The sequence below is a fragment of the Macrotis lagotis genome, chromosome 1, assembly GCF_037893015.1.
Source record: "Macrotis lagotis isolate mMagLag1 chromosome 1, bilby.v1.9.chrom.fasta, whole genome shotgun sequence".
Classification (NCBI taxonomy): Eukaryota; Metazoa; Chordata; class Mammalia; order Peramelemorphia; family Peramelidae; genus Macrotis; species Macrotis lagotis.
In genome coordinates, this window is record NC_133658.1 from 552562940 (window position 1) to 552635028 (window position 72089).

The window sequence follows — 72089 nt, forward strand, 5'->3', positions numbered from 1 at the left end:
ATCTATATTAATTGTACTTTCTTGTAAGAAATTTCTGGTACTGAGGTGTTAGGATTAAATTGCTATTGCACCACTATTATTAAAGTTGGAAATAAATCATAGTAGCAAGTTAGTAGTATAGTAGATAGAGGACAAAACCTGGAGTGGAAAGCATTCTGCTTTCAGAATTGAAAAAAAAATTCGAATGATACTGTGAATGATAAAGGTTTTCAAAGAATTTCAATCAATTAAGCCTTTCAAGTGAATCTCCAAAACCATTAAAATGTTATATCCAAGGAAAAATGTTGCCACATATATGGAATCTTTTTTCATATACATTATCCATGAAGGTTTCGGTGAGTGGGGGAGGAAAACAGGGTAATATCTCACAATTTACTGGAGAACCTAGCTATCTCAGTTGCTAATTTTGACTGTATACTTGAATGAATAATGAAGTGGAACTAATTGATAAGGTGATGGAAAGGTTATTCTGAAGTGGCTAGATTGTTAGAATCTATTGTGGTCATGCAGGTTCTCTAAGTGCTGAAAAAGACATAGTATAGAAACAAATAAGGAGGGATGGCAAAAGGAAGAAGAGAGAGAGGCTGACCAAAATAAATATGTGAATTTAGGGACAGAAAAATTACTAGGTGTGAGGAATCTCCAGAAGTCAGTATCTCAAGACAAACTGGTCAGGCTTGGACTAGAGTACTCACAGTCATTACTAATCAAAGCAAAAGAGTGAGACATCCAAGAACCTAGAGAACCCAGCTATTTGAAAGGTAAATCGCTAATTCAAAAACTGGGCTGCATGTCCCATCAAACAAAATAATATGGCAGGAAGATTATAACACAGATGAATAATAGTCATTATGATATTGGTAATAATAACAATAACAACAACAACAATAATAATAATAATAATAAACTAACACATATAGCACTATGTGCCAGATATTGTGTTATATGCTTTGAAAATAACTCATTTGATCTGCCCAATAGTATTGTATCAACATCACACTTGAGGAAACTGTAGCAAGGAGAAAGTTAAAGGATTTGTCATAATAACATAGTAAGTGTAACTCCAGGTTCATTGATCTATTCACTGCACCATCTCTCTGTCTCAAAGCAGCAAACAAAACTCAAAGAGCAGTAGATAACAGAACCTTAAGCAAGATGAGAACTAAAAATAAGGAAAACTTGATAAGCTTGATACAAAGATGAACATCTTCAGGAGGCTCTGTATATACATATTAGTATAAGACATAGAACTTGTATAAAAGCAGTTCATACTTTGAATACCCTAAACATTAGGTAGTTTGACATAAACAAGTTGTAACAGCAACAACAAAAACAGAGTCATGGAGAACAATTGGGATGATTATTCTATGGTCCTAGTGAAAATCAATATTGAAGTGGGAGTAGGAAAAGTAGGGTTTTTATTAGATCATAACAAATTTATAGTAAATGAATCATGAATGCGGAAAAATAGGGGAGGGATGGATAATCCATGTATAAATATCACAAAAAAAGAGATTATCCATACATTTATAGAACTAGAAAAAATAATAATAAAATTCATTGGAGGGAATAATAGTCAAGAATATTAAGAAAATTAAAGGAAAAATACTAAGGAAGGTGATCTAGTCATACCTGAACTAAAACTAGTTTACAAAGTGGCAATCATCCAGAAGGGTCTTGAAAAAGCAAACATCTCATCACCTTGCTAAGTGGAGAGATAGAACAATCAAGTCCAACACTGGTTTGGAAAGTAAATGCATTTTTAAGACAGTCCTAGGGACAGCAAGGTGGCACAGTGGACAGAGCATCAGGCCTGGGGTCAAAGAGTCCTAAATTCAAATCCAGATTCAACCATTTGATACTTAACTTAGCTGTGTGACCTCATAGACTTGCAAAAAAACCCTCAAAACAAAAAAGACATCCCCAGAAAAATGGTTGCAGATGAGCACTGGATCATTTTGAGATTTCTTTTAGCTCCAGATCTAAGATTTTAGGAAGGATCATTCTTTTTTCTTTTTTTTTTAAATCTACTTGATGTTCAAATGTTCAATAAATTGAGAGCATCATCATCAGTTCTGAGGTATATATTTTTTTCCCTTGTCTCTCTCTTCTACAAGACCACAAGTCTTGATATTCATGATATACATTTACAAACATGCTAAGCATATTTCCTTACTAGTCACGTTATGAAAGAAGATGAGAACAAAAGTGAAAAATGAGAAAGAAAAAACAAAAAGCAAATTTTAAAAAATGAAATTATTTTACTATGGTCTGTATCCAAGCCCCATAAATCTTTCTTTGAGTGTGGATGGTTTTTTCCACATCAATTATTTTTGCAGTAGATTTTGATCACTGTATTGTTGAGAAAATACAAGTCTCTCATAGGTGATCATCTCAAAATGTTGCTGTTTCTGAGTACATTGTTCTTCTGGTTCTTCTCACTTCCCTCAGCATCAATTCATGTAAGTTATTTCTAGGTTTTTTCCTGAAATCTGACTGCTCATAATATCTTATAGAACAATAATATTCCATCACATTTATATATCAAAATTTGTTTGACCACTCTGCAACTGATTGTCATTTGCTCAATTTACAATTTTTACCACCACAAAAAGAGCTGGTATTTATTTATGAACATGTGGGTCTTGTCACCTTTTTAATAATTGCTGTGAGATAGAGACCAAGTAGTGGTACTTATGGATCAAAGGGTCTGAACAGTTTTATAATCCTTTGGCCATAGTTCCAAATTGCTCTACAGAATGTTTAAATTAGTTCACAAGTCCGTCAATACAATAGTATATCAGTTTTCCCACATCACCTCCAACATTTATCATTCCTCTTTTCGGTCACATTAGCAAGTCTGATAGGTGTGAGTTTGTACAGTAGAGTTGTTTTTAGTTGCATCTATCCATATATAGCTGCATATATCCTATATAGAACATTTTCCATATAAATTTAGATAGTTTTAATATATTAATCTAAAAAACTCTGTTCAAATCCTTTGGTCGCTTATCAGTTGAAAAAATGAATGGTATTACTATAAATTTGACTCAATTCATTATATATTTTAGCGATGAGGTCTTTATCAGAAACACTGGTTGTAAAAATTGTTTCCCAGCATTCTGTTTTCCTTCTAATACTGGATGCAATTTTTTTGTGCAAAGACTTTTTAATGTAATATAATAAAAATAATCCATTTTACATTTCATAATGTTCTTTTTTCTTGTTTGTTATAAATTTCTTTTCCCCTCCATAGATCCGATGGATAAACTGTTTCTTTCTCTCCTAATTGACTTGTGGCATCACCTTTTATATATAAATCATGTAATTTTTTTTGAACTTTTGAGTTTTTGAACTTTTTCCTGCTTTTTGAACTTACGGTATAGAATATGATATATTGGACTATGGCTAGTTTCTGCCATTCTAATTTCCAGCTTTCTCAGGAGGTTTTGTTAATTACTGAGATCTTATCCCAATATCTTATCATTGTGTTTATCAAACATTGATTACTAAAGTCATTTACTACAGTTTCCTTTGTTCCTAATCTATTCCACTGATCCACCACTCTATTTCTTATCCAGTACCAAATAGTTTTGATGATTGCCACTTTGTAAACTAGTTTTAGTTCAGGTATGACTAGATCACCTTCCTTAGTATTTTTCCTTTAATTTTCTTAATATTCTTGACTATTATTCCCTCCAATGAATTTTATTATTATTTTTTCTAGTTCTATAAAATAATTTTTGTCAGTTTGATATTATAATAAAAATAGATTAGGTAGAATTTTCATTTTTAGAATATTCACTCAGTACACACATGAGCAACTAATTTTTTTCAAATTGTTTAGATCTGCCTTTACTAATTATTTATTTATTTGTTTGTTTTATAATTGTGTTCATATAGTTCCTGGGTTTGTCTTTAGCAGGAAGACTTCTAAATATTTTATATAATCTACAGTTATTTTATTTATTTTTCATTGAGATTTTATTTTTCCAAATGCATGATATGAAAGCTTATTCAACATTAATCCAAATGCAGATATATATATATATATATATATATATATATATATATATATATATACATACATATAGCTACATAATTTCCTCCCATCCTTTCCCCTCCTCCCCTCAGCATCAGGTTAACATTGTACTATATATTTTTGAAAAACATGTTTACAGATTATTTATTTTCAGTATGAGGAATTAGGATTAAGGGAAAGAGAGATAATTTTTATAAAGATTTTGATTTGTTTTGTTTTGTTTTTCTTCCTCTAAAGGAATGACATTGTATAGTTGTCCTAGTTCTCTAAAGCACTGAGAGGAGCTGCTTCCATCAAGGTTGATCATCTCACAATATTGTTTTAATGGTTGCATTGTTCTCTTTGTTCTATTCCTTTTGCTCAGCATCAGATAGTGTAACTCATTCCATGGTTCTCTAGAGTTAGACCATTTATGGTTTCTTATAGAACAATAATATTCCATAAGATTCATGTACCATAACTTGTTTAGCCATTCCCCAATTGATGGGTATCCTGTCAATTTCCAATTCTTTGCCACTATAAAAAGAACTGCTGTGAATGTTTTGGAGTATGTGAGACTTTTCCCATGTTTTATGATTTCTTCTGGATATAGGCCTAGAATTGGAATTGCTCAGTCAAAGGGAGTGAATGGTTTTATTGATCTTTGGGCAGAGTTCCATATTGCTCTCCAGAATAGTTGGATCTGTTCACAACTCCACCAGCAATGCATCAATGACCCAATCCTCCCACAACCTCACCAACATTGATCATTTCCTCTTTTTTCTCATCTTTTTTTTTTTAGGTTTTTGCAAAGCAAATGGGGTTAAGTGGCTTGCCCAAAGCCACACAGCTAGGTAATTATTAAGTGTCTGAGACCAGATTTGAACCCAGGTACTCTTGACTCCAGGGCCAGCGCTTTATACACTGCGCCACCTTGCCACCCCCCTTTTTCTCATCTTAGCCAATTTGATAGGTGCAAGATGATGCCTCATAGTTTTAATTTGAATTTCTATAATGAATAATGATTTGAAGGGGAAGCTTGGTGGCACAGTGGATAGAGTACCACCCTGGTGACAGGAGAACCTGAGTTCAAATCTGTCTTCAGATACTTAATAATTGCCTAGATGTGTGACCTTGGGTAAGTCACTTAATCTCATTGCTTTAAATAAATTTTAAAAAATAATTGTTTGGAGCATTTTTATATGATTATATACATATTTTTTAATTTCTTTATTTGAAAACTGTCTTTTCATATCTTTTGTCCATTTATCAATTGGGGAATGACTTGTAACCTTAAAAGTTTAATACAATTCTCCATATATTTTAGAAATGAGACTTTTTATCAGAACTCCTAGTTGTGAAGATTGTTTCTCAGCTTTCTGCTTTCCTTCTAATTTTAGGAGCATTGATTTTATAAGTGAAAAACATTTTTAATTAAATATAGTCAAAATCATTCATTTTGCAGTTCATAATGAACTCTGTTTCTTGTTTAGTCATAAATTTGTCCCCTTCCATATATGTGATAGATAATTTCTTGGTCTATTAATTTATCTATGGTGTCACCATTTATATCTAAATCCTATACCCATTTTTGACCATATTTTTGTTTAAGGTAGTCTACAGTAATTTTAAGTGGAATCTTTCTATCTCTTGTTGCTAGATTTTATTGGTAATATGCAGAATTGTTGATGATTCATGTGGGTTTATTTTATATCCTGAAACTTTACCAAAGTTCTTAATTCTTTCAAGTAGTTTGGTGGATTCTCTAAGTAGGCCATCATATTACCTGCAAACAGTAAAAGCTGTGTTCTATTCTAATTCCTTTAGTTTCATTTCTCCTTTCATTGCTAAAGCTAATATTTCAAATACAATATAGAATATAGTAGTGATAATGAGTATACTTGTTTCACCCTGATCATATTAAGAATCCTTCTAGCTTATTCTCATTTCCTATAATACATGCATTAAAATGATTATTTACTCTATTTACTGTGCTCTCTAGGATTTTGAGTAGGAAAGGATGCTGTATTTTATCAAAAGTTTTTTTCAGCATCTAATGAAATAATCACTTGATTCTTATCAATTTTGTTATTGGTATAGTTAATTATTCTAATTGCTTTTCAAATTTTGAATCATCCCTTGCATTCCAGGAATAAATCTACCTGATCACAATGTGTGAATTTGGTGATAATTTGTTGTATGCTATTTAAAATTTTTGTATCAATATTCATTTGAGATGTGCTATACTTTCTGTTTTTCTGTACTTCTTGGTTTAGTTATCATCACTGTATTTGTTCTATAAATCTTCTATAACTTTTTTCTATAAATTAGCAGGACTCAGATTATTTTGAATTGGAATTAATTGTTGTTAAAAATTTGATAGAATTCAGTTGTAAATTCATCTGACCCTGGAGATTGTTTCTTATGCTGTCTATTGATAGCTTGTTCAATTTATTTAACAATTTTTTTGTTCAAATTAATGATTTAAGTATTTTATTTTACTTTCTGTTATTGTGTGCAATTTATATTTTTGTAAATATTTATCCATTTCACTTAGGTTGCTAGATTTATTGGCATAAAGTTGGCCAAAACAGCCTGAAATTATGACTTACTATTTCCTCTTCATCAATAATAAATTCAACCTTTTCATTTTTGATTGACAATTTGATTTTCTCCAATTTTTACATCAAATTAATCAATATGTTCATATATATATTGATTTTTTCTTAAAATCAATTTATTTTTATTTATTAGACCCTTAATTTCAATTTTATTAATATTTTCTTTTTATTTTCATATTCCAGGCCTGCTAAACCTTTAATATTGAATCTATATAATCCTGATTGTGGCTTCTTACTATTTTAATTTTTTCTTTTGGCTTACCTACAGTATTTTCTCCTTGACTTGCCAATTCTGGAATTTGATTGCAACATTCCTCAGAGTTTTCATTTTGAGACCTTGTAGAGAAGGTGATCAGTAGATTCTTTCAATGACTATTTTATCCTCTGCTTCTAGAACATCAGAGCAGTTTTCCTTGATGGTTTCTTGAAAGATATTTTCTATGTTCTTCTTCTCAAGATGGCTTTCAGATAATCCAATAATTCTTAAATCATATCTTCTAGACCTATTTTCCAGGTCAACTGATATTTCCAATGAAGTATTTTACATTTTTTCTTCTTAATTTTTAATTATTAAAATTTTTGACTGATTCTTCATGTGTTATAGAGTCATTAGCTTCCACTTGCCTAATTCTAATTTACAAGGAATTATTTCCTTTGGTTAATTTTTTTAGGTTTTTTTTTTTTTTTGCAAGGCAAACGGGATTAAGTGGCTTGGCCAAGGCCACACATCTAGGTAATTGTTAAGTGTCTGAGACTGGATTTGAACTCAGGTACTCCTGATTTCAGGCCCGGTACTTTATCCACCTAGATGCCCCTTTGGTTAATTTTTTTAAAACATTTTTTTTCCATTTGGTCAATTCTAGTTTTAAAGTAGATGTTTTCTTCAGTAGATTTATCCTCCCCCAACAATTTGGCCAATTCTATTTTTAAGTATTGTTTTCTTTAAAAAAAAATTAGGCCAATTCTATTTTTTTCAAAGAATTGGGTTTTTTTTCAGTCAATTCTTGTCCTTCCTTTTCCAATTGTTGACTTTTTCTCATAGTTTTCCTGCATGCCTCTCATTTCTTTTCCCATTTTTTCTTTTACTTTCATTACTTGATTTTTAAAATCTTTCTTAATCTCTTCTAAAACGGCTTTTTGAGTTTAAGAGCAGTTCATATTCTTTTTGGAGACTTCACATTTAAACATTTCACCACTGCTTTCCTTTTCTGATGTGATGTTTTGATCTTCACTGACATGATAGTAGCTTTCTATGGTCAGGTAACTTACTGACTTTTCTATGCTTTCTTGGCTCCACCCCATATCATTGTTTGTTTCCTCCATCAATGAAGATAGAAAAATATCTCATGCAATTCTTAAGCATCTTTTCCCAAAATTGTCCACAAGAGTACCTCTCTATATGTTACAGGCCTTCTTCTCTTTCTTCTTATCTATTGAAATGATCAGGTAATTACTTTATCTGTTCACATGACATCATCCTTCCTTGTGTACAGCCTTATTTCTTTTCCTGCAATATAACCCCTTGATGTTGTCCTTTATTCTTATCTTTTAATTCTTTTTTTTGTTATGTTCCAAACTGTTAAGATTTTTATCAAAATTAACTGTGTGTAAAGCTCATTTTCATTCCTACTCTATATCTTGATTTTATATAGCAATATAGACTGCTACTTTCATAGAGAAATCTGGGTACAGTGAAAAAACATTACAATTTTCTATTAATATCCAACCCAAATTCTAACTTTTTTTCAAACCTGAGTCAAACTGATTGTACATCAGTACTGTTGATCCTAGAAATTTATACTATTGTACAACTTCTATAGGGTCTCTATCCAAATGGATGTTGAAATCTGAGAAATAGTATTTCATCTACCTACTCTTTCTTCTATAGATGTACATCTTCTTCCATGATTAGGGATCATTTCCAAGAGACTCTGGAATGTCTCAGAGATAGATGTAAACAGCAAAATTTTATCTTGAAAAGAAACATCTGAAGACTTCACTTTCTTTCTTAATCTGACCTCTGCACTAAATCCTCTCCATTCTAGTAATGGATAAATTTTGTGAATATACATATTATTATTTTATACCTTGTTTGATGATTTTTATGGAAGGAGTCATTGAATGGTTTTCATCTTTTGTTACATCTTCCAAGGAATCACAATTGATATTGATGCACAGATTGCAGAGACCTTATTATGCAGAAGTCCATAAGGCAGTAATTTGTTCTACTTGATCAATAAGAAATTTTTATAATAAATAAAAATAAAGTAATTGAAATAATATTCTAAAAAATATTTCAGTTAATTGTAAAACAGTTAATAAAGAATTTTACATGGGGTGGCTAAGTGGCACAGTGGATAGAGCACTGGCCCTGGAGTCAGGAGTACCTAAGTTCAAATCCAGCATCAGACACTTAATAATTACCTAGCTGTGTGGCCTTGGGCAAACCACTTAACCCCATTGCCTTGCAAAAATCTAAAAAAAAGTATTTTACAAAATGCTACATGGATGATACATGATGGCATGGAGGTGATGATGGGTTTTAGAAAGTCATGCTAACTGAGTACAAACTCAGTAAGTTTCTACCATACAGGCAAATTTCTAGAAAAGGGTTCATAAGGGACTCTCTGTTTTTTGAGGATAAACCATACCAGTTTTAGAATAATATAACACTAGTTAGCTATCTTTTTCCCCCCAAATAAAACAATCTCTGAAACCTCTGAAAAGTTTTAAAGACATCACAGGGATGTGGTCTAATTCCATTTCTACAATGACAGTGGCAAAGTTGTCAAAATCACATTTTTAGACCACTGACCTGGGGAATATTCCCAGGAGAAATGAATCATATCAGTCTTGACATTCTTGTTAGCATCAAAATTAAATGAAATAAGAAAACTGCAGCTAAATGGAAGGTAATCTAAGATAGTCCTATGAGAGGTAAAGAAAAAAGTTGGAGGAATGAGTTTGCTGGTATTCCCAGAAGTTATGAGAAGTATTATTTCAGGAGACATTTGCTTATCTTATATATTACCGTATTAATGAAAAGCATTTTCAAAATTACCAGTATGAACTTTTGCTCAAGAATGATTGCTAGGAATGTAGTGATACAGAAATTTTACACACATTCACACACACACACACACACACACACACACACACACACACACACACACACACACACACAAACACACACAAACAATGAAACCAACCAAACAAAAAAACTTCGTAAGCTATTCCAAATCAAATCAAAATCATATTTAAAAGGTGAAAAATGATGTGAGCAGGGAGAAATATATGGAAAGTATGGCTCAAGAGAAAGAGCAATGAAGAGATGAAAAATGAATCATCTGCTAGTGTTTCCATAGCAACCTTTTTTTCGTAATTGATATCACCACATAGGGACTTGAACACTTCAGTCCCCTATAAGCTTTATAAGAGATGGAGGAAAACTCTTAAAAATTTAATCCGAGAACGCACCTGAGCTAGATCAGTTGAATGCATTTGCAAACAAGATGAGTATGTTCTGGAGGTGTCACAATTGTGAAAGCACTGTGTAACTGATTTTTAGGTTGTATAAAAGATCGGGGAATATTTAGGATATATAAAAGTTTAGGAAAAATCACACATGGTAGAAAGGAGATTGTGAACACATCAACAGTTATCTATCCAAATGCCAACTTTTTCATCTCTACAAAACCTCTGAATGTTCTGGAGATGCTGAAAATATTTAGGATATGTGGGGAGAGTAGTTTGGAGAATTTGGGGGAACATGGATAGATATTTGGATCTCAAAGAATCAGAAGATTAGACAGATTTAAATCAGCACAATCATAGCAGTCTCAATATTGATTATATGATACATCTACTCAATTATTTCTTTATTTAGTCTACCATTCTAGATATCAAAGATTTTTGGATCCTAACTCTCTTCCATTGTGTTAATGATCTGTTCCAGCCTCATAGACTCTGAAAGTTTAACAAATAATCCCTCTTTGCTTTCATATAAGCAATTGATAAAAATGTTGAAATCAATAATGGACCTCTGGGAAATTTCACTAGAGACCTATACTCCTTAATATTGATGCATTGATAAACACTTTTTTTATCTGGTCATTCAACTAGTTCTCTATTGAGTTAACAATCTTACATACATTGAGCTATCTTGTCCTCAAAGAGGATAATGTGACAGAATTATCAGTTTACTTACAGAATTTCCGATATAAAATGTCCACATTATATCTCTGTTCTAAAAGTCTACCTATTCAAAAAAAATGAAAAAAAAGAAGAGAGGTAAGTCATATTTTAAATAAAACTGGCAGTTCTTAACAAACCACATTTCCCTTTCCAAATGCTAATGAAGTATCTTTTAAAATCTTTAAATACATTCAGTGGTATAACTAGGAAAAGAAATAGATGTTAGAAAATTGTTCCAATATGGATCATCTGAAACCATTTTGCTTTGAAACTGACTTGTCAGGGTATTTTTAAAGGAGTAGTGTATATTTTTACCTGGGGTGCCATGTATAAGAAATCACTTTATTACTCATTCTTTCTGCCTTAAGACTTTTCCTCAAGGCTTTGACTACTTTGAATATCAACTGACAAAAATATTGTTTTATAGAAATTGTCACCATGCATGACATCTGTCCAAATTTCTGGATTACTTGACATTGATCAATGACCCTAGTCTGCTTTCTCCCTAGTCTACTAATTGGTCCTTAGTCCGAATTATCACTAGTTAGGTATTGAAGCTGTATGTATGAGTTTGTATATCTTTTGGAATAGATGAACTTCCAACTTGAAGAACTCCTTCCATCTCAAAATTCTGTGATCTTTGAAATATAGTATGTTGAAGAATTTGAGTATTCCAGAGTCTTACATTTATATTAGCTATAACTCATGTAAAGTTTCCTTTTCTCAGTTTCCTTGGCTCAGGATTAAAGCCCAAGTGTTCTTTCCCAGAATCTTGTTGCTGTCATTTTCCTTTAAACTCATAGACTCTTCTGTTAGCCTGTGTTATGATTATTCTTTCAATTTGGGGGTAAGCTAATGCTCAAGTTTTCCTTTTGAATTCAGTAAAAGAAAAATTACATCTTTTTTTGAGCCTGAAGACCATTTCTTTTGGCTTCTGCCCAAAGTTAAATTTTCTTTAGATCTAGTTGTTCCTCCAAGTTGACTGGTGTTCCTTCATTCTGTCTTTTGAAACACTTTTTCCTTCATTCTTTGCAACCTTTTTCATAAACTTAGTCAAACTTTCCTTAACCCTTATAATTTATAGCTGCAATTTCATATCATCTTAATCTCAGTCTTTTTAACCTTATTTTAGTCTGTCTTTGTAGTATCTATACTTTCTTTACTCTGCATGATCATCTTCTATTCTCCACATATTTTCTGTTTGCTATCTCCCCTTCCTGCCATAAAAAGCTCCCTTCTGGTGTTCCCAATCCCATTTCTTGGACATCATCCTTCAGTTGGATCCTCTCCTCCTAAAATTTTGTCTTTTGCATCATTTATAACAATTCCATCTAACTACTTTAAAATGGTTTCAAAATACTTAAAACCATTTATTTGCATGGGGATTTCTGGTTCTCACTCTAGGATGACCCCTACAAATAAAAATTTTCGGTGAAAAATAATGAGAAAACTTTTTTCAAGATCTATGGCAAACAAGTGTGACATTGGCACTGCTTTGGGAAATCATTCTTTCAGGCCAAAGTCAAGTTTATCTAAAGTTTAGAAAATTTACTCAAAGAATTTGAGTTGAGCTGCTGAGAACTAATCTGAGCAGTGGAAGTCTCTCTTTTCTGATGTTTTCCAAAGTCTATGCTTTTTTCTACTCCACTAGAAATAAACATTAAAAGTCACTAGTTTTAAAACATCTCTGAAATTTTTTTATCCCAATTTCCCCTTTACATTTATAAATTAGTCTGTCCATTTTCATAGACAAATGTTACCTTCACTTTAATTAAAATTCATAGGGAAGTGTACATCTATTTGTATGTATTTTTAAAGAAAGATCTTTAGGTTCTGAGAGAACATGTGGTTTTTTAAAAAGACATTTTCAAGGCCCTTGGAAGTCTTAAAAGATTTCCATGGAGCAACTTTTCACAGAAAGATTAACAGTCTGTAATCATCCCACACAAAGCTTTGTATATAGATGTAGCTGCATGTGGGTGTAAAAGAGTCTTTCTAATTTAAGAAATACTAAACACTAATAATATGGACATTTAAACAATTTTCAGACTAGCTAAGACCTTGGTCTTATGATATAAGTACAAAGCATAGAAACAGAATCACTGATCCTCTCTATTTACTAAGATAATTTTTAAAACCTTGAAAAAAATATTGCTTCCTGTATTTTTCTTATCAAATGAAATATTCAATTACAAAAGTGCAAATGTAAAGTCTACAAATTATTTTAGTACCAAAATATTTTTATTTAAAGTAGGATTCCATTAAGTATAAAATTTTCCTAGTTTAGCTAAAATGAATTAAGTAAATACAATGCTAAATCTAAGAAAAATGACTTGAGTTTCATTCTTTCAGAATTTATACCTAAAAGTATGAATCTATTGTCTGAAGAATTACCTTTATGTAATCTTACTCTTTCACCTATATGTTTTAGTAAATGTTTTCTCTTGTTTTTTTATCCAATGCTTCATTTTTATTCAATCTGCTGAATTTCAATCTTCTTCTATCCTTCAAACTAGATAAACCACTTAAATTCTGAAACCAAGAGACATTGCAATGTGCTCTGATAAACAAAGATATTGTCTTGCTATAGAGTATTGGAAGAGAGCTTTAAAAAAAGTCATTTTTAATCTACCATCCAGTCCTTCTTTTTATTTCACTTTTGGATCTAGTATTTAAAATATAAATACAAACTAACAACTCTGTATCCATATCATATATATATATGTGTGTGTGTGTGTGTGTGTGTGTGTGTGTGTGTGTGTATAAATGTATGTATATGTACATGTGTGTATAATCTATCAGATATAATTTGAACAAATTACTTGAAATTTTTTGCATGTGAATTTGAGTTTTGACTTACTCTGCACAAAAATCATCCTTTCTCTGATAATTTTAAATTTAATGAAATGTTTCTAGTGTCTTCATTCATTTAAAAACAAGAAAATGGGAGGTTAAGGTAGAAAGAAAGAAATTTGAACTATTTTCTCTTAAATTTTGAATTTTTAAATGATCAATTCAGTTTCTATTACAAAACTTTCTAAGTCACTTGAGTTATGTTGCATTTGTCATCATTTCATAGTTCTAGTCATATTTATATAATTCTATGGTTTCTACATAAGAGATTTGAATAAACAATTTATAAGTAACCTGCTCTACTGAGACAGTAGATTTAGTGGTAAAACAGAATTATTATAGGTATACAAAATAAACATCTTTCTATAGATGAACATAACAGTGAAAATTTAGTTTATTTTACTATAAACTGTCTTATTTTGGGGAATTTCTAATAGCACTTTGTTTTCTAAAAGTCTGTTCCATATATTCACTTTACCTAAACCAGAGTTCTTTATTAGAGACTTTCCTTCAAATTTTTCAAGCAGAACTAACTTTGATATCCAAGTATCTTTAAAATACTCATATAGCTAATTTTAGTGAAATTTTGGAGAAATTATTAAAGAATTTAAACATAAAGTCTTTTATTTTTAGCATAACATTATTTAAGAGCTACATAATTTTGAGTAAAACTCAAAGAAATTTGTCTTTAATATAATTACTTGTCTCAGTCATCCCTGTTATCAATCACTGCTTTATCTAACTTGAACCTTTTTCAGAATAGCATAAAATGCTTAATTTGCCCTAAAGCTGTCTTAATATCAGATCATTCTGAAACTTATTCATTTCTTCATGATTTTTAAAACCAAATAACAAAGACATATACTTTCTTGTTTTTTTCTAAAAATTGCAGGAAAACATTGGTAAAATATTTTTCTTAGTTTTTTCAAAGAGAAATTTATATTTTACAATCCCATATTTACATTTTACAAATAAGTAGAGTTAGATTAAGTGACTTATCTCATGATCATAAATATGGGAAGCTAACTAATGTCTGAACTAGGATTTGAAATCAAATTTCCTGTCTCTGGGCCCAATATCCTTCCCAATGCATTGAACTATTTTGCTGTTAATTTAAGATACAGAAGTTGAGAAGGGAGAGAGAGAGAGAGAGGGATATTTTCTGTGACTCCTTTCTGTTATACAAAACAGGCTTACCAACACTCCTACAAACTGTTTTTAACACTTGCATTTCCTGCATGTATTTTCTTTTATAGTCAGAAGAAGGAAAACTGATACATAGAACCTATGATTATGACATAGCCATCTTTTATTTCAATCAAACAATCAATATTTTGCTGTACTTCTTCACATCCCTGCTTTTTGAAGACACAGATTAAGTTCTTCTTAACTTTAAAATCATGTTAAAGTTGGTGGTTTCAATATTATATGCTACTATACTTTTTTTTTTTAGGTTTTTGTAAGGCAAACGGGATTAAGTGGCTTGATCAAGGCCACACAGCTAGGTAATTATTAAGTGTCTGAGACTGAATTTGAGCCCAGGTACTCCTGACTCCAAGGCCAGTGCTTTATCCACTATGCCACCTAGCCGCCCCTGCTACTATACTGTTTTAAAGGGGTCTGCGCTTTCTAAAAATCTTGGATTATATCACAAAAAGAAAACTTAAATGCATTTTATGAGTTCATATACTTTCAAATAGAAAAGTTCCTTTTCCTCATAAACATAGAATTTAAAAATGTTTGCTACATTATTGTATCTTAAAACCAAACACTTTTCCAAAGTAACCGTTCAAATTATATAATAATAAAAAAAGATGATGCTAGAACAGTACAATTTCTAGGAACTTTTTAAAAGAAATAATTTGCTCCATAAAGTGAGACATCATGCTCCTTTTGTAAACTTATTACAATTAAAATCATTTAATTAATTTACAAAGTGGAATAGAGAGGAAGACTTTTCTGAACAGCATTCAAATTATATATTGAGTGATTAGAGCAAAAGCTACCATTTCCTCATTAAAGAAGAATTTCCATCTTCATTAATAATACCCAAAGAAATCTATAAATTTTGACTTATTCAAAATTTGTCCTAAAATCATTTAAAAACTTGACCTTATTTCTATTTGATGAGCTTTAACTTATGTGTCTTTCATAGAAATATTGTACAAGAAAGGTTATTATCTTCTAGCCCTTTCACCAAGACAACTTTATACACTAAGGTAAATTCTATCTTGCTTTTTGTACCCAGACTTCAATCCCCAAATTAATATTTCCAACATACTTATGAAACATGAAAAATCTTTTGATTACTTGACTTAAAGCCCTTAGTGAAATTTAAGACGAGATAATATTGACCATCTTTTTCTGTCTCTCAATCTATAGCAAGAAGCATGTACTTGTAAAGACAAAAGTATTTGGACACTTATAAAATCTTTACAAATGCATGTCCCTTCCTGTATTGAATCAAAGAGCAGACTACATTTCTGAGTTCTTCTATTACAATGAATGGACTTTTGCTTGAGTGACTAGATAACCATTTTCTTATCTTTATGATGAAATTACTCAACAATCATCACGCTACTAAATCCTGTCTGGCTACAAAACATAAATAAGTGATTGAGAAGCAAAAAAATCAAGAAATACTTAACAAGGAGTTACATGATGGAGATAAGATTTTGTAGTAATTGATGCACTCTTTTCTGTTTCTCTTTGTTTTTCCAAAAGTACTAATGTGAAAATTATCTCAGAAAGATAATATATATGCACAGTCATAGAAGGAGAATGTATATATTCTAGCATGGGAAATTTGCATAATTGTATAATATTGGCACGTTTCCTACATTTGACCAGAGATTCATTACTGTGGCAGCCCAAATCCTCATTCCATCAGAAGAGGGAGGTCAGGGATAGTCATGCTATGTACATTAGTGGCAATGAAGTGAAGAGAGAGGATCAAGGACACAATCAATAGGAATTGGAATGGAAGAAGGAATTTATAGGAGAGGGGGAATCCAGAATATGTTGACAGAACCAGAACTAGCTTTGATAAATGGCTTTACCTTTAAAGTGAATGGCATCCTCACTATTCCAATTAATGTCAGAAAGTCATAATTTCAGTTTATTTCTAAAAAGAGTGTACTCACTATTTGAATTCATAGAAATGTTCCTTGTGAAAAGAATTAATAACAATTCCAAAAATCTCCATCTTTGGGGGATCTAAAAATATTACAAGTTTTTGAAATAATTCAGGCCTAACAGCAGTGGTGTACAATAGCTGTTGTACAGCTCATCAATACTCAGGAGATCCAATTGTTAAATTTTCATTGGGGACAGTAACACTTGAAATCACTTGCTTTATTGTTTTCCTGATTGTCTAGATGGAAGTAAAGGAATGAGAAGAATGTTACAAATGCAGATTAAATTTAAAATGAACCAAATGTACTTCTAAAAATAGAACCCAGGGGTAGCTAGGTGGTACAGTGGATAGAGCACTGTCCCTGGAGTCAGGAGTACCTGAGTTCAAATCTGGCCTTAGACATTTAATAATTACCTAGCTGTGTAGCCTTGGGCAAGTCACTTAATCCTGTTTGCCTTGCAAAAAAAAAATAAAATAGAACCCCTTTGTTAAATACTTACCACTCATAGGCTATAAAACAGACAGATTTAGAAGAAAAAAAATCAACAACAGTCATATGAATGAATGCTCTAAATCACTGATTTTAGTTTATCTATTTATTTTTAAAAATATTTTTCCAATCACATGTAAAGATAGTTTTCAAATTGTTTTAAGATTTTGAGTTCCACATTTTTCTACCTCCTTCCTTCCACTTCTGCCTCCCCATGACAGTGATCTGATATAAGTTTTACATTCATAACTATGTCGAACATTTTTCCATATTAATCGTGTTGTAAAAGAAGAATCAGAACAAAAGGGGAAAAGTATGAGAAAGAAAAAAACATGAAACAAATTTTTAAAAAATGAAAATAGTCTGCTTTGATCTGCATCCAGACTTTGTTTTTCTTTTTTTTCTGGATATACTTGACATTTTAAATCAAGATTAATTAGGAAATTGCAAATTAAAAAAAAATACTGAGATAACATTTCACATCTATCAGATTGGCTAACATAACCAAAGGGGAACATGATAAATGACAGATAGAATGTGAAAAAATAGTGACCCTAATACATTATTGGAGGAGTAGTGAAGTAGAGAACAATTGGAACTATATGCAAAGGGCTATCAAACTGTATACATACCACTTCTAGGTGTCTATCTTCAAAAAAGATCAAGGAAGAGAAAAAAGTAACTTTGTGTATGTGTGTATATAAATATATATGAGTATGTGCCTATTTGTATGTAAGTGGATATCTGTATGTATTATATGTATGCATAGATATAATCTAACTAACTAGCTTTTGAGTAGCTAACCCTTTCTGTGGTATTAAAGGATATGCTCATCAGATGCTGAGTGACATCATAGATAAAGATATCCTTAAAAGTTCCAAGCATTTAGATATACAGATACAGATATGTACATGCATATATAAATGACAAATACATGAAAAATAGTTTTCAGCATTTATTTATATAAATAAATTAATTAATTAATAATTAATTCCACATTTGTCTCCTTCCATTCCCCTCTCCCCTTGAAACTAAGGATTATACATATATAACTATCTTAAATATATTTCCATATTAGTCATGTTGTAAAAAAAAGGGAAAAAGAAATAGGGGGAAAAATCATGTGAGGGCAAAAAAATTAAGCATAAAATAAAATTTTTAAATGGAAATTACATCCTTTGGTCTACATTCAGACTCCATAGTTCTTTCTCTGGATCTGGATGGTATTTTCCATCTCACATCTTTTAGAATTGTCTTTGATGATTGCACTGCTGAAAAGAGCTAAGTACATCATAGTTGACTATCACACCATGCTGCTATTAATGTGTGCAATTTTATACTGGTTCTACTCAGTTTATGCAAGAACAATTCATTTAAGTATTTCCAGACTTTTCTGAAGTCCACTCCTTCATGATTTCTTACAAAATAATGATACTCCATCATAATACTCTATCCCCTTTAATGCACCATAATTTGTTCTGCAATTGATGGGCATCCTCTCAATTTTCAATTCTTTGACACTACAAAATGAGGTGCTATAAATATGATTGTACATGTGGGACTATTTCCCTTTTTATGATCTCTTTAGATTGAAGACTTAGTAATGATATTGCTTCACAGTTATATTGCCCTTTGGGCATAGCTCCAAACTGTTCTCTAGAATGGTAGGATCAGTTTACAAGTCCATCAACTATGCATTGGTGTCCTAGGTTTCCCATACAACCTCTAATGTTGATCATTTTCCTTTTTTGTCCTATTAGCCAATCTGATGGTGTGATTCCTTTAGCAGAAACATAGTTGTAAAAATAATTTCCCAACTGTTTGCATTCCTTTTAATCATTGGTTGCTTTGCTTTTTTTTTTAATTTTGTGCAAAAACTTTCAAATTGTAATTTAAACAAAATTACAATTTTGCATTTTATAATGTTCTATATTTCTTATTTGATCATCAACTCCTTCTCTTTCTCCACAAATCTGATAAATTGTTCCTTACTCCCCTAATTAGCTTATGTTATCATCCTTTACGTCTAAATTCTGTACCCATTTCAGCTTTATCTTGGTATAGGGTGAAATATGTGTCTATGGCTACGTTTTGGTCATATTAATTTCCAAGCTTTGTCAAATAGTGAGTTCCTAACCCAGAAGCTGCAGTCTTAGAATTTATAAAATAATAGATTACTATAGGCATTTCATACTATTTCTTTTTTTTACCAAATCTATCCCCCTGATCTACCACTCTGTGTCAAAGTCAATACCAAACAATCTAATGATTGCTATTTTATAATATAATTTTAAAATTGATATGGCTACTCATACCAAAAATGGCTAACCTGTAAACATCCTTAATGTAAATGTGTAAGTACAATATTAACCTGACTGTTTATATAACCCTGAGGGAGCAGGGTAGGAAGGGAGGGTGAAAGTAAATTTTGAAACTTAGAAATACACATAAGCATACGGATGCTTGTTAAAAGTCTTTCATAACATATATTGGGAGAAAGTAAACCATCAATAAAAAAACTGAAAAAAGTTCAGTAGCTAAAAAAATTGATATGGTTAAACCACCTTACTTTGCAGTTTTTCATTAGTTCTCTTGAGACTCTTGATTTTTCATTACTATTTTCTTTTGAGCCCTATAGAGCTAGAAATTGTTTGGTTGGCATGACAATGAATAAGTAATTTAACATAGAATTGTCATTTTTATTATATGAGCTCAGTTTGATCAATTGACATTTGTTCAATCATTTAGATATGACTTTTTGTGAAAAATGTTTTGTGATTGTGTTCAATATAATTTCTAGGTTGACTTGGTAGCTAGACTCTTAAATATTTTAGGCTGTCTATAATTACTTTAAATGGAAATTTTCTTTCTATTGCTTGCTGCTTTGTTTTATTTGTAATAAAAAGAAATACTAATGATTTTGTGAGTTTATTTTATATCCTTCAACTGTGCTAAATTTGTTAATTGTTTGAAGTAGTTTTTTTAGTTGATTTTCTAGGATTCTCTAAGTATATTTTCATCTCATCTCTAAAGTGAGATTTCCTGATTGTCTATTCTATTTCTTTCAATTTCATTTTCTTCTGCTATTGCTAAAGCTAACATTTCTAATAGAAGGCTGAGTAATAGTGGTGATAACAGGCCTCCAGGCAAAAGTCACTGATATTTTTCAGGATATTTCTAGCTTATGTCTATTACATATAATGTTTCCTAATCATTTTAGATAAGTACTGCTTATCACTTAAAAGAAATTTCCACTTATTCCTATGCTCTCTGTTGTTTTTTATAGGAGTGAGAGCTATATTTTGTCAAAAGCTTTTTCAGAGTCTCTTGAGATAGACATATGGGTTTTGTTAGTTTTGTTACTGATATGGTCAATTATGCTGATGTTTTTCCTGATAAATTAACCCTGCATTCCTGCCTAAATCTTACCTGATCTTAGTGTATTATCCTAGTGATAACTTGCTGTGATCTCTTTGCTAATATTTTTATTTAATTTTTTGCAGCCATATTAATTAGGGAAATCAGTCTATAATTTTTTTCTCTATTTTTGACTCTTCCTGTTTTAGAATCAGCATTAAATTGAAGGCTAAGAAGGAATTTATAAAATTCCACCAATTTTTCAAGCAGTTTATATAGAATTGGAATTAATTGTTCTTTAAATATTTGGTAGAATTCACTTGTAAATTATCTATCCCTAAAGATTTTTTCTTAAGGAGATTATTGACAGTTGCTTCAATTTCATTTTCTGAAACGGGGTTATTGAAGCCTTTTATTTCCTCTTTACTTAATTGGGATATTTAATATTTTTGTAAATATTAATCCATTTCATTTAGATTGTCACAGTTATTGGCATTCAGTTGGGCAAAGTCGTTTCAAATTATTACTTTAATTTCCTCATTTTTGTTAGTGTTAATTTATTTTCTTTCTTTTTTATTAAATTAGCAAAATGCTTGCATATCATTTTAATTTTTTTCATAAAATCAACTATTAGCTTTATTTATCTGTTAGTTTTTAACTTTCAATTTTATTAATCTCTCCTTTAATACTCAGAATTTCTAATTTGTTATTTAATTGAGCATTTTTAATTTGTTCTTTTTCTAGCCATTTTACCTGCATACCCAATTCATTTATCTTCTCTTTCTCTATTTTTTATGTAAGCATTTAGAGATATAAAATATTCCCTACTAACTGCCTTTGGCCATGTCCCACAAGTTTTGGTATATTGTGTCATTATTGTCAGTGTCTTAGATGAAATTATTAATTATTTCTATGACTTGTTTGGTCCATTCATTCTTTAAAATTAAGGGGCCTTTTTTACTTTCCAATTACTTTTTAGTCTATCTTTCCAAGACACTTTATTGCACATGACTTTTATTGCATTATGATCTGATATTTCTGCCTTTCTGCATTTGATTGTGTATGTATGTATATATCATGGAGAAAAAGGTATATATTCCTTTCTATACCCATTTAATTTTCTCCAGAGGTCTATCATATGTAAGTTTTCTAAAATTCTATACACCTCTTTTTTTTTGATAAGGCAATGGAGTTAAGTGACTTGCCCAAGGTCACACAATTAGGCAATTAGTAATTGTCTGAGGCTCAATATGATTGAACCACTGTGCCACCTAGCTGCCCCTTAAAATTCCATGCACCTCTTTAACTTTCTTCTTGTTCATTTTGTGACTAGAATTAGCTACTTTCAGAGAGTGAGGTTCACATACCCCATTTAATGTAGTTCTTTGTCTATGTCTTCTTGTAATTCATTTAAATTCTCCTCTACGACTTTGTATTTATATTAATTGGTATATATGAAATATTCCTTCATTGTCCATGATAACTTTTAGGAAAATTTAGTTACCTTTTTTCTCCCTTTTAATAAGATCAATTTTTGATTTTGCTTTCTCTGTGATAAGGATTGTAACATTTGGACTTCCAGCCAAGATGGCAGAGAGAAGACAGGCACAGTTCTAAAGTCTCCTGATCTCTTCCCCATCTATCACATGAAACAAACCTCTTAAAAGAATTCCAATCCAGAAAACCCAGAAAGAAAAGCCAGAAGAACAGCTACCTCAGGATTTATCTCCCGCAGCAGCCTTAGACAAATCCAGGCTGGTGAATCTGGGCTCCAAGGGAGGATCTGCCCCTGATCAGCCAGATTAACAGCTGAATTGGAACCTGGAGTCTGAGGGCTGGAGAGCCGGACCTGCTGGATCGGCAGTGGGGCTGAACGAAAGGGGCTTGGGTCCACCGGGAAGCAGAGGCACTGGTGTTGGTGCTGTCCCCCTGGAGCTCCAGGACCAGGCTGGAGGAAGTACTCTGGTGCAGGCTTCTCCGGTCTGAGAAACTCTGAGGGCATGTCTCCAATGCACAGAGGCTTCTCCTCAAACAAAGGCAAATTACTTCTGCCTCAGGCCCAGGTGTGTGAGCAAAAGAACCAGCCCAGCTGAGGAATGACCTCAGGCCAGGGTAAAGCCCACCATTGACTGAAGGAAAAAGAATTCAATAGTTCCAACTCCTCCCTTCCAGCAAAGGGAGAAGGCCTCCCAACCAAAGTCACACACACTCTAGAGAGGGCAACCATCACCTCCTACTGGCCAGGCAGAGAAACTGCACTCAGTAAAGCCTTGAGCAATCTCAAGCCCAGGTGAACCAGCCCCCCCCAACTCAAGGTTTTAGCATAATGAAGAAGGGTCAGCGGAAAGGCGGATCCATAGAAAAATTCCTGGAAGGGAAAGACGCCAACTTGAAGAGACCTGGAACCTCTAAGGAGAACACAATCTGGTCTCCAGCACAGAAAGACTTCCTTGAAGAAATAAGGAAGGAGCTTAAAAATTTTGGGGAGACAATACCTTAGAAAGTACAATTGGACAAACACAAAAGGAGAATAAATCTCTCAGATCATCAATTGGACAATTACAAAATGGGAATAATTCTCTCAGATCCTCAAACAAGAAAATGCAAAAAGAAATTAATTCTCTCAAAACCTCAATTGGTCAAATGGAAAGCTCTGTCAAAAGTAGAATTGACCAATTGGAAAAGGAGTTGCAAAAGGTTAATGAAGAAAACTCCTCCCCCCAAAAAAATAATGGAGTCTACAAAAACTAATGACTCTATGAGATAACAAGAGTTAGTTAAACAAAATCAAAAATAGAAAGAATAGAAGCAAATGTAAAATACCTCATAAACAAAACCACTGACCTCGAGAATAGATCGAGGAGGGGCAACCTGAAAATTATAGGACTTCCTGAAAACATTGAAGAGAAAAAAAGCCTGGACTTAATATTACAGGATCTAGTGATGGAAAACTGCTTTGATATCATGGAATCAGAGGGCAAAGTAGTTACTGAAAGAGTACATCGATCCCTACCAGAAAAAGATCCTAAAATGAAAACACCAAGGAATGTTATGGTCAAACTGCAGAACTATCAGATAAAAGAGAAAATCCTGCAAGCAGCCAGAAAGAAACAATTTAAATATCAAGGCGCCACAGTAAGGATCACGCAGGACCTGGCTGCATCAACATTAAGGGATGGAAGGGCCTGGTTGGAATGCAGCCAAGAATCTACTTTCCTGCAAATCTGAGCCTTCTCTTCCAGGTAAAAAAGATGGACATTTAACAAAATGGAAGAATTTCAAAAATTTCTGATGAAAACACCAGAGCTAAACAGAAAATTTGGAAAGCAAACAGGAGGTTCAAGAGACACATGAAAAGGTAAAAAAAATAAAAAAGGGGGTGGTTGTAAAAGAAAAAAAATGCAATCCAGTAAGTTGAAATTGGCTAAACCCCAGCATGGGGGTAAAAAAAAAAGATTCTCATAAACCTTGAGAAATGTAACTCTAACAGAGAGAATACACATAGCCAGAAATGATGGACATTCATGACCTATCCATGAGACTACTATCCAATGGGATGTAACTGGCTTTATCCCCAATTGGGTGAAAGACTCTAATAACTCTCAGGAATTTTGACTCTATTCAACAAAATGTACAGAACTAGAAGGGACAGACACTCAGAATTTTCTATGACTTAGACAGAAGGATCTTAAAAAAAACACTACCACCCTAAAAAAGGGGACAGGAAAGAGAAAGGAGGAGGGAGGGGATTGAATGGGGTAAATCTCATTACACTAAGAGGTACAAAAAACCTATGGTAATAGTGGGGAAGAAGGGAGCAGAGGAGAAACACCTGAAACTTCTTCTCATCAGATTTGGCTTAACGTCAACCTACATATACTCAGTTATCTCATAATACATCTAACCTTTCAAGTATTAAAAGGGGAAAAGGGGAGGGGTCATGAAGAAAGGAAAGAGGAGTGGGGGAAATAAGGGGAAATAACAAAAGGAAGGGAAGGGAAAAGGGAAAAAGGGAAAGGGGAAAGAAAGGGGAGGGTGTGATATAGGAGGGCAAAAACACTGAAGGGTGTGGTTTTCAGAAAGAAAAGATTGGGGAATATGGACAAAAAGGGGGGAAAGGGGGAAAATACAAACAGAGGGAAGATAGCACAGAGGGCAATAAAGAATTAGTAATCATAACCTTGAATGTGAATGGGATGAACTCTCCCTTAAAATGTAAGCAAATAGCAGAGTGGATTAAAAACCAGAATCCTACAATATGCTGCTTACAAGAAACTCATTTGAAGCAGAGAGATACATATAGAGTAAAGGTAAAAGGTTGGAGCAAAATATATTTTGCTTCAGCTGAAGTAAAAAAGCAGGAGTAGCAAGCCTTACTCAGACAAAGCAACAGCAAAAATACATAGTGTTAAAAGAGATAAGGAAGGAAACTTTATCCTCCTAAAAGGTATCATAGACAATAAAGTCATTTCAATATTGCATATATATGCACCCAGTGGGACAGCACGCAAATTCTTAGAGGAGAAGCTGAAAGAATTACAGGAAGACATAGACAGCAAAACTCTACTAATAGGAGACCTCAACCTCCTGCTGTCACATCTACATAAATCAAATCATAAAACAAACAAGAAAGAAATTAGGGAGGTAAATAGATTGTTAGAAAAATTAGACATGGTAGAATTATGGAGGAAACTGAATGGGGATAGGAAGGAATATACCTTTTTCTCTGCAGTACATGGAACTTATACAAAAATTGACCATGTACTATGACATAAAACCCTAATGATCAACTGCAGAAAGGCAGAAATAGTGAATACATCTTTCTCAGATCACAATACAATAAAAGTTATATCCAATACAGGGCCAATGAGATATAGACCCAGAACAAATTGGAAATTGAATAACCTCATTTTAAAAAATGAGTGGACCAAAAACGAATTATAGAAAGAATTAACCATTTTATCCTAGATAATGATAATAATGAAACAACATACCAAAACCTATGGGATTCATTCAAAGCAACTCTCAGGAGATATATTATAGCTCTAAATGCTTATATGAATAAATTGGAGAAAGAAGAAATCAATGAACTAAACATGCAACTACAAAAATTAGAGAAAGAACAAATCAAAAATCCCCAATTAAGTACCAAATTAGAAAATCTAATAATTAAAGGAGAAATTAATGAAACTGAAAGTAAAAAAACTATTGAATTAATAAATAAAAGCAAAAGTTGGTATTATGAAAAAACCAATAAAATTGATAAACTTCTGGTCAATTTGATTAAAAAAAAGAAAGAAGAAAACCAAATTGCTAGTATCATAAATGAAAAAGGTGAACTCTCCACCAATGAGGAGGAAATTAAAGTAATAATTTGAAACTATTTTGCCCAACTCTATGCCAATAAATTTGATAATCTAAGTGAAATGGATGAATATTTACAAAAATATAAGTTGCCCAGGTTAAATGAAAAAGGGATTAAATACCTAAACAACCCTATCTCAGAAAAAGAAATTCAGCAAGCCATTACTGAACTCCCTAAAAAAAAAAATCTCCAGGGCCTGATGGATTCACTAGTGAATTCTACCAAACATTTAAGGAACAATTGGTTACAATCCTATATAAACTCTTTGGAAAAATAGAGAAATATGGAACTCTGCCTAACTCTTTCTAGGAAACCAATATGGTACTGTTACCTAAACCAGGAAGAGTTAAAACAGAGAAAGAAAATTATAGACCTATCTCCCTGATGAATATAGAGGCAAAAATCCTAAATTAAATCTTAGCAAAATGATTACAACAAGTCATCACTAGGATAATACATTATGATCAAGTAGGATTTATTCCAGGAATGCAGGGTTGGTTCAATATTAGGAAAACTGTTAGTATACTCAATTATATCAACAACAAACCTATCAGGAAACATATGATCATACCAATAGATGCTGAAAAAGCTTTTGAAAAAATACAGCATCCATTCCTATTAAAAACACTAGAGAGTGTAGGAATAAATGGACTGTTCCTTAAAATAATTAGCAGTATCTATCTGAAACCATGAACAAGCATTATATTCAATGGGGAGAGGCTAGAGCCATTCCCAATAAGATCAGGGGTGAAACAAGGATGCCCATTATCACCACTACTATTTAATATTGTATTAGAAATGTTAGCAGCAACAATTAGAGAAGATAAAGAAATTAAAGGAATTTTAATTGTGAAAGAAGAGACAAAACTTTCACTCTTTGCAGATGACATGATGGTCTATCTAGAGAATCCCAAGAAATCATCTAAAAAACTACTGGAAACAATTACCAATTTTAGCAAAGTTGCAGGTTATAAAATAAACCCTCATAAATCCTCAACTTTTCTATATATGTCTAGCAAGAAACAGCAGGAAGAGCTAGAAAGAGAAATCCCATTCTAAGTACCCTCAGACAATATAAAATATTTGGGCATCTATTTGCCAAGACAGACTCACAATCTTTTTGAAAATAATTATAAAACACTACTCACACAAATTAAATTAGATTTAAATAACTGGGCAAATATCAACTGCTCATGGATAGGTAGAGCTAATATAATAAAAATGACAATTCTACCAAAACTAAACTATCTGTTTAATGCCCTACCAATCAGAATTCCAAAAAATTACCTTAAAGAGTTAGAAAAAATTGTAAGTAAATTCATATGGAGAAATAAAAAGTCAAGAATTGCCAGGAGCTTAATGAAAAAAAGTGCAAAAGAAAGTGGCTTAGCCCTACCCGATCTAAAATTATATTATAAAGCATCAGTCATCAAAACTTTTTGGTATTGGCTAAGAAATATAGTGGTGGACCAGTAGAATAGACTAGGTGTAAAAGCAGGAGAAGATTATAGTAATCTGCTGTTTGATAAACCCAAAGAGTCAGGCCACCAGGATAAAAACTCCCTCTTTGATAAAAACTGCTGGGATAATTGGAAGTTAGTATGGAAGAAACTTAGATTAGACCAACACCTCACACCCTTTACCAAGATAAGATCCAAATGGTTACAGGACAAAGACATAAAAAACAATACTATAAGCAAATTAAAAGATCAAGGACTAGTTTACCTGTCAGATCTATGGAAAGGGGAGCAGTTTATGACTAAGGAAGAGTTGGAGAACATCACCAAAATCCAATTAGATGATTTTGATTACATTAAATTAAAAAGTTTTTGCACAGATAAAACCAATGTAACCAAGATCAAAAGAAATGTAGTAAATTGGGAAACAATCTTTACAACTAATTATTCTGACAAAGGACTCATTTCTAAAATATACAGAGAACTGAGTCATATTTTTAAAACAAAAAGCCACTCCCCAATTGACAAATGGTCAAAGGATATGCAAAGGCAGTTTACAGATGAGGAGATCAAAACAATCTATAGCCATATGAAAAAATGCTACAAATCATTAATTTTTAGAGAAATGCAAATTAAAGCTTCTCTGAGTTACCACCTCACACCTATCAGATTGGCCAGTATGACCAGGAAGGATAATGATCATTGTTGGAAGGAATGTGGGAAATCTGGGACACTATTACACTATTGGTGGAACTGTGAATTCATCCAACCCTTCTGGAGAGCTATTTGGAACTATGCCCAAAGGGCAACAAAAATGTGCATGCCCTTTGACCCAGCAATACCACTACTGGGTTTATACCCTGAAGAGATGAGGAAAAAGGGTAAAAACATTACTTGTACAAAAATATTTATAGCAGCCCTGTTTGTGGTGGCAAAGAATTGGATATCCAGTAAATGTCCTTCAATTGGGGCATGGCTTAGCAAACTGTGGTATATGTATGTCATGGAACACTATTGTTCTATTAGAAACCAGGAGGGATGGGATTTCAGGGAAACCTGGAGGGATTTGCCTGAACTGATGCTGAGTGAGATGAGCAGAACCAGAAAAACACCGTACACGCTAGCAGCAACATGGGAGTGATGTTCAACCTTGAAGGACTTGCTCATCCCATCAGTGCAACAATTGGGAACAATTTTGGGCTGTCTGCAAAGGAGAGTGCCATCTGTATCCAGATAAGGAGCTGTGGAGTTTGAGCAAAGTACAAGGACTATTCCCTTTAATTTGGAAAAAAAAAAACCATATATCTTATTGTCTGATCTTGTTACCTCTTAGACTTCTCTTCTCTTTAAGGATATGATTTCTCTCTCTTCACACCCAATTTGGATCAAGGCACAACATGGAAACAAAGTAAAGACTGGCAGAGTGCTCTCTGTCGGGGGGAGGGGGGAGGGAAGCAATATTGGGGGGAAATGTAAAACTCAAATAATATCTTTAATAAAAATAAACTTAAATTTCAAAAAAGGATTGTAACATTTGTTTTTTTTATTTCAGCTGTAGTATATATTCTGCTCCATCCTTTTGACTTTCCATTGCATGTATCTTTTTGCATCAGTTAGGTTGCTTATAAACAACTTAATATAGGGTTTTGCTTTTTAACCCACTCTTCTGTCTGCTTCTTTTTTTATGGGATAGTTCATCTCATTCAAATTCACAGTTATATCTCTTACTTCTTTCTTACCCTTTATCCTATGTTCCCTCTGTTTGTACTTTATCTCTTCTTTCACCCCAACCTTCCTCACCAGTATTTTACTTCTGCCCACCACCTCCTTCAAGCTGATCTTGCTTCTTTCAGCCTCCCTCCTGTTTTTCCCATTGCCTTTTTACTTTCACCCTTTCTATTTCCCACTCTTCCCTTCTCTTTCCCTCTTCTTCCCTCATTCACTTCCCCCCCATTTCCCTGTTTTTACCTTATTGAAATTTTAATTTTTCCAATTGCATGCAAAAATAGTTCTCAACATTCATCCATTTGCAATATTTATGAGTTTCATATTTTTCTACCACTGTCCCTTCCCTCCCTCACCCCACAGTAGTGAACACTCTGGTCAAAGTTGTTCATATACAATCATGTTCAACATAATTCAAAATTAGTCACAATGTGAAAGAGGACTTAGAATTAAGGAGGAAAACCATTAGAAAGAAAGGAAAATCATAATAGAAGTTTTTTATATTTGTATGTATGTTTTATTTTATACATTTTATGTAAAATAACATTGTATAAATGGTATAAATTCTGATCCTATTAATTTTTTCTGTAATATTTCATGCCAGTCTTCCCAGAACTCTGGAATTGTCCCTTTAATTGTTTCTTGTAACATAATGCTATTTTATCATATCATGATATAGAACTTTATTTAAATATTTTTTATTGATGGTGCCCCGTTCTTTCAAGCCATTCTCATGTATCATGGGACTCAAGGCTGTACTGAACATTTTCCAGCTTATAATTCTTGTTCTTAATTTGGGTGACTGAAATTCTTTTTTTTTTTCAGTGAAGGATGTAAATTTATTTATTTTATATTATTATAATAATTTTGTTATGAGTAAACATAAACCCCCCCCCTCCCTGCCACCCAAGAAGATGAGAAACCTCAAGAATAGTGAGAAAGAAAAAAAAATGACTTCAGTCTATGTTCAGATTCCAATGGCTCTGTCTCTGGGGTGAGTTGCTTTCTTTATCATAAGTCTACCAGAGAAGTTGCTTAAATATTTTACCCACAGGTGTTATTACTACCTGTATTTCCCTCCACTCTATTCCCGCCCCACGGTAACTTATTCTATTCTCTATTCTCTCTCTCTCTCTCTCTCTCTCTCAACTTTCATCCTGGTCCTGTTCAAATGTGTGTTGTATCTGAGTACCCTCTATCACAATCTCTCCTCTCTTCTGTCATCTATTCCCCCCTTTCCATCCCCGCATTACCCCTTATCCCATCCCTTTCTTCTCATTTTTCTCTAGGGTGAGATGGATTTTCTCATTCTATTAAGTGTGTATGTTATTTCCTCTCTGAGCCATTTCTGATGAGAATGAAGGTTCACTTGTTCCCCCTTGTCTTCCACCTTTCCACTCCATTGAAAAAGCTTTTTCGTGACTCTTATGTGAAATTTCTTAGCTTCTTCTTCATGTCCTTTCCCTTCCTCCCAGTACATTCCTTTATTACTCATTGACTCCATCTTTTTATTATATTATACCATTATATTCCTCTCCCTCCTAGGCCCTGTCTACAAATACTCCTTCTAACAGCACTTATAAATGAGAAAGTTCCCATGCAGGAATACAAACAGTTCAATATCATTAAATTCCTCATAGTTGGTACTCCTCATCCACCTCCTATATGGTTCACCAGAGTCCTGTACTTGGAGATCAAACTTTCTGTTCAGCTTTGTTGTTTCAATAGGAAAATTTGAAAGTTCCCTGTTTCAGGGGCGGCTAGGTGGCATAGTGGATAAAGCACTGGCCCTGGAGTCAAGAGTAGCTGGGTTCAAATCTGGTCTCAGACACTTAATAATTACCTAGCTGTGTGGCCTTGGGCAAGCCACTTAACCCCATTTGCCTTGCAAAAACCTAAAAAAAAAAGTTCCCTGTTTCACTGAAAGTCCATTTTTCCCCTGAAAGAGGATGTTCAGTTTTGCTAGGTAGTTGATTCTAGGTTGTAAACCAAGATCTTTTGCTTTCCAGAATCTCATATTCTAATACCTACAAGCCCTTAATGGAGATGCTGCCACATCCTGTGTAATCTGGACTATGGAGCCTTGGTAGTTGAAGGGTTTGTTTCTGGCAGGTTTTAGAATTTTCTCTTTGATTTGGGAGTTTTGCAATTTGACTATAATATTCCTATAACCTTTTCTTTTGGGATGTCTTTCAGGAGGTATCTAATGAATTCCCTCAATTTTTATTTTACCCTGTGCTTCTAGGATGTCAGGTTAATTTTGCTGTATTATTTTTTGAAAAATGAAGTCTAAACACTTTTCCTGGTCATGACTTTCAGGTAATACAATATTTTTTTAAATTATTTCTTCTGGATCTCTTTTTGAGGTTGGTTGTTTTTCCAGTGACATATTTCACATTTTCTTCTAATTTCTGGCTTTTTTTGGAAGAGTTTTATTTCTTCTGATTTCTTGCAAATTCATCAGCTTCCTTTAGCTCCATTCTGCATTTGAAGGAGTTATTTTCTTCAAAAAGCTTTTTTATCTCCTTTTCCAGCTGGCCAATTCTCCTTTTCAAGGCATTCTTCTCCTCATTTGCCTTTTGTGTTGCTTTTTCCATTTGGCATAAACTTGTTTTAACATATTATTTTCTTCAGTATTTTTGGTATTTCTTTCACCAAACTACTGATTTGGTTTTCATGGTTTTTCTGCATCACTCTCATTTCTTTTCCCAATTTTTCCACCATCTCCCTTAATTGCTTTTCAAAGTCTTTTTTGAACTCAACCACAGTCTGAGTCAATTTTTCTATTTCTCTTTAAGGTTTTGGATATGGCAACTTTAATTTTGCCATCATCTGAGTATGTGTTTTGATCTTCCATAGGACTAAAGTAATTTTGTATGGTTAGATTCTTCTCTTTTTTGTTGTTTACTCTTTTCCTCAGCCCAAGACTAATTTATAGCACTTCCAAACCTTTGGGCTTTTTTTTGGGGGGGGACACCCCACTGGGACCTTTATTCCTCCATCATCTTATGCTCTCTCACTTGTGTTTTGATATGATGACCACAGCACTCCCCTCTGCCCTGGAACTGTAAGAAGAAGCCCTTCTTGGCTATCTTTGTATGGAAACCCAAACTGTAGCCTGCATCTGAGTGTGGGCAAACAGCAGAGTCCTGCCCCCAGGTTTAGCAGAGAAATTTTTGCACTCTCCCTTGACCCTCTTACCATTTGTGGGCTGTGCTCTGGAGATGCAGGCTGGTTTCTCCCAATTTTCACTGCAGATTCTGTGGCTGGTGCTCCTCACTCCACACTCATTGTAGCATAGCAGAATTCTCTCACTACCACTTTGAGCTGTTCCTAGGCTGTGCTGCGACCAAGACTTTTGCCAACTCCCAGTCCTGGTGAAACACATCTTTCCCACGGAACATCTAAATTATCTTGGACTGAGAAAATGTATCTCTCAGTCTTTCTGTGGGTTCTGCTGCTCTAAATTTTGGCTAGTGCCATAATTTGATAGCTTTTGCAGTTTTGGGGGAAAGGAGTTCCTGGGAAATGCTGCCATGCTGCCTTCATGCCACCATCTTGGCTCCACCCTTACAATAGTTTTTAAAAAGTGAACATAGTATATTTTCTTCTGCATTAAGAATCAATTGTTTATCTCTGGGTGTGAATGACATTTTCCTTAATAGGTTTCTCAGGATGATCCTTTATCACTGAATTGCTGAGAGGAGCTGCATTCATCATAACAGATTCACAATGTTGTATTTATTGAGTGCAATATACTCTTGGTCTTCTCACTTAACTCAGCATCAGCTTATGCAAATCTTTCCATGCTTCTCTAAAGTTCAACCACTTATGACTTCTTGCCAAATGATGTAGAAAAGACAGGCCCTGTGCTAAGGTTTCCTGGTTTTCCCTCTTAAATAATAAAGCAAAGATCTTAACAGAAATTCAATTGCCAAAACCAAAAAAAAAAGAAGCTAAGAGAAGAACATCTACCAGTAAGTTCTGTTTCCAGAAATCATAGGCAAGCTGGGGGTAGAGAGCAGAGAGGCAGCAGGGGAGGGCTGAGACATGTACTAACCTAAGATCCTTTCATGGAGGCTTTGACTGTGGGAGTGGTGGTCTGGGGCACTCCAGCAGGGCTGGAGGGGAAGTTCCAGCACAGAGAATTAGAGAATGCGGCTGGATATCGATACACTGGGCTCAGCTAGTCTGGAGGACTGTGGGATCCATATTTTCATTTCATTGAAGTCCTCTTCCCAAAACAAACACAGCAACAGCCCCCTACCCCCAGCCCCAGCATGGGCAGCAGAGCTCCCTCACCGAATAGGGAGGTTAACTACCTTGCCCCAGGGTGCAGCCCACATTGTTCAAGGATAACAGTATCTAGAAGTGCCACCCACCCCCTTCAGACCTAGGGAGAGAACCTCAAATCAAGGTCACAAGCACTCCAGAGAAAGCAACCAGCACCCACTATTGGCTGGCCCACTGGGAGTTACAGAGACAAGAGAGAAAAACTTCTAGTACCACTAATGGCCAGCACACTTGGAGTTACTAAACCCTCTGAGCAAATTCCCTAGGGACCTCAAAACCAAAAGTTAGTGAGCCAGCCCCTCCCCCAAGACAAAATCTTAAGAAAATGAAAAAAAGTCAGTGGAAAAAGGGCCATAGAAAATTACCTTGGAGACAAAGAATCTAACTCAGAAAGATCTAAAACTTCTGAGGGGAATCTTTGGTCTCTAACCCAAAAAGACTTCCTTGAAAAAACCAGGAAAGGGGCAGCTAGGTGGCACAGTGGATAAAGCACCAGCCCTGGAGTCAGGAGTATCTGGGTACAAATCCGGTCTCAGACACTTAATAATTACCTAGCTGTGTGGCCTTGGGCAAGCCATTTAAACCCATTTACCTTGCAAAAAAAAATCTAAAAAAAAAAAACCAGGAAGGAGTTTAAACATTAATTGGAAATTTTGGGAAAACAAACCTAAGAGAATTAACACCTTGCAACAAGAAAACAAATCCTTTGAAAATACAATTGGACAAATGCAAAAAGAAAATAATTCAAAACCTCAATTGGAGAAATAGAAAACTCCTTCAAAAATAGAATTGACCAATTGGAAAAGGAGCTGCAAAAGGTAAATTAAGAAAATTCTTCACTAAAAAAAAGAATGGAGTCTGCGGAAACTAATGACTTAATAAGACAACAAGAATCTGTTAAACCAAACTAAAAGAATGGAAAAAATAGAAGAAAGTGTAAAATACCCTGTCAGCAAAACCACTGATCTTGAGAATAAATTCAGGAGAGAAAATTTAAGAATCAATGGACTCCATGAAAATATTGAAGAGAGAGGAAAAAAAAAGCCTGGCCTCAATATTCCAGGATTTAATGATGGAAAATTGCCCTGACATCATGGAAAATGTACAAAATAGTTATTGAAAAGATACTCAATCCCCTCCAAAAAGGAATGCCAAAATGAAAACATCAGGGAATATTGTGGCCAAATTGCAGAACTATCAGATAAAAGAAAAAAGTCCTGCAAGCAGCCAGAAAGAAACAATTTGCATACCATGGACCCATGGTAAGGAATACAGAGGACCTGGCTGCATCAACATGAAGGAATCAAAAGGCCCGGAATGCAATAATCCAAAGAGTAAGGGAGCTTGCAATGCAATAAAAAAATCACTATCTGGAAAAATTGAGCCTTCTCTTCCAGAAGAAAAGATGGACATTTCATGAAATAGGAGACTTCCAACTTTTTCTGATGAAAAGACCAGAGCTAAATAAAAAATTTGGACTTCAAACAGGAGATTCAAGAGACACACAAAAAAGGTAAAAAAAGGATTAAAAACTGTTATCTAATAATATTAAACTGACTATATCCACACCTGGGAGAAAGACTCTCATAACTTTTGAGAATTGTAACTCTATTAGAGAGAATATACTTTGCCAGAAATAATGGACATTCACGACTTAATCATGACTCTGAAAGAATGATTTAAAAACAATATCTCCTTAAAAAGTGGGACAGTAAAGAGATGGAGGATGAAGGAGATTGAATGGGATAAATTATATTACATAAAGAAGTAAAAAGGACCTATTTCAATAGAGGAGAAGAAGGAAGGAGGTGAGAACCCTCTGAATCATATTCTCATCAGATTTGGCTTAAATTTAACATACACATAGCCCAGTTAAGTACCTTATCTTACCTTTCATGTATTTAAATGAGAAAGGGGATAGGGGAGGGAAAGAGGAACTAATAAATGGAAAAGAAGGAAGAAGGGACAAAAGGAAAAGGGAAACAAAGGGGAAGGGTGCTGGATATAAGGGAGCAAACACTGAAGGTGATGGTATTCAGAAGAAAAATACTGGGGAATATGGATAAAGTGAAAAAAGGGGGGATACAAACAGAGGGAAGATAGCATGGAGGGTAATAAAGAGTTAGTAATTATAACTTTGAATGTGAATGGGATGAACTCTTTCATAAAACATAAGTGAATAGCAGAGTAGATTAAAAACCAGAATCCTACAATATGCTGCTTACAAGAAACTCATTTGAAGCAGATATATATATATATATAAATGCTTGGAGCAAAATATATTTTGCTTCAGTTGAAACAAAAAAAAGCAAGGGCAACAATTTTTATCTTGGCCAAAGCAGCTGCAAAAATAGATCTCCGTAAAAGAGATAAGGAACGGAGCCATATCCTTCTAAAAGGTATCATAAACAATTATGGAATTTCAATACAAAATAGGTATGCAAAAAGGGGTATAGCATCCAAATTCTTAGAGAAGAAGTTGAATGAGTTACAGGAAGACATAGGAATCATAACTCTACTGGTGGGAGACCTCAGCCTCCTGCTCTCAAATTTAGATAAATCTAACCATAAAATAAACAAGAAGGAAGTTAATGACGTAAATAGATTGTTAAAAAACCTAGGCATGGGGGGCGGCTAGGTGGTGCAGTGGATAGACCACCAGTGCTGGAGTCAAGAGTACCTGCGTTCAAATCCGGCCCCATACACTTAATAATTACCTAGCTGTGTGGCCTTGGGCAAGACACTTAACCCCATTTGCCTTGCACCCCCCCCAAAAAAAAACCTAGGCATGATAGACATTTGGGGAATTAATGATTTCATCCTAGATAATGACAATAACAAAGCAACATTCCAAAACTTATAGGATACAGCCAAAGCACTTGTCAGGTGATATATTAAATATTTAAATGCTTACATGAATAAATTAGAAGAAAAAAAGAGGAAGTTAATGAAGTAAACATGCAACTAAATAAACAAGAGAAAGAACAAATTAAAATCCCTCAAATAAAAATTAGAAATTCTAAAAATTAAATGAAAAATTAATAAAAGCTAAACCATGAAAACTATTCAACTAATAAATAAAAACAAGAGCTGGTTTTATGAAAAAAACCAATAAAATAGAAAAACCTATGGTTAATTTGATTTAAAAAAAGAAAGAAGTAAACCAAATTGCTAGTATCATAAATGAAAAAGGTAAACTCACCACCAATTAGGAGGAAATTAAAGTAATAATTCAGAATTATTTTGCCCAACTGTATGTCAATAAATTTGATAATCTAAGTGAAATGGATGAATATTTACAAAAATATGATATACAGGTTAAATGAAGAGGAAATTCATTACCTAAATAATCCTATCTCAGAAAAAAAAAAATACAACAAGCCATTACTGAACTCCCTAAGAAAAAATCTGCAGTCAGACAGATTCATAACAGATTCAGCAAAACTGAAAATCCTCTTTCTGGGGAAAAGATGGACTTTCAATGAAACAGGAGACTTTCAAACTTTCCTATTGAAACAACCAGAGCTGAACAGAAAGTTTGATCTCGAAGTACAGGACTCTGGTGAACCATAGAGGGAGTGGAAGAGAAGGACTAACTATTAGGAACTTAATGATTTTGAACTGTTTGTATTCCTGCACAGAAGAAGATATTCATAACTCATATGAACTTTCTCATTTATAAGAACTGTTAGAAGAAGCATATATATATATATGTATATATATATATACATATATATATATATATATAGACAGGACATAGGAAGGAGCAGAATATAATGGTATAATATAGTAAAAAGATGAAATCAATGGGTGAAAAAGGAAAGTACTGGGAAGAAGGAAAAGGAGATGAAGAAGAAGCTAAGAAATTTCACATAAGAGTCAAGAAAAAACTTTTTCAATGTAATGGAAAGTGGTGGGACAAGGGGGAATGAGTGAACCTTCATTCTCATCAGAAATGGCTCAGAGAGGAAATAACATGCACACTTAATAGGTTGAGAAAAATCTATCTTACCCTAGAGAAAAATAAGAAGAAAGGGATGGGATAAGGGGGAATGGGGGGAGGGAAGGGGGGAATAGGTGATAGAAGAGAGGGAAGATCAAGGGAGAGGGTACTCAGATTCAACACATTTTTGGACAGGGCCAGGATGAAAAGAGAGAGAGAATATAATAAATGAGAGTGGGGAGAAATAGAGTGGAGGTACAGCTAGTAATAGCACCTGTGGGAAAAATATTGAAGCAACTTTTTTCTGGTGGAGTTATGATAAAGAAACAACTCACCCCAGAGATAGAGCCATTGAAATCTGAACACAGACTGAAGTACAATTTTTTTCTTCTCTCTCTGTCTATTCTTGAGGTTTCTCATCTTCTTTGTGGGGGTTAGAGGGTTCATGTTTACTCTTATGTTTACTCTTATAACACATTCAATTTACATCAATGTATGGCATGGAAACAATGTAAAGACTATCAGATAGCCTTCTGTGGGGGGCAGGGGGGGAGAAAATTGTAGAATTCAGAACCTTCCAAAAAATGGTGGGTACATATTAATATTGTATGTAATTGGAACACAAAATAAAATGCTAAAATGTTAAAAGGAAAAGAAAAGAAAAAGAAACTAGGACGGATGGGAATTCAGGGAAGCCTGCAGGGATTTGCATGAATTGATACTGAGTGAGATGAGCAAAACCAGAAGAAAATTGGACACCCTAAGAGCAACATGAGGGTAACAATCAACCTTGATGGACTTGCTCATTCCAACAGTGCAACAATCAGGGACAATTTGGAACTGTCTGTCTGTGATGGAGAATATCCCCTGTATCCAGAGAAAGAATTGTGGAGTTTGAACAAAGACCAAGGACTATTACCTTTAATTTAGAAAAAAAACTGATATCTTATTGTCTAATCTTGCTATCTCTTATACTTTATGTTTCATCCTTAAGGATATAATTTCTCTCTCCTCACATTCAATTTGGATCAATGTATACTATGGAAACAATTTAAAGACTGGTAAATTACCTTTTGTGGGGGGTGGGGTAGAGAGATGCAAGATTAGAGGAAAATTTGTAAAACTCACAATAAATAAAATTTAAAAAAAAAGAGAGACAGGTTTATATATCTCAAGTAGTCACATTCTTACACCAGAAATCTCATGCTTTCCTGGCAAGAGAAACCAAATGGTTGAGAAACTAATTCAATGGTCATGAAATTACCCCAGCATTCAGACCTGCTTCCTTACAATCAGACCATAGGTCAGAATGGCTCTGGAAAAGTCAAATGAGAAGGATATCTTTATACAACCCTTCCTTCATTATAAACAACATATTTTGTACAACTCATGTCATTATGAACATGATGACAAGGTCCACTTTAAACACAAAGGACAAATAACAGATAAAAGCTAATGAACTATTTGATTGTTTAATGCTTCTTGACTGACTTACTCTATCACCATTCTAGCACAGTCATTCATTCCCTCAGGTCTGGATTCTGGCAATAGTCTGCTGGTGGGTCTGCTTGGCTCAAATCTCTCCTCACCCTAATGCATCCTCCATTCAATCACTAAAGTAAATTTTCCTAAAGTTGAGACTCTATAGCAACTCGCTAAATCAATATAACCCAGTGGCTTTCTATTGCCACCAGGAGCAAATACAAGATGCTCTGTTAAGCAAAGTTCTTCATAAATTCTTCCCTTCCTCTCTTTCCAATCTTTTACCACCTTATTTTCTGACAAGAACTTTTTGATCCAGTGACATTAGTTTTCTGAATTTCAAGAACAAGACACTCCATCTCTCCCTCTGAGCATTCTATCTGACTGTCTATAAATGCTTTCCTTCCTTAGCTTCAACTTGTCCCGGGCTTCCTTTAGATCCTAACTAATATCCCACCTCCCATAGGAAGTCTTTACCAATCCCTCTCAGTTCCATAGTCTTCCTCTTGTTAATTATTTCCTTTTAATTCTATTATCTATAGCTTGCTTTGTATACATTTATTTGCATTTTATCTCTGCCATTAGATTATAAGATTCTTGTAGACAAAGACTATTTTTTGCTTCTTTTTGTGCCCCTGATATCTATCAATGTTTTTGGCACATACTAGGTAATTGATAAATGTTTACTAACATTGATTGGCTCATAGGTTCAAGTGAGTCTTTTGTATCATAACATTTTTCCATATTCTATTGAACATTAGGTAACCAGGCAGGAGGGGAGCCCCTATTGAAGAAACTTAAGTACAAGTAATAATCAAGGATTATTCATGAGCAAAGAGCCCAAGCGAAGTAATGATCTCCTTTGGGTTGAATTAATGAGACTAGAGATATTTCTTTGACATTTCAATCCATTAAGGTTTTGTAATGTCATCAGTGAGAGTTTTTGCCTATATAAATATATATATAACCACCCTTCAATAACATGGAAGAGATCACAAAAAATGTTCAAAAACTCACATGTACAAAAATATTCATATCAGTTCTTTTGGTAGTGGCAAAAAATTGGAAATTATGGGTATGCACATAAATTGGAGAAACACTGAAAAAATTGTGTAATATAAATGTGATGAAATACTATTCTTTTATAAGAAATCATGAAGAAAGGGATTTAAGAAAAGCCTGAAAAGACTACATTAATTAACTGATGCTGAGGGAAATGAGCTGAACTAAAAGAACATTATATAACATGGGATGTAGACCAACCATGATGAACGTGTTAACTTCAGCAACGCAATAATCAAAGACAATTCTAAGAGACTTGTGATTGAGAACATCATTCATACCCAGAGAAGGATCTGGGGAGATTAAATGCAAACTAAAAGTTACTATCTTCAATTTTTAAAATTTTTCCTTATTTATTATATGGTTTTTCCCCTCTAATTTTTTTTTCTTCAGGTTATATTTGACTTTTCTTTTCATGGTTACTATGAATCCTTATTCGTCATGGATATGCATGTAGAGGTTATATTAGATTACTTTCTACCATGGAGGGGTAGGGAAGGAAGGAGAAAAACATAAAATTCAAAAAAATGATTGTTGAAAACTGCTATTGCATGGAGCTGAAAAATAAACAAATAAATTAATAAATGAGCAGATAAATAAATAAATAAAAGGATTTTTATAGAAAGAAAGTCTATGGTTTTGTTTTTAGTTTGTTTACAGGCTTAATTGCTTCAATAAAGTTGAATCCTTCGTGATTCCTAGTTTGAAGCCATTTTATTCATAGTATTTTTTCCTGAGCATATTACTGTTTTCATCTTCAGGGAATTTTATTTAGAATTTTTGCCTCAATATTTATTATTAATTGTAGGTTACTTTTGCATACTGCTGCATTGTTGATAGAACTTTCAGGTAATCCATGTACTCTATATGTCACTTTGCAGTTTTGTAAGGTAAGTAAATAGTTGGCCATTCACTTTGTCCCAGCATTTGTCTATTCCCTTCTGTCTATTATCCAAGGAAAGTCAAAGATGGGGAAAAAATTCTAACATATTCCCAAATAGCTGTAGCAGCACTCTTTGTGGTATCAACATACTAGAAACAAATTAATGAGCATCAGTTGAGGAATGATGTGGGGGGATATGGAATCTGAATATAATTTAATCTTAATTTGTAGTTAGAAATTTATTTTTTTTGTTAGAATTTACTGATGATACTACTCAGTTTGAGTTATCACTCTTCCACTCTTCATCCAAGTGTATTAAGATCAGGAGTATATAATAATTCCTGTTTCTTTCTAAAATAGCACATCATGATTTATTATAGGGAGAGAAAACAATATGAATTTAAAGAAATGTGAGAAACGTTATATTACCTGATGAAAAGGAAATCAAGATCAAGAGAATAGGAAATCCAATGATGGTAACATTGTAAATGAAAGAATTGACAAAGGTAAGTTGAATTCTGAGTATCTCAGAGAACATAAAATGATCAACCCACATTGTCAACGAATGCTGAATTTTATATATTAGAAGGGAATATTGTATGCACATTATTATTATGGACTATTATATGTAATCAAACTATTTTTGGTAGTTTTCATTCTCCATTGTCACAAGGGAGTGTTCAATTAAATGCGAATGGCCTTGAAATTACTGATGAAAGATTAAAAAGGATTAAAATATTGGATTATTTCTAATAGAAAAAAAAATGATGGGAGACATATACTCATAGTTTTCCTTATCAAATTCCTCAAATAGATACCATATCTTAAAGATGGGAATAGTGCTGTTATTTTCATATATAATAAAGAAAAAATAATCACAGATTTAGAGTTGGAAGGGACTTTTATCCTATTACCACATTTATACATGAGAAAAGTGAGGCACAGGCAAGTTAAGTCACTTTCCTGGTATTACAATTGCAGAGTTACAGTTTGAACTCAGTTTTATTCACTCCAGAATCATATTTCACTATGCCATGTAGTTTTGTTTTACGTTTGTTTTTGTTTTTAATACCACTAAATGTCATTAAAATCCATACAATGATAGAAACGTCACATGAATGTTTTTAAGGACAACTCTATTTAAGTTCATAAAAAATCAACACAGGGCTGGTTTACAGTATGTTGCATTTATTGACAACAGTCATTCTTCAAATAACCTTCTCCCATGTTAATGAGGAGGGTTTGTGATATATATAGGAAAGAAAACTCTCTCTGATGACATTACAAACTGTTGATGAATTGAAATGCCAAAAAAAAATCTCCACTTAGTAACACAAAAGGAATCTGCAACTTGAGTATTATAGGAGGGAAGGAAAGGTTTCTTGGTCTCTCATTGTGCATCCAAAGCCAAAAGGGATGGGAAAGCTAAGCAATGCTCATCCTTTGACTTCAGGTATCAATGGCCCACAAAACACTTCTGCGGTATTTTTTTTTTGTTAAAACTCACTGAAACTACTTAGTTTGAGTGATCACTCTTCATCCAAACTTATTAAGATCAAGAATATATCATAACTCCTGTTCCTTTTGAAAGTGGCCCACCAAGATTTAGGACAGGGAGAGAAAAATAGTTATTCACCCTGAATTTCACCTATTTGACAATAAAAAGATAGGGAGTCAATTCCCAAAAGCCTATAATGCTAAAATCAGAACTATGAATCATATTACTCATCCTCAAAAGCTACTGGGATTTTCAGGTACATGGCCTTGGAGAGTTGGACAAAATGCCATTCCTAGCAGAACCACAGTACCTGTCTAAATGAACTAGCCTAAACCCATTAGACTTTGGGTGGTCTGAAAATCTCAAGTCAGAATTCTTGAACTGAAATATTTTCTCTCCTGACCTTGTGACATTTGGTAAATGACTTCATATCATTGGACTTCACTTTCCACATTGCTAAGATGAAGAATTTTGGTATAGATGACTTCATATCCCATCTGATTTTAAAAATAGTCTTTGATTTCCCTCTGCTCTATTTCCTAGCTCATCAAAACAAGAAACAAGACCTGAACTTGGAGTTAAGTTCGCTATGTGAAATACTTTGATAGTTCAAGTCATTCTCAGTATTTCCTTCATTTTAATTAGGATTGGGGTAAAGTTGAAAAATAAGTAAGATTTATCTTCACAATTTCTCTTTCTATATTCCTTTTCTCCTTCTGTATACCACTTTCCCCCTTAAATACATGCCCCATCATTACACGGAAAAAGAAAGAATCCCTGTGCTCTCTCTACCCTCTTCCCTATCAAACCATCCCCTTGAAAAAGACCATATCAGTCATTTTTTTCTTTAGTATAAATTTAAATCAGTTTCCAGGGAAAACTGGGTTTTAATGGTAAATTATGTATTAAAAAGCTTTGATCCTGTATTGAAGTAAGTACAAATTAATTGTGTCCAATAGTGTAATATTAGCCCCAACTTTTTGTTATTTACATTAGAATGCTCCATCCAAAAGAATCAAAATCTCATCAAATAAAAAGACTAAACTCATATTTCATGTGAAAAAGGATATGAGAAATCCACATCTAATGCATAGTTTTATAAAAGCTATTTGGGGAACGCAAGACAGTCATAAGAAAATTAGGGAAATTCATAGGCTTATAGAAAAGCAAGAAATCCAAAAAAATCACCTTGTCCAAACCTTTCTTTTTGAAGCTAAGAAAACTGAGGCCCAAAAAAGATAATCCTACAATTGGTACATGACAGACAAAAATTCATGTCTTTGTTTTCTGTTCTTTTCCATCCCCTCTTCAGTGCCTCAATATAAAATGCAGGCACGATGCTTCTTGAATTGAATATGGCCTAGAATAAATGAAGCTTGAACTATTTTCATGGCCACATTTGAAAGAAATCCAATTGGTCTGCTCCTACAGAAATCCAATGGGTCAGCCTCTACAGCATTATACATTGTGTGCTCACCCAAAAGAAATTAAGTCATCCTGGGGAAAAAAACAGATTTTCAATATATCTGACTGCTGCTTCCCCCAAAAGACAAATCATGTTACCAGATAAAAAAAATGAAAAAGAAAGTATGTTTAGAACTAAATTGAATAATAATTCAATCATTCATTTATTCAAATAATATTTAAGTACTTATTATATGCAAAGCACTGTGAAGTTATAAAGGCATAGTGTCAGCCCTAAAATGACTAAAGATCTAGTTGTGTGGCTAACCTAAAACAAGTAGCAGGGGAAGCTAGATGTTGCAGTGAATAGAGCATTGTCCCTGGGGTTAGGAGGATCTGAGTTCAAATTTGACCTCAGATACTTAATAATTGCCCCAGTGTGTGACCTTGGGCATGTCACTTAACCCATTGCCTTGAAAAAAAACAAAAAAAGGCAAACAAACAGCAACAACAAAAGTAACTCCAAAACAAATACCAACTGCTTTCCAAATTGACATAAAATCCTATATGAATGATAGGATCTGATCATTGCATAATCCTTTCTTTTTGGGGTTTGATGTGTAATTACTATGTTTAGCTCAAATAATGTAATAAATCTTTGTATTTCTTAACCTAACAGATAAATTCAATCTAATTATCATAGGTAATACTATCATTTATATTACAGTTTAAGATTTACAAATCCCCTTTAAGACAACAACCATGAGATACTTGGTGTATTATTATAATGATTTCATAAATTAAAAAAATATGTTCCAAAAATAAGCACAGTGACCTGACCAAGTTGTACCGCTAGTGTTGGAAGTCAAATCCAGTTCTCATGACTCTAAGATTACTGCTCTTTGTACTTTGCCATTATACTTCTAAAGGTGTGTCAGGCAATTCATGAGTGAACAATGCACATAGTTTTAAATGTCACAATGCAGGAGGGACTTGGAAATAAGAAGACATGAAGTCATTTGGAAAACTTACATCCTAGCCATTTCCCTCTTTCCCCTCCCCCAAAGTAATTACTTTTATTTGTTCTAAGGGCAATGATATGGTATATGTGAACAGATGTTAAGCGACTTGTCCAGCGACACACAGCCAGTAAGTGTCTAAGTCTGGATTTGAATTCAAGCTTCCAGTTGCCAGGCCCAAGATTCCTTCTACTGAATCTCACAATTGTCTCATAATATGTACCTTTAATACTTGTACTCTCTATTTGTAGTCAAGCATAGAATTGTAAAAAAATGATCATAAAGACTCCAGCACACAATAACATGATTAAAACCTATTCTTAAATATTTGTGTAGTGATTGTGATCAGTACAAATTGTGAAGTCACAGACAGCAGACATTTGTTGAACTATAACAATACAAACAGTATTGTTTTTGTTCGGCTTTTTTCAGTCATATCTAACACTTTGTGATCTCATTTAGGGATTTCTTGGTAGAGATACTAGTGTGGTTAGCCATTTCCTTTTCCAACTCATGTTTCAGATTTATATTTTACAGAGGAATCTCAGGCAAATCAGGTTAAGCAAATTGCCCAGGGTCTCAGAGTTGTAAGTGTCCAAGGTGGATTTGTACTCAAGAAGATGAGTCTTCCTGACTCCAGGTCCAACATTCTATCCCACCACCTATCTAACTGTCCTAGAGACAGTATAGTACAATAAAAAGAATACTAGATTTTAATTAATCAAATACAAAATTTTAAAAACTTTTAATTAAAATTAATTTTAAAAATTCTAATTTGATTCCTGCCTCTGACACTTGCTAGTCAGATATGTTCCAGGGAACTGGTGAGTTTAATATCTTTGTATATCAGTTTCCTGAGGCAAAATGGCAGTCAATAGTCATCCTTAGAGTCAGGAAGACCTATATTCAAATCTTGCTTCTTTCCTAAAACTGTTGTGTTAACACATAGCAAAGAACTTAATCTACTAACTTCAGAGAGTTTTCAAAGGCTTGTAAATTGCATAGTAGGTGAAATAGTACATAAATAGAGGGGATTTCCTGACTATAGATTCACTATGCCAATATAGTTAGGGAAGAACTGTCTGGGACTTTCAAAAATCTATCTATGGCTGCCTCTGTCTCTCTACCTCTCTTTCTTTCTGTCTCCATTTCTGTGTCAGTGTCTGTGTCTGTCTGTCTCTCTCTGTGTTTCTGTCTTTCTCTGTATCTCTCTCCCTTCCTATGCTTTCAATACTGAGTTGATATGAAGATAAAATGAGACATTTGGAGTGTAGCACTCTGCAAATCTTAAAAAGATATAAGAATATAGTATTGTTTTTGTTGGAATAGTAAGCAATAAGGTATCAATATGCCATGCAACATATTGCAACAAAGCAAAACTACATATGAAATGATGAAACTAGGCACTTGGAATATAAGAAAAATGGCAAAAAACCATCCCTATCTTGAAAAGTGGTTGTATTCTGCTGATATATACCATCTAAAAAGAAAGGTAAATAGAACCAATTTAAGGAAGGAAAGATTGCTAGCAATTAGATGATGACAACTAGAAATTAGCATATAAAGTAAACCTTGAAGGAAGCTAGGAATTGAAAAAATTAAAATGAGGAGGTATTGCATTTCATGAATGAGAACCCATCTCTTGAAGCAGAAGATGAAAGAATGAACTCAGGAACAACAATGGACCAGTTTGGCTAGATTGGAGAAGAAATAAAGAAGGAAAAATGTAAAATAACCTATCATGGTGAACTGTAGTGAGCCTATGTAAGTACCAAATTTAGAAGTTTTTATTTTATTTTAACCTAGAAGAAATAATAATCCATTGAAGATTTTTTGAGTCTAAAAGGGATACATTATATACTTACAGATTGTTTTTAGATCAGTTCTAATGATTTTCTTATTGTGAAATAAAAAATAAAAATGGGAAACTGGTATTGAAATCCAAGATAGAGGACAAAGGAAAGGAACTCTTCAGTTTTTGTCAAAGAATCCAAGTCAACAATGACACTACACAAATAAGGACTTGTCACTAATTACTCAAATATCCAGATTCTGATAACAATAGTGTCTCCCCAGATATTATCTTTTTCCATGCAGAGACAACTGGGGAAGTTTAGAATGATATCAATTGTATATGTATATCTTCTTGGACAGAGTCTTCACAGATCCCCAAATTTTTATATTATTCTAAAAGAACTGACAAAGATGTCTACCTTCCCTCTGGAATCACTATTTTAACATTCAGTACTTAATAAATCATGAGAGAATTTGCAGATATGATTGCTGAGCCTCTGGCAATGATCTTTGAAAAAATGGAGAAAATACAGAAAAATGAATTCCTAGTGGATAGTGAACTTCAAATTTAAATCTAAAGGACCATATATACATATATATATATATATATATATATATATATATATATATATTAAAACTAGAGGAAAACTAAAGGGGCTATATTTCAGATATATATTCTTAGAAAACTTCAAAACAAAAGGAAAGGATAAAAGAGATTTAAAAATTACAGTCTATCATTTTAAATAAAAAAACTATTTTGAATGAAGTCAATCAATGCAAGTAGACTATACAAGATAATTTATAGCTTTGATATAGAGAGTAAACAAAAATATATAAGAAAAGAGCCATTAAATATAAGTGGTCAAAGAAATGAATATACCATTTTTTAAAAGATGAAATAAAAATAATTACCATGTGACCAAAATGTTTTAAATTTTAACAAGAGAAATTCACATTTAATCATCAATGAAGTTTTATTTTACAAGCAGAAAATTAATGAAGGATATAGGCTGGAAAATGGTCAATTTTATAAGAGAAGATAAAAACACTAATAATTTGTTGATAATGGTATAAATTTGTACAAACTTTCTGGAAAAAAAATTTGGAGCAATACTAGAAAAAATGATAAAACTCTTCAAAGTCTTTGACTTAGATATTTTTATAAGTTATGCACTCTTAGAAATGTCAAAGAAAGAAACAAATGTTCCAAAAAAATACTTACAGCTGTACTTTGTGGTAACAAAAATGTATAACAAAAAGGAGTATCCATACATAGAGAAAAGCTGAACAAATTGGAGTATATATGAATCACAGAAAAAAATATGATGGTTTGAAGGTTCCACCAAAGCCATCTAGTTCAAATTTTACACTAAAATATTACTCACTATACCAAATACACCAGGTTACCCATAGGCTCTGCTTGAAGACCTTCAAGGAAGAAAATGTTCATAATCTCTCAGGTCAAGCTTTTCTACTTTTAGATAGTTCTGTTCGGAGATTTTCCTTATAACAAGTCTAATTTGCCTTCAGTTTCCACACATGGCTCCAATTTTTATCTCCTAGGATTAACCAGAACAAATCAAATTTCTTCTCCAAAATACAACCCTTTGAATAATTGAACACACTTATCATTCCCTCTACCTACCCATCCCTACCCTGGCATCTAATTTTTCTAGAATAAATATGCTAAGATTCATCTGATCCTTCTCTGACATGAATTCTAGCATCTTCACCATCCTACCTGCCCTCCCCCTAAACTCTTCAGTCTAAAGTTTTCTGTTTTCTTTTTAAACTGGTGTGCTCAGAATTCAATATCATATTCAAAATGAAATCTGAATGCAAAGGAATATTATCATACTGTGAAAAATGTCAAATATGAAGAACCCAGAGAGATTTGGAAATACTGGCATAAATGAAATACTAAGTGAAGTATGTGGAAACAAAAGAACTATGATCCTATGAAGCAAATGACTCTTCAAGCCAGCAGAACTCAAACCCTTGAGATGACCAACCTTCATTTTTTTCCTCTAGATGGGATAGTAATACATCTAACCCTGAAAGTAAAACAGTATGTTTGCAATATAAATGAATTTTCTAATATATATTTGTTACATCAGTAAATTCTTGAGGTTATTCAGTTGTTTTGTTTTGTAGCAAGATAATGTAGTATCCTTGCTATTTCCTATCCCAGCATCAGTAAATTTGTACATATTTATTAAATACAAACTTTGTGTCATGCACTGAGAGTATACTTACACAAAGAAACAGTCACTGCTTTCAAGAAAGCAAAATTATATCAGATCATATTTTCTAGCCAGGTAGTCTTTCGTCTTCTGTAATCATTATGTCACACCTGTGCATCTGCACTTTGAATATGGGTGTCACTTCTGAAATGTTCACAGAGCTCAAGAAGTCTGAGATGAGCTGCATACATTAAGGAGCCTGTGTTTCCTAAGTTCAGATGGTATTATTAGCAAGTTGTTTTTACCCATGCATAATGGGAAGCAAGGAAGTTAAAAGCTTCTCCTTTAATTGGATAACTGTAACTCCCAGTTCTAGGAAACCTTCTGCATCTGAAAAATGCTTATTTTGCCTTCATAATAACATATATTATGCCAATATATTTTCTAATTTTGTGATTGGAGAAAATATAACTCTGAGAATTGGAAGGATTTGTCAATGATCGCAAAAATAATAATTGTCTGAGATAAGAATTGAACTCAGATCTCCTGTGTCCAAGTCCAGAACTGAGTTTTTTTTACCTTTATTTTGGTCATACTTAATAATAGCTCAGATTTGAATACTTTAAAATTTGCAATATACCTTCCAAACTTTATGTCATGTGATTCTCCTAATTAACTTATTATATGGTTATTATTGTCCATTTTATACAGGTGAGGAAATTTAAATTGAGTGGGGTTGAATACTTTTGCAGCAATGCAATATAGAAAGTGAAAATCATTTTCCTTACCAGGTCAACTGCAATATCCTCTATAGTATTTCTGAAATAAGGAGAGAGGCACTCTCAGTGAGAAGTTAGTCAAATTCCACAGACATACATGTGTTCTATTATATGAAATGCATTATGTTAAATGCTAACAAGTCAAAAAAAATGAAAAACCCTCAAAGAACATAACTTCTTAGTAGTCTAAAAGCTCATAGATGAAGAAATAAAAATGATTTGACAATAAAATGATAGTTAACTACCAGAAAAATCTTTGTGAACAAGGAAACATGTGAACATGAAAAGGAAGGAAGGTAAGTATTCTAAGAGGCAGAGGTCAAAAGAAAACATAAGTGAACAGAGATAGAGGACAATCAGGGAGCATTGGAGATTTGAGTTTAATTAGAATATAAATGGTGTAAAGGGAGGAAATGAATTCAAATCCAACCTTAGACACTTATTACCTTGTATAACTCTGGGAAAGTCAGTCACTTACCTCCCCCAAAATAATAAAATATTTGTAGAAGAGCAATGTAAAATAAGGTCTGAAAACTTTCTTGTTAGGTTTTTTGCAAAGCAAATGGGGTTAAGTGGCTTGCTCAAGGCCACACAGCTAGGTATTGATTAAATGTCTGAGACCAGATTTGAACCCAGGTACTCCTGACTCCAGGGCTGGTGCTTTATCCATTGCGCCACCTAGCCACCCCTAAAAACTTTTGATAAAGGTTTGCTGTTTTAATTTTTATTGAAAAGGTAGAGTGTTATGAACCTGTTGATAGTTACGTAAGATGGATTCAAGACTAGTTAAATAGCTATAATCAAAGAGTATTATTTAATTGTTTGATGCCATTTTATAAGAAGGTCTCTATTAATTGCTTCTATGGTTCTCTCCTTGGGCATGAAATTCTTTCATGTTTTTATCAATGACTTAAAAACATATATAATAATTAACATAATTATTATAACTCAAATTAGTGATCTTTTTTAATATAAAATCTCATTTTAACCTTAATCTCTGTTACTTATTGTAGCAAAAAATTAGAACCAAAATGCATTCAAGCTGTCTCAATACTTGCTAGCTATGTGATACTAGACAAGTCACTATTTGCCTCAATTTCATCATAAAATGAGCTACAGAAGAAATGGCAAGTCATTCCATTCCATTTGCAAAGAAACTCTACATAGAGTTTTAAAAAGTCAGAAAAAACTGGACAACAACAAAAACCACAATTTAAGATAAAAGAATGTTCACAAAAAGACAAGCAGATGGGCCAAAGGCCTAGTATGTACTCTATCTGGTTTGATTGATGGAATGAAGGGAATCTACTTTTATAAAGATTCAACTGGTAAGTTATGGTTGTCTTCATGTATTTGAAGTAATTAGGTAGAAGAATAATTAATTTTTCTTGTTTTGATGGAAGCTATTGGAATAAATATTTACAGTAAGGTTTTTTTTCTGATAGAGGCCTCATTTTTTCAAATATGTAAATAACTGAACCAAATTTGTAAAAATAACAGCCAATCCCCAGATAATAAATGGTTAAAAATGAACAGGCAATTTTAAGAAAGATTTAAATCTATCTGTAGTCACATTAAAAAATTGTTCTTGAATGAAGAAAGTGATGCCATAACATTAAAGAAAATTGAATAAGTGAGGGAGTGGCTATAAAAGGTCACCAGCTTCACTTTCTCCTCCAAATCCATCTGAGTCTAGTGACCAGATATAGATAAGGATGACTGGAGATGAATCCCAGATGCAATGGGAGACCTTGACTTCTTAAAGCTAAGCTCCTTATAAGGGTACAGTTTGACCTAGGAAAAGCTTAAGTGCTTATTATTAAGGACTTAAGGTTAAATAAGAAGCTTAAGTGCTTATTATTAAGGACTTAAGGTTAAATAAGAAAGGAGACTGAAAGGCCAACAATAATCACTTTTACTTGGGAAAAAATTAAGCTGGAAAATCAAGAACTCAATGATTATGGAAAGTTAGTTTAAAAAATGAAACAAAGAGTAGCCTCTTTTTGCAGAATCAAAAAATAATTAATCTGAAGAGAAGACCTAGGGTTTTTTGTCCAAAGCAGAAATAATCGCTATTTACATTCATTCTGAGTCAATCAACGCTTAAATAATGACCATATAAACTTAGTCTGAGACCTATTATTATCCAATCCAGAAGAACCATAGTGATTTGGGGTCTGTAAACCCCCCAAAATCTTACCAGGCCTTTAAATTCAATAGTTACTGTTCAGATAAATTCATATTAAAGCACCTCTGAGATAGCACCTCATACCTGTCAAATTGAGTGCTATTAGCAAAAAGTGACAGATGGAAAAATTGTGACACTGATGCCCTATTTATGGAGTTGTGAACTAGTCCAACTATTCAGGATAACAATTTGAAAGTCAGTCAATTTGACTGACTCTCTCTCTCTCTCTCTCTCTCTCTCCAGATGTGTCTGTGTATGTGTGTGTGTGTGTGTGTGTGTGTGTGTGTGTGTGTGTGTGTGTGTGTGTCCTGCAATACCACTTATAATGACTGGTTTAATACCATTCATACCATTCGGGATTTTCTTGGCAAAGCTACCAAAGTGGCTTGCCATTTCTTTCTTTATTTCTTTTTACAGATGAGAAACTAAGGCAAATACGGTTAAGTGACTTGCCCAGGGTCACATAACTAGTAAATATCTGAAGTTCTATTTAAACGCAGGAAGTCTCTAACCACTATACAACCTGGCTGCCCTCTACAATACCTTTGCTAGATCTGCATTCTGAATACATCAAAGAAAAGTGAAAAGAACTTGTTAGTACAAAAAATATTTTAGAATTGGGGTGGCTAGGTGGCGTAGTGGATAAAGCACCTGCCCTGGAGTCAGGAGTACCTGGGTTCAAATTCTATATCAGACACTTAATAGTTACCTAGCTGTGTGGCCTTGGGCAAGCCACTTAACCCTGTTTGCTTTGCAAAAACCTAAAAAAAAAATTAGAATTGCTCTTTTTTTGTAATAGCAAAGGATTGTAAATGGGCGCTATGCTCATAAATTGGGTAATAGTTGAACAAGTAGTGGTATATGATTATGATGAAATAGTGCATTGTAAGAAATGACAAGCAAAATGTTAGAGAAATCTAGAAAGACTTATATGAACTCATGCATAATAAAGTACAATGAACCAAGAGAACAAATCTGTAGCAAGGATGATCAAGAATGACTTAGCTATGATCAAGACAATGATTCATGACGATTTCAACAGAGTCATGATGAAAAAATAGTATACACTTCCAGAGAGAGAACTTATGAATCTGAACACAGTCTGAAGTTATATTTTAAAATTATTTTTATTGTTTTATGTTTTTTACATTTTGTTGTGTAACATAGTTTATATGGAAACATATTTTGCATGACTTTATATGCAGAATCCATGTAAAATGTCTTGCTTTCTCAAGGAGGAGGAGCAGGAGGGAATTCAAAATCAAAATAAGATTGTTAAAAAATTTTAATATGTATTTGGGAAATAGTAAAATAAATGTATGTTTTAATGGATTTGTTCTGTTGCATTCTAAAGGATAGAATTAAGAGCAATTTGTTGAAGTTTAAAAGGGGTAAATTTAAGATTAATGACAGGAATTTTTTTTCCTTCTTCAGTGATAGACTATTTAAAAGTACAGATCTGACATTATACTAAGGAGTCATGAGATATCTCATATTAGAGCATCTTTTAGTAGTTTGCTGAATGTGAGCTTAATAGAGATATTTTTCCACTTTGTTTTAGATCATGAAGTTACTGAAGTCCTTTACAACTATAGAACTCTTCTAATTATGTTAAAAGTAGATAGGACAACTCTGATGGACTTGTTCATTTCAGCAGTACAATAATTAAACACAATTCTAAATATTGTGATGGAAAATACCATCCATATCCAGAGAGGGAACTGTGGAACTTATATGCGGACCAAAGCTTACTGTCTTCAATTTTTAAAGTTATCATGTATTGTATTATGATTTTTTTTCTCTCTCCTGCTTATTCTCCATTTTGATTTAATTCCTCTCTCACAGCATAACTTACATGGATCTGTGTATAACCCGATTATACATATTTGACCTATTTTGGATTGCTTTCTGTCAGAGAGAGTGGGGAGGAAAAGGATGAAGGAAGAAAGTGTTAATCTCAAAACCTTACATAAAATTGATTGTTGGAAATTACAGTTCCATGTAATTGGAAAAATGAATAAATAAGATATTTAATTTAAAAAAAGTAGATTGGAGCCAGAAATGGAAGACTTCAAATTCCAGGTCCAGAAATCTGCATTTTTACCTAGAGGAAATGGGAAGCAGCTAATGGTTTTTAAGCAGAGAAGTGACTATGAAACTTATGCCTTAGCTTTTTAATATGATTTAGTTTGATTATTTTACTAACATCAAGTCATCCTTGGGTCCCCGCTATAAATCCAAATTGAACATAATGAAAGATTTATTGGGAAAATAACTGAACTCTGTATGAAAGAATGGTATTCAGATATTTTTGGAAACTATTCATTAATAATATTGATATATAGTTCTCCTTTGCTTTATCCTTCACTGTTTTAGGTACTAGGAATAGTTTGTCTTACAAAAGGAATCCAGTAGAGTACTTTCTCAATATAGAGAATAATTTGAGTTGTATTATTATTGTGTATTTTTTAAAGGTTTAATAGAATTCGGACATGAATTTAACAGGAAATGGAAGGTTTGTTTTATTTTTAAGTAGTTACTTTATAACTAACATCATTTCCTGTTTGGAAACAAGATTATTTAAAATATTCATTTAGTCTTGTGTTTATTTGATTATTCTATATTTTAAGTAATTCTTCATTTCTTTGTTTTCATATTTTTAGCTTGTAAATGTGCTTAGTTGGTAATGACCATTTATTTTATTTCATGAGTTTTTTTGTTGTTTAAATATTTGCTGTTTTGCTGGACTGATTTGCTGCCTTTTTAATTTTAGTCAAATTAACTCAAGGTTTATTAATTTCTTTTAGTCAAAAAAAATTTTAAGCTTCTATTACTTCTATAGCATATTTGGTTTCTAATTTATCTATTCTTTTCCTAATTTTCAATATTCATTATTTAAGGCTTATTTTAGGTTTGCATAGTTGTTGCATTTTTGAATTTTTTTAAAACCTTCAATTGATTGATCTTTTTGTTAACTTTTTAAAGGAAATATAATTCCCTTGTGTACTGCTTTAGTTCACCTCAGAAATTTTACTACGCTATTTCATCACTATCATTTTCTTTTATCTAATTATTAATTGCTTCTATACTTTGTTTTTGCCTCACTTCTACTTAGAATTTTATTGTGAAGTTTTCAACTGAGAACAGTTTGGAATTATGCCTAAAATATTAGAAAACTGTTCATAGTCTTTGAATCAATGATGCCATCACTAGGTCTATATGCCAAAGAGATCAAGGAAAAAATAAAAGGAACAATAATTACAAAAACATTTATAGCAGTTATTTGGGGGGGATAGCAAAGGATTGGTTATTTAAGGAATGGTCATCAATTGGGCATGAATAAAGAAGTTGTGGTATATGATTGTAATGAAATATTATTGTACTCTAAGAAAATGACAAACAAGATGGTTTCAGAAAAACCTGAGAAAACTTATATGAACTGATATAAACTGAAATGAGCAGAACTATAAGAAAATTATATATACAAGCCAGGAGTAATATTATAAGGATAATTAGCTATAACAGATCTAGATTGATGCAGACCTTGATTTGAGACAATTTCAAAGGATACATGATAAAACATGTTATTTCCAAAGAAGAAACTAATATACTCTGAGTGAAGAATGAAGCATACTTTTTACTTTGATTGTTTTTCTTCATGTGTATGTATTTTCTCTTTCAACATGGTTAGTATTAAAATATGTTTTGTGTTGCGTTATCTCACATGTATAATTGATATCAAATTGCTTGTTTTCTTAAAGAGTGGAAGAGGCACAGATAGGAGAAAGAGAATTTAGAACTCAAAGATGTAATAAATGAATGCTATTTTTAACTTGCAATTGGAAAATATTTGGTTGAATAGACAAAATTATAAAAAGCTAAACTATAACTGAATCTATATTTTGTTTGTACTCCAAGAAGTGGTCACCTTTTAAATTGCATTATAATCTGAAAGAATGTATTTAATAGTTCTCCATTTTCAAATTTAATTGCAATATCTTTGTGTCTAATGAATGATCATTTTGCAAAGGAGGGAGGTAATCATTCCATATCATACTTAGAAATATGTATATTCTTTGGTACTTCCATTTAGTAGTCATTATAATTCATGGACCTATAATTTTTTTACAGCAATATGTTCAACTATATTTAGATTTTTATGTATAATTCTATTATTTTCCTCAAAAACTGAGAGAAGTTTGAAATTCTCTCTCTCTCTCTCTCCCTTCCCTTTTATTTGCCCTCTTATAAGCATGGTGTTAAAAGATTTGGTCCACAGTGTTTCAAAATAGTTACTCCACAATTTTTTCAAGTTCATTTTCATTTATATCTTTTTATTCTTTTAGAGAGAAATCTTTCAGTGATCCTCTGTAATTATTTTGTTGTTATTTTCACCCACATAGATTTCTCCATCTTTATAGATTTGTTTTCTGTGGAGTAACATATATTCTTGCTTATATTTACTTTGTTTTTCACCCCTTTTTTCCTTGGGTCTTTTAGAAGCAGATTATCTCACTTTTTTTAATATTGTTCCAAATTCTTCTTTACATTGCTGAATAACTTCAGGTTTCATTTTAGTTTGCATTTTGAGATGCACTGTGCTTCAAAATACATTAATCTATTTATTTTATGATTTCTGGTGGGTGCAGAATAGTATTGTTATTTTATTCTTTCATATCTGACATTCTCCTGTTCATCTGCAGAATTTATTATTATGGGAATTATTTATCTAACTAATGTGTTATGGAGTTTCAAAATGAATTTTTCATCTAATTGAATGCAAATTATGTTTTCTTCTGATTGACATTCCAGTTTTGTACATTAAGTTTTTAGAAGTTTTCGTATACTTTTCTTGTGGTATTCAATAGTTTTGTTTTGTTTTTGTTTAGTTTTCCTGGTCTTCTAGTAATTTTATTATTCTTGACAGTATAATTTGCTTCTCTAGAGATCGTGTGTTCTCATAATGTTATTGCTTTTTGCTTTTCTTCCAGGTTGCCTTTTATTTTTGTGATTTAGTATTATTCTCTCCATCATATCTTTGGGAGATTTGTCATCATGGATTCAAGTTTTTTCCATTCTACCAATTACTTCTGCTGTTTAAATCACAAATTTTGCTTCACTGATTCATATTTCTCTTGGAACTATTTGGTAAATAAATATATTGCTATGGTTCCATGATCTAGAAATCCACAGCATTTTCTTCATCATCACTTGTTGGTTCAGTTTCCTATTTATGAAATATTTATGCAAAGATGTTTGGACTCATTTAGATTCTAGTGGCCACCATAACTGCTATAATAATATTTTCTTTGTTAATTTATCTACATAAAGCCCCAGTTTTTAATTGAATTTTCTTACTTAGATCTATGTCAATTTTAGGCAAAAAAGCCATTATATTCCCCTATCACTCATTTTTAACATACTTCTTTCTTATGGTAGATTGCAAAAGGGTAAAACAACAAACCTGTCTCTTTAAAACTTGGGAAATTTACTTTTCACTTTTTCAAGTTCTAGTCCATTAGATTTCAAGGGAGTCGAAATTGACTGTAACAGAATGTTCTCCTCCTCTCCTTCAAGCCTGATCCAACACTTGGCCCCCACACACAAACACACATACACTCACACATGCACATGCACACAGAAACAGACACACAAACATGCATTAGTAAACTGACTCAGTTCCTTTTCTTCTTTAGTTTTTTTTTACTAAGTGCTATTACAGCACAAGAATCTTCTGTTGCAGACAGAATATGTTTGCACTCTTCTATAACTCTTCTTCCAAAAGCATATGAATCTATTGCTTAATACTATGGAATCGTAGGCTAAGGGCTTGGGCAAGCATGATCCAAGAGACTGACAGTTGCAAGGAAATTAAGGAGTGAAATCCAATGCACAAGGCATTGACAGATTTGTGAAGAATGAAAGGATGGGAGAGGGAAAAGATGAATTATGAGATTGTTACAGTGGTTTAAGAGAGAGGCAAAAATAGTTTGTATTATAGTGGTCTCTATATATGAAGAGAAAAGAATAAATTAGAGATACTTAAGAGAATTTGGCAAATGATAGACCATGAAATTAGAGGAAAGGAAGAATCAATCATGATTTCAAGAATACAAACTTGGATAGGATGGAAACATGCTGACATCATAATCATAAATAGGAAAATTTAAAGGAAGGTGTAGATTTATGAAGGGTGATATATACACTATATATATTCAATTTTGATGTGTTGGCTTTGAAACTGATGGGGCAATTATTTAACATGCAATAGGCCATTGGAGATCTAGGATATTTGTCCAATATTTTCCCTTTATTTCTTTGATATATTTTTTGACAAAAGGCTTCCACAGTAGGGATTCTTAAGTTGAGGTATGTGACATTTATGGGTATATAGGTAGATATCTATGCATGCATGCATTTATATGTTTGTATGCATTTGTGTATATCCAAATACATACATAAAAAGTGTCTTTCATTGCAAATCATTTTCATTGTAGTCCTATATGTTAGTCCTTATAAACAATCTGAGAAAGGGCCATTGACTTCACCAGACCACTAAATGATGAAGGATAAGGAGGAAGGGAAGGCATAAGCATTTATGTAGTGACTACCATGTTCAAAATGCTGTGCTAAGCCCTTTTACAAATGTTATTTGATTTGATCTTCACAATAATCTTTCAGGGTAGATATCATTATACTCCCCATTCATAGTTAAAGAAAACTGATGTTAAGTAATTTGCACAGAATCAAACTCACTCTGAAGTCATATTTGAACTTCTTTTCCTGACTTAAGTCCAACCATCTATCCACCACCTACCTGACCATGTTGCTAAATCATTTTTGAATTGCTACCCTCTCCTTATTTATCTATTCCTTAAGTACTTCTTGACATTTTACAATCAAACTTCCAATATAGCATAACAGAAAGTACTCTTTTCAATATTACAAATGATTAATTAACATATATGTGTATTTATCTTTTTCTTTTTCAACTCTATAGTTTTTGGCCATTTTGACCAAACCCATCCTCTGGATAGTATCATTTTTCTCAACTTCTGTGACATTGTTCTTTCCTTGTTTTTCTACTATTTCAGTTCTACTTTTCAGTCTCCTGTACAGGATCTGAGTCTTTCTCCTTTAAAATAGATGTTATCTGGGTCACTATCCCATGCCTTGATCATTCTGTTCCCATAATTTCAAGTATAATCTCTCTGAAGATGCCCTCCACATCTATATATAGCCTACCTGAAACCCTACCAAACTTTTCATCTGTTACCAACCACCTGGTGAACATATTTCAGTTATCTCATCAGTATGAAATAACAGTTCAAATAGGAAATAAGTGCACTAAACTTGGAAATAGAAAGACTTAAATTCAAGTCCCAAGCAGATGTGTGTGTGTGTATATATATATATATACACACACACACACATACATATACATATATACATACACACACACACATGTATATATATATATATATATGAATTTTGATGCTACTTAAGGTTTTTAACTTCCTTAAGCCTCATTTTCCTCAGATATAAAATGAGGATAATGATAGAACCTAATTCAAAGATTTGTTGTGAAGTGAGAATGAAATAATAAGCTTGAAGCACTTTATAACTTTAAAATGCCATAAGTCTGATGGTCATTATTATGGACATCTCAAAATCACTAGATACTTAGTCAAACATTCTTCTTCCTCCCCTAAACCTTCTCATTCTCTACACTTTCTTGATCATTAAGGGTATCATCAACTTTCCAGTCAAACAAATGTGTGATCTTGGAGTTACCCTTGACTTTTTTTTCTTTATTATTCTCACCCAATGACTGATTAGTTGTCAAGTTGCAAATTTTACTTTCATGTGAATTCTCATAATTAACAACTTATACACTTCCTAGTTAAAGGCCCTTTACTTCCATCCCTATATTTCAGACAGAGGCTGGATAATCAATAGGGAGCTATACTATAGTATTTCAGCAAAGAAAAATCCTACTATGTATGATTAGACCAATGAGTTTTATTCCAACTCTCAAATTCTGTGGTATCTTTCCAACTTTATTATATATTACTGAACTTCATTTCTTAGCTTCTGGAGTACAACAAAATTTGCCTACTTGCTTTCATCTATCTATCATCTCTCATATACCTTATTTCATTTCAGTTTCCTTTAAATTTTCTTTTAAAAAGTTCCTTAAAGTTCAAGTAATGTTGATAATAATAATAATAATAATAATAATAATAATAATATTAAAATATATAGTGTTAAAAGGTCAGTTTATTTTCTTATTTTCATATTTTATTCTAATAATCCTGGGAGTTAGGTTCTATTATTTAACTGACACCAAATAAAATGATTGCCCAGGACCATATAACTAGCAAATAACTGAGGCTCTTTCAATTCAGCTCTTTCTGACTTCAGACCCTGATCTTTATCCACTGTACCTCTTTCAAGAAGGAAGAAAGAAAAGGAAAGAAGGAAGACAGGAAGGAGGGAAGTTAGAAAAGAAGAAAACATTAGCTAATATTCATAATATTACCTTAAGACTTATAAAGCTCAATATATATTTTTCTTCTCAGTTAACCAACAAGTGCTATCTTTTTTCATGAAAATTGCCATGGTAATTTCAGCTTCTAGTGTCTCCACCAAAATATTTCTTTGCATTTATTTTGTTTTCATTTACCTTACATTTATTAATATACTTATTGTCAATCCTTAAAGCACTCCTTGATGGTAGGGGATGTTTCATTTTTATTATTATATTACTTAGAAATAGATAAACTGTTAATAAATGCTTGTTTATTGTTCACCCAGTACTGCCACAATTCCTCTAATATAGTAGGTATTTAGTAAGTATTCCTGCATATGAATAGAATTTAAATTGAATGGTATTAAACAATGAGAGCTGAAAAATTATTCTTTGCCCCAGAGTTTCTGTCCCTAGAACTATACTCTGAGGATGCAGAAAGTGGGGGGGGGGGAGAGGTCTATCTATACACAAAAATTTATAGCATAGTATTTCAATAGTAAAGAACTAGAAATAATGTAGAATAAATTATGGATTCCTGAACATATTGTGGGATGTGAATATAATGGAATATTTTTGTACTATAATAAATGATAAATGCATAGAATACAAAAATAGAGGGGAAAAAATGGATACCAAGTGAAAAAACACAATCAGAATGCTGTGGTCACAGACTTACAATTATATAAACACTCACAATTTCATTTGATGTATGTTGGTGGGGAGGGGGAAGACCTATGACAGTACTTTACTGTTTGGAACTTCTGATGTGGAAATGTCCTCAAGTAAAGTAGACCAGTAATTTGTTTATAATGTAAAATATAGGTGATTTACCTGAAAGAGTGGGAAATCCATGTCTTTTTCATCCAGTTAGTAATGAATCACAGGAGTGGTTTTAAACCAAGGTCACTCTGATTGCAAGGACAGTTTCTTAGCATATTCTGTGATATCTCAGTAAAAACAATTTAGCATTAAAACCCAGAAAAATATTTCAAAGGGTTTGAAAATTCAAAGGGATTTAAATTGTACATAGGTACTCCTAATTTATTAAAGAAAATATATACCCTTTAAAGGTATTTTTAAATTGTAAAGACAACTGTATGATTTCTTATATCAGGGCTGTCTAACTACTTTTAAAAGTTTTTACTGAAACAATAGACAATATATTTTGATCTGTCATTTCAGTGAGAACTTGGTAGTAGTTTGGCCTCATTTACTAAAGCATTTAGTAAAGCCACAAAATAACCCTATGGACCATCTGCAGCCACATTTTGCACAGCCTTGTTTTGTATAGTAGAAAGACCATTGGTTGTGGAGTTAGGGGACCCAATTAAAATGCTGATTCTGAAATTTTCTATTCCTCTATAAAATGAAGGAACTGGACAAGATTCTGTATAACATCCCTGTTTTCACAGAATTCTATATAATAGGGGTTTAAAATCTTTTTTGTGTCTTGTATTCTTTTGACATGGGGTGAGGCATATGGACAACTTCTCAGAAAAGTATTTTGAAATTCATAAGATAAAATTTGTAAGACTAAAAAGGAAATAATTCTATTGAGATATATGTTTGTGTGTGTTTGTGTGTGTGTGTATGTGTGTATTCCTAAATGTCCTGAAATCTATCCAAATATTTTCTTTAGGAAATGTTTATTAAATTTCCTGTTTATATATGTATATAAATACACACACACACACACACACACACACACACACACACATATATATATATATATATATACATATATATATGGTTGATAATTACTGATTCAAATAATTTTAAAAAACTAAATGATATGAAAAGTGGAAAATTCAACAACCATTTAGCTGTAGCAAAAGAAAATAGGTACAGTAACCAATTGTAATTTTGTGAAGGAAGTAGGACTTCCTTTTCTAAGATTAGTATTAACTTTTCACATACTTTGAAAGAGAATATTGACCAAGCTTTCAAAAGGTAAAGCATTTAGCAGAAAGGATAAATTTTCTTATAGTATGAATAGAGAGAGAATATGATTTTCTATTGAATGAGGTATTCAGGGAAAACTGGCACCTCTAATTTTTGAATTAGATATTTTTCCCCAAAATTCATGATACAGAGAGTTTATCTGAATGTTGTTTTGTTTTTCAAGGAGAAAGGAGTTCCATTTTTTCTTCTTAACTTTAAAAAAAAGTGCTAGTCTTATTGACTGGGAGTTTCTCTCTCTCCTCTCACTGGCTGAAGTCCCCTTCCCCCTTTCTAGCTGGGAGAAGATGAGTTTCTCAGCTGAATGATTTCTATTTGTATATATTGTTATAAATTTGGTCACTGTGGCCTATTGTGGTTATCTGAAATGAGAATGGTATTTCCTCCTTCTAAGATATTTTCCCCCCTCTTTTTAAAGTGGGGAAATTAGATTTTTCCTTTTAGAATAATAAAAGAAAAGAATCTTTTTTCTGACTTAAAACTAACCCATTCAATTCATAAACTTTGCTCAAAAAATCTGACTATAGTTCTTCAGTTCTCCCTCTTCTTATCTCTCTATCTCATTCACATTAGAGGCTTTCTTTTCTGCATCTCACAACTCTGTCTCTTTCTATACTATACTATATTATACTATGCTATTCTATGCTATGCTATATTAGAAAGACTGCAGATTAGCTGGTATTCTGAACTGAAAGTTTCTTTAAGAAAAATTGGAGAGAGATAGTTAGGTTTAATTGGGTATTATAAATGTGATAAAGCAGAATTGTTTTATGGAAAATATTCTGTTGAGACTTCTGGCCAAGATGGTGGAGAGAAGCTAGGTCCTGTGTTAAGGTCGCCTGATCTTCCCTCAAAAAACACTATGAAATGAACCTCTTAATGGAAGTCCTATCAAAAAAACCCAGAAAGAGAAGCTAGGAGAACAATACATAACTCAAGGTCTGTCTTTAGGCACTGGGAGTGTAATGAGTGCAGAGTGCTGACAGCCAGTGGGGGAAAGGCAAGAGCTGGACTAGTCTAAGATCAGCCCTGGGAGCTTTCACTGTGGGAAAAACTTACTGGGGGAATAAATCAGCTGTGGGAACCACTTCACTCTGAGAACCACTTCCATGTGGGAATAATTTGACTCTGGGAATCACTTCACTTGGAGAAATAACCAGAGAGTGGAGGCATGGCCGTGGTACTGGCAGTCTGGGACTTACAGGAAGGGCTGGAAGAGAGGTTCCAGCTACTGGCCAGGAGGAGATATTACACCCAGGGAGAAAAGTCTCCAACATTCCCTACTAGACACTCAGTGAGCAAAACCTCCAGCACCCCAGAAATGGCCAGCTACAGATACTACACTCAGTAGGTAAAGGCTCTAGGGATCTCAATATCAAACCTCTGTGAACCAGTATCCCCTTCCAACACAAGATCTTAAGAAAATGAAGAAAGACCAAGAAAAATGGAGAACCATAGAAAAATTCTTAGAAGGAAAAGACGCTAATTCAGAGAAATGTAGAACCCCTAAGGAGAATGTGATTTGATCTCCAACACAGAAAGATTTCCTTGAATAAATCAGAAAGGAGTTTAAAAATCAAATGGAAAATTTGGGAAAAGAAAGCCAAGAGAAAATTAACACCTTACAACAAGAAAACAAATCCTTGGAAAATGCAATTGGACAAATGTAAAAAGGAAATCATTCTCTCAAAACTTCAAATGAACAAAGGGAAAACTCTTACAAAAATAGAAGTGATCAATTGGAAAAGGAGTTGCAAAAGTAAATGAAGAAAATTCTTCCCTAAAAAAGGAATGGAGTCTATGGAAACCAGTGACTGCATGAGACAGCAAGAATTGGTTCAACAAAACCAAAAAATTGAAAAAAAATAGAAGAAAATGTTAAATGCCTTGTCAGCAAAACCACTGACCTCAAGAATAAATTGAGGAAAGATAAATTAAAAATTACTTGTCTTCATGAAAAGATCGAAGAGAAAAAAAGTCTGGACTCAATATTATAGGATTTAGTGATGGAAAACTGCCCTAATATCATGGAACCAGAGGGAAAAATAATTATTGAAAAAATACATCAATGACTTCTGGAAAGTGATCCCAAAATGAAAACACCAAGAAATATTGCAGCCAGGTTCCAGAACCATCAGATAAGAGAGAAAATACTGCAAGCAGCCAGAAAGAAACAATTTAAATACCAAGGAGACACAGTAAAGATTACACAGGACCATCAACATTAAGGGATCAAGGGCCTGGAATTCAATATTATGAAAAGCAAGGGAGCTTGGAATGCATCCAAGAATCCAATATATGGCAAAACTTAACCTTCTCTTCCAGAGCAAAAGATGGACATTTAATGAAATAGGAGACTTCCAGCTTTTTGTGATGAAAAAGACCAGAACTTAATAGAAAATTTAGACTTTAAAAAGGAGACTCAAGAGACACAGGAAAAAGTAAATTTTTTAAAAGGGAGGGGGGAGGAAGAAAGGTGTTATCAAATAAAATCAAACTGGCAATATCCCTACCTGAAAGGAAGACTGTAAGAACTCATGAGAATTGTAAATCTATTAGAGATAATTTAAGTAGCCAGAAGAGATGGATACACATGACTTATTTGAGAAACTGTAATACAATAAGATGAAATTGGATATATCTTTATCTGGAAAAAAACTCTAATAACTCCTCAACAATTGTAATTCTAGTAAAGAGAATATCCAGAAGTGATGGACACTCAAGACCTTTCTGTAACTCAGTTAGAATGATTTGAAAACAATACCTCCTTAAAATGGGGGACAGTAAAAGATATGGGAGAATGGAGGAGATTGAATGGAATAAATGGAATAAATCTCATATATTAAGAGGTGTATTAAGAGGTACAAAGGACTTTTTGCAATAGAGGTAAAGAAGGGAGAAGCTGAGAACCACCTGAACCTTACTCTCACCAGATTGACTTTAAGTTAACTTACACACATTCAGTTAAGTTAGAAAACTTTTCTTACCTTTCAAGTGTTAAAAGGGGAAAAGGAGAGGGGTAGGAAAGGGGGAATCAACAAAATGAAGGGAAAGAAGAAGGGGCAAAGGGAAAGGGGAAAAAGGGGGGAGGGGTTTGAATATAGGAGGGCATACACTGAAGATGGTGGTATTCAGAAAAAAAACACTAGGGGAATATGGATAAAGGGAAAATACAAAAGAGGGATGGTAACATGGAAGGCAATAAAGAGTAAGTAATTACAACTTTGAATGTGAATGGGATGAACACTCCCTAAAAGCAAGCAAATAGGAAAGTGGATTAAAACCCAGAATCCTACAATAGGCTGCTTACAAGAAACTCATCTGAAGCAAAGAGATACATATAGAATAAAGGTACAAGGTTGGAGCAAAATATATTTTGCTTCAGCTGAAGTGACAAAAGCAGGGATAGCAATCCTTATCTCAGACAAAGCAGCTACAAAAATAGATATTGTTAAAAAGAGATAAGGAAAAAAACTATATCCTCCTAAAAGGTACCATAGAAAATAAAGTAATTTCAATACTAAACATGGATGCACCCAATGGTATAGGAACCAAATACTTAGAGGAAAGGTTGAAGGAACTACAGGAAGACATAGACAGCAAAACTCTACTAGTGGGAGACCTCAGCCTCCCACTCTCAAAGTTAGATAAACCTAAGCATAAAATAAGGAAATAAATAGATTGTTACAAAACCTAGACATGATAGCTGTATAGAGGAAATTGAATGGGGATAGAAAAGAATATACTTTATTTTCTGCAGTACGTGGTACTAACACAAAAATTGTCCATGTACTAGGGCATAAAAATCTAAAAATCAATTGCAGAAAGGCAGAAATAGTGAATACATCTTTCTCAGATCATAATGCAATAAAAATCATATACAATATCGGGCATGGAGATATAAACTGGAAACTGAAAAACCTCATTTTAAAGAATGAGTGGATCAAAAAAACAAATTATGGAAAGAATTAATAATTTTTTCCTTGATAATGACAATAATTAAACAAAATAACACAACTTATGGGATACATTCAATGCGGGTTGGAGGGGATATATTATATCTTTAAATGCTTATATGAATAAATTAGAGAAAGACAAAAATGAATGAACTAAATGTGCAACTAAAAAATTAGAGAAAGAGTAAATTTAACCCCCCCAGTTAAATACCAAATTAGAAATTCTAAAAATTAAAGAAGAAATTAATAACATTGAAAGCAAGAAAACTGTTGAAATAAATAAAACCAAGACCTGGTTTTATGAAAAAAACCAATAAAATTGATAAACCTCTGGTCAATTTGTTTTAAACAGAAAAGAAAGAATAAAGCAAAATGGCTAGTATCATAAATTAAAAAAAAGGTGAACTCACCAGTAATGAGGAGAAAATTAAAGTAATAATTCAGACTTATTTTGCCCAACTGTGTGTCAATAAATTTGATAATCTAAGTGAAATGGATGAATATTTACAAAATATGTTAAACAGGTTAAATGAAGGGGAAATTAATTACCTAAATAATCCTATGTCAGAAAAACAAAGCCAAGAAGGAATTATTGAACTCCCTCAGAAAAAAATCTCCCAGGGTCAGATAGATTCACAAGTGAATTCTATAAAAAATTTAAGGAACTGTGGCAACTAGGTGGTGCAGTGGATAAAGCACTGGTCCTGAGGAGTACCTGGGTTCAAATCCAGTCTCAGACACTTAATAATTACCTAGCTGTGTGGCCTTGGGCAAGCCACTTAACCCCATTTGCCTTGCAAAAACCTAAAAAATAATTGAAGGAAAAATTCATTCCAATTTTATATAAACTCTTTGGGAAAAAAGGTGAAACAGAACTCTGCCTAAGTCTTTCTATGAAACCCATGTCATGTTGATATTCAAACCAGGAAGAGTCGAGAGAATGAAAATTATAGACCTATTATCCTGATAAAAATAGATTCAGGGACGGCTAGGTGGCATAGTGGATAAAGCACCGGCCTTGGAGTCAGGAGTACCTGGGTTCAAATCCGGTCTCAAATGCTTAATAATTACCTAGCTGTGTGGCCTTGGGCAAGCCATTTAACCCCGTTTGCCTTGCAAAAAAAAAATAGATTCAAAAATCTTAAATAAAATCTTAGCAAAATGGCTGCAACAAGTTTTCACTAGGATAATACATTATGAACAAGTAGGATTTATCCCAGGAATGCAGGGTTGGTTCAATATTAGGAAAACTGTCAGTATAATTAATTATATCAATAACAAACCTATCAGTAATCATATGATTATATCAATAAATGTTGAGAAAGTTTCTGGCAAAGTACAGTATCCATTCTCACTAAAAACACTAGAGAGCCTAGGAATAAATGGATTGTACCTTAGAATAATAAGCAATATATATCTGAAACCATCAACAAGCACTATATGCAATGGGGATAGGTTAGAGGCATTCCCAGTAAGATCATGGGTGAAAAAGACTACCCATTATCATCACTACTAATCAATATTGTATCAGAAATGTTAGCTGTAGGAAAAAGAGAAGAAAAATGAAACTGAAGGAATTAGAATTGGGAAGAAAGAGACAAAACTCTCAATCTTTGTAAGATGACATGATGGTAAACCTTGAGAATCCCCCCAAAATCATCTAAAATGTCTAGAAATAATTAGCAACTTTAGAAAAGTCACAGGATATAAAATAAACCTTCAAAATCCTCAACATTTCTATATATATATGACTAGCAAGATGAAGCAGAAAGAGCTAGAAAGAGAAATCCCATTCAAAGTAACTTCAGACAATATAAAATAATTAGGAATCTACTTGCCAAGGCAGACACAGAAACTTTAAAAAAAACAAATACACAACACTTCCCACATAAATAAATTCATATTTTTAATAACTGGGCAAATATCAACTGCTCATGGATAGGCCAAATTAATAAAATAAAAATGACAATTCTACCAAAATCAAACTACTTTTTCAGTGCTCTACCAATCAAAATTCAAAACAAATACTTTTATGAGTTAGAACAAATTGTAAGCAAATTCATAAAGTTGAGAATTACCAGGGATTTAATGATAAAAGTGCAAAAGAAGGTGGTTTAACCCTATCAGATCTAAAACTATATTATAACTCATCAGTCATCAAGAATGGTATTGGCTAAGAAACAGAGTGGTGGAATAGACTAGGTGCAATAGCAAGAAATGATTATAGTAATCCGCTGTTTCATAAACCCAAAGAATCTAGCTATTGGGATAAAAACTCTCTCTTCAATAGAAACTGTTGGGAAAATTGGAAGTTAGTGTGGCAGAAGCTTGGACTGGACCAACACCTCAAACCCTATACCAAGATAAGATCAAAATGGATACAGGATCTAGACATAAAAAACAATATTATTATTAAACTAGGATATCAAGGTAGTTCTCCTATCAGATCTATGGAAAGGGAAGCAGTTTCTGACCAAAGAAGGGATGGAGAATATCATTAAAAATAAACTTGATAATTTCAATTACATTAAATTAAAAAGGGTTTGCACTGTAACCAAGATCAAAAGAAATGTAGTCAATTGGGAAACAATTTTTAAAACTAGCATTTCTGACAAAGAACTCATTTCTAAAATATACAGAGAATTGAGTCAAATTTTTAAAAAAAGCCATTCCCCAATTGACAAATGATCAAAGCATATGCAAAAGCAATTTACAGATGAGGAGATCAAAACAATCCACAGTCATGTGAAAAATGCTCTAAATCATTACTTATTAGAGAAATGCAAATTAAATCTTCTCTGAGGTACCACCTCACACCTCACAGACTGACCAATATGACCAGAAAAGACAATGTTCAGTGTTGGAAGGGATGTGGGAAATCTGGCACACTAATACATTGTTAATGGAGCTGTGAACTCATCCAACCTTTCTGGAGAGTAATTTGTGCAACAGAAATGGGCATACCCTTTGATCCAGCAATACCACTACTTAGTCTATACCCTGAAGAGATGAAGAAAAAGGGTAAAAACATCACTTGTACAAAAATATTCATAGCAGCCCTGTTTGTGGTGGCAAAGAATTAGAAATTGAGCAAAGGTGCATCAATTGGGGAATGGTTTAATAAACTGTGGTATATGGATGTTATGGAAAAATGTTGTTCCATTAGAAACCAGGAGGGATGGGAATTCAGGGAAACCTGGAAGGATTTCATGAACTGATGTTGAGTGAGATGAGCAGAACCAGAAGAACACTGTACCTCCTAACAACAACATGGCACTGATGATCAACCTTAATGGACTTCCTCATTCCATCAGTGAAAAAATCATGCATAATTTTGGGGTATCTGCGATGGAGAATACTATCTGTATCCAGAGAAAGAATTGTGGAGTTTGAAGAAAGACCAAAGACTATTATATTTAATATAAAAACTTATCTTATTATGTATTTTTGCTCTTATACTTTATTTTTCTTCATTAAGGATATGATCTCTCTCTCATCACATTCAGCCTAGATCAATGTATACTATGGAAACAGGTAAAGACAAACAGATTGCCTTCTTTGGGGTGGTGGAGGAAACAGAAGTGAGATTGGGGAAAAATTGCAAAATTCAAAATAAATAAATAAATAAATTTAAAAATATATATATATATATACACAAATATAGTTTAAACTTGAAAATTTTTAGTTTTAAATTGCATAGTTGTGATTATGATCTTTTGAGTGTACTAAATGTAAAATTAAGGAATACTGGTAGATGTAATAACTAGGATTTTTAAAGGACGGATTTTCTCATAAAATATTTGAGAATTTATAATTGTTGATCACAAACATTATATCTGGCCCTATATTTGTGACCCTTATTGAAGTGTCTATGACCAATTTTAATTGACTTGATCTAATAGGTATTTAAAATAGAGTTGCCCAGAGAGTGCCTCTTGTTCATTGCTACCATATCATAGATCATTAAGTGCCTCCTAGAGTCTTTTGTGTAATTCAAAATGGTGGGGATGATAGACATGAAATTCTTTGAAAGGAGAATCTTCCCAGATTTTATTTTAGAAAATGGATTAATAAAGGAATTTGACTTAAGGTTGTATGACTAGTATGAAAATTGTCAATTTGTTAATTTGAGATATTGGAGCATGTAGTAGATAAAACATTTTGGACAGGGAAATATGTTTTATAATTAATTAAATTGTTCCCTCTTCACTGACCATGTATCTTACAGTGATCTAAACAATTTCCAGGCCCACCCCCATCCCAATTTTCAAGTTATTGAGATAAGGTCACTAAACTTTTAATAAAGTACCTTGCCCCTCCCTGATAAGGTTTTTCACCTGGCACAAGCAAGCCCTTTTAACAAAATAATGGATCCATGGCCTAATCTGAACAGATTAAATCTTTGCACCCATATACATGATTCTTTCATCTCTAAACTGAGTATTTGGATAATCTAACATTGTTGCAAGAATATCAATGTAAAATCCTTACATAAAATGAGGAGTGTAATTTTTAAATTATAATTGTCAAGCTTACTTCATCTCTTCCAACTTTGATTAATGAAATCAGGGAAGGGGAACCCTGTAGATTTTCACTGAATTACTGTTTTGGTGTTTTGACTCAGTTGAAGTGAATTTTTACTTCTACTTTCAAAGAACATGACTTACAACAAATTGGAATTCTCTTTTGATCTAAACTATAGTAATGAAGTGAGCCGTGAATGTTTCTGTTGAAATTTTCCTAAATCTTATTGTTCTAATGGCTGTTTTGTTTGAAATTAGTATCTGTTGAGATTTGTATTTATGTCTAATTTTAGACATGGCTATCAACTAAACATTCTACTATAAAATAATTTTTTTTAATAAAGATGATTTTTAAATACTGAACTTATTACATTTCTAAACACAGTCCTTGTATGCAAGAATAGAAGGAGTTGTGAGGTTCTTCTGTGATAATATATTATTTGGTACCACATGGTAACTAAGATTACAGTCACCACATAAATTGTGGTCCTAAACTGTAAAGTTTAGAGCTAAGTCTTTCCTGATTATAGAAAATTGCTATTAAAAAATCTCATGAACCTGAAAATTGGCCTTCTGAGTAAGAAATCCATGGAAATTCATGTTGGACCAATGCTATGAGACTGAAAATTCTATGTGGTTCATAGATAATTGTGGGTGACAGGCTCATTGAAAAAGGTTGGGGAAACAATTTTCAACAAATTCTGAGATTGGACTTACTCATTTATCAAAAATGATATTTGGAAATGTTTCATCTGGCAGATTTAAAATCTGGCTCAAGACATTTGGTCATCTACCTAGCCTTGGAAAGGAAGACATGCTGCCCTCCTTAGTTCTTAGAAAAGAACTGTGTCCTTTATAATTTGAAAAGACTACTTGCTCTGCCCGCCTGGTACTTAAACTCAAAAAAAAATGCTACTTCCCTCAGGCAAAATAACTTTGTAGAAGGATGGCTCTCTTTGATATCAAATTATAGTATGATGTTCAGGCAAGTTTAAGGTTTTGTATGCTTTTGCTATGTTTATTGCTCCCCTTCCCTTATTGTTGTATAAGTTTTCTCATCTACATAGCTTGATGTGACTATTGGAATAGCCTCCACCTACAGGTCAATGGTAAATTCCAGAAAATAAAACTTTATGTCTCTTCCACATTTTTTCTTTTATTTTATTTTAGCCCTATATTTTAAGGTTATTATAATTTTAGCCTTCACAGCTGTTACTCCAATAATCTGTAGCATATGAAACCATCAAACCCTGGTAATCCCAGCAGGGCAGATGGATTAACCCATCAAACCTTAAACCCATACATGATTAGAAGAATGTCTATGCCAAGCATGTGAAGACTTTCCCTAGGGGAAAGGACAGATGAGAAAAA